Source organism: Arachis ipaensis, chromosome B9 (assembly GCF_059453495.1).
Source record: "Arachis ipaensis isolate K30076 ecotype BB chromosome B9, ASM5945349v1, whole genome shotgun sequence".
Classification (NCBI taxonomy): Eukaryota; Viridiplantae; Streptophyta; class Magnoliopsida; order Fabales; family Fabaceae; genus Arachis; species Arachis ipaensis.
In genome coordinates this window covers 132,954,712-133,026,800 of record NC_142444.1, presented here as the reverse complement: position 1 = coordinate 133,026,800, position 72,089 = coordinate 132,954,712, and the positions used below count along the sequence as shown (strand labels likewise).

Below are 72,089 nucleotides of genomic sequence, written 5' to 3'. Positions count from 1 at the left end.
ATTTTTTTATAAGCCAATTAGCAAGCAATTTAGGATTTGTTGGTTGGGAACACTTGTGCTCATTTAACTTACCTTTCAATGTAAGGGTTGATCAAGTGAGATTAATTCATCATAATTGTCATAGTTGTGGTTCCAACAAGGAAAGGACCCTTAGCTCAATCCAAGCCAAGACTCTTTTTGATGCTTTTAATCTTTCATATACTTCTATGTTGATCTCTTTTATACTTTACTTGTTTATATTACATAGTCGGTTCTTTAATTTCTTCATTAGTTCAATCATTACAATTTTGCATGTTCTTTTATTGCTTTATATGTTCATTTCTTCATTGACAACCCCTTGATCACTACAACTGGATTTACACACTCATTGTTCTAGAAGTACTCCTTGGGAGACGACTCGGGAGTCAAATACTCTCGGTTTTGAATCAGTTTTGAATTATGACACATCCTGTGAATTTCTAATTTGATCGGTGGCCAACTTGTTGGGTTTGGACTATACTTACAACACTAACTCTATTTTTGGATAACCGAGTTCCTAATCCTATTTGCGAATTAGCCATCGTCGTCACTTACCAAGAAAACAGGGGTTCCGTGCCAGTTTTCGGCAACCACACCCGTAGCAGCGCAGCTTCCAACAGAACCAAATAGAGTGGCAGTAACCTTCGAGCAACTCCGGTGAGCTTCATCAGCGGTGACTGTATAACCTGATGCAAACAAATTTAGTAACAACTCATGGTAGAACCAACTTAACAGAAAAGAAGATCTGAGGCAAGATTAGAGCTTACCAAGCAGACCTAGGCTTCAGTGGCGGTTTCTGGTGGTAGCGGCGGCGGTGTGGAGCTCCGGCGACGCAGTAGCAATCATAAACGGCGACGGGTAGATCGGCGAGGGCGGCCATCTTTCTAGTTGCGGCAGCTAGACCCGGCGGCAGCAACTGAAATGGTAGTGGATCTCGACAGGGGTAGAAGCTTGGCCACCCACCTTTAGGAGCAGCAACGGAGCAAGCGACGTGGCTGGACACGGCGGTGGTGGTAGAACCGGCTCCCTCTCTCTCTTTGCACACTCTCCCTCTTCGCGGTTCTGTTGCTCAACAGCGGCTCGGTTGCGGTTCGGCGGCGACGGCTCGGTGGCACGGTTTCCCTCCAAGGTCTGACGACAACGCGACGATGGCGGAAAGGCGCGGTGTAGCGGCGGCGCAACTTCTCTGCTCCCTCAACTCCGCGGTCTTTCTCTCCCTCTCAGATATCCTCTCTTCTCTGTCAGCAGCGGCAGCGACGTTGGTAGTGACACCCACCACGCCGCCTTCCCTTCTTCCCCCTCTCCTTGCTCTCCGCGGTGCCCCTTCCCTCTTCCTCTTTTCTTTCTTTTTCTTCCTTTCTTTTCTTTCTTTCTTTCTTTAGGTGCAGTGTTATGTGTTGAGTGTGTGTTGAGTGTGTGACCGTGAGTGAGAGAGGGTGCAGTATGTGTGTGTGTGTGTTAGTGTGGGTAAGGGTAAAAAATTAGGTTTAGATAAAATTAGGGTTATGTTGGATATTTTATTAAAATTTTAGGTGTAGTAGTGTAATTTTATAAAATAAATAAAAGATAGGATAATAATTAAAAATTAAATTAAATATAAAATATTAATTTTAAAATACCTTTCAATTATAAATTTGTAAATTAGTTTCAATTAAATGCTAATTAAATAAAAATTGGAGATAGATAAATTAATTCTCCTTCATTTAAAAAATAAAGTTAAAAATATAAATATTTAAAATTAAGGAATATAAAATATTCACTATTTTTCAATTATAAGAACTCTAAATAAAAAATAAGAGTTTACTCAACTTTTATATAAAAATCTCCAAAATATAGTCTTAAATAAATATAATGCATCATAAATAATTAATTAATAACTTTTAAAAATTTAGGGGCCTTACACTAGGCTTTTCAGCTATGTATTTTTCCGTAGTTAATGTTGGTGGTTTTTAGCCACTCTATTTCCGTGACTAAGTCGCACTATTTTATCACAGTTGATTTGCAATATTTTACCACTTTTTTGGGTCGTAGCTAACCTAAAAATTTAGTTTTATGATTTTTTGCGAATTTATAGTCTTTACCGTAATTTAACCGTGGCTAATTAAATAACACTAGCGGCTCAACAGGCACTATCGTGCCTGTTTAGTTGCTTTTCTATTATTTTTTAAGAAATTAATTGTATCCTTTTATTAATATATTATTCACCTTTTAAATTTGTCAGATAAGCTTTTTTTTCATCATTTCAAATTTAACATAGTATTATTTATATGATAGTTTGGTGAAATTAACATTACTATAAAAACACTTAAATTGCTAAATTATAAACGCACACAATAAAGATATGTATATATGTTATCGGAAATAGATATGATTCATAAAATAATGACAAAAATATTATCCTAATTTAAAAAGAGTATATATAAACTAAAATGCTTGTTGCTTATTTCAAAATGTTAATTATGCGTAAATATCATGGATATTCATGTTTGTCTTCATCCTTTTTAAGTGGTAGGCCAATTTATGGATCTGAATCTGAAGAGGCCTTCGTTTTCCTACAAATAGTCGAAGGACAGAAGAAATGAATATGTTTTTTTTGTTTTTAAATATCAAACTATAAGATAATTAATTAAAAAAAGAGAATATAAAGATGATGTACCTGAAAAAAATCCTTCGTAATTCATCATACATCTCCTTATCAATCACTTCTTTTATCTTGAAAAACTGTCAGATTTTTTTTACCATAAAAATAACTATATAAACGCTTCAGGTATATTCAATCAAATTGATTTCTTATTATAGAGAAAAATTCAATTTAAACCTGCAGAAATGAGATATCTTATTTTGCATTGAATTTTCTAAAAGGACAAAAAGAATGATTATAATTCATGATTTATTATTGACAAAGCGTAAATTAAATGATATTACATCTGATTTGTTAGGTAGGCTTTTTATAACAATTACCAGGATTGATATTGTTTTGTACCGAAATGAGTTAGTTGTGTTTTTATGAGTTCATGGCTGAAAAAAAAAGTTAAAATTTTAACATAATTGGTATATAGGTCGAAATAGATGGTTTTATTTATTATATACTAAAAGTTTATTGCATTACCTTTGATTCTTTTGATCCAATATTTTTCTTTTTATAATCTTCCATAACGGAGTCTTGTCTGTTTTAACTATATCTCCCCAACCAATAAAAAAAATTGAGTGGACGAACCTGATTCAATTTCACGTCTGAGTAATAACAATAAAGTAAAAATAATGCCAAATCAATGCAATTGTCACCGTCATTAATATTGTAATATTTACTTTATTGTAGTTAATCGGGTACGACATTGGAGTTGGAATTGGAGTTATATCACTTGATATGACAACTTGTTTTCATCGTCGAATCATCTCCTGATAAGTTGCACGTCTTCTAATTAGGTGTTGCTGTCTTTGTTCTTTGGTCATGTTCTGTCTTCTTCGTCTGGCATATTTTGTCCAAGTGGGTCGACGTTGACGTGATTGTTGATGTCGTGAAGTTTTCATTTCTATTTGTCAGAAAGAGAGCAAGATACAGAGAAGGAAAACGTGTGCCAGACCAAGTTTGAAAGTGAAAGAGTAATCTAATTCTCTTGTGGGTTAAGTACGACTGAAGGTGGAACAGTTTTTTATTGAAAATGAGTCGGTTTTTAAATTGAGTACGTAGTAGTAGCAGTTTTTTTTTATCGGAAGTAAATCAGTTTTAAAATATGTCGTGGGTTGAAAGTGAATCCGTTTGATACTCTATTGTCAGATAAATTCTCTTTTTGATAAAAAAAATTAAAAAATGGAAGACGCAGTAACAATTTGTTATATTGAATTGAGTGTTTAATAAAAAAGAAACAGGGGGTAAAATAGGAAGAAGAAATTAGATACCAAATTTTCCTATCCCTATTATACATTGGTACAGCCCATTATATATATTGGTATAGATTTGATTAAGAAGTACTCTTTTATACGTAATTTTATTTATTAAATATACACATAAAAAATTTACTTTAATAGACATACGTAATTAAAATTCAAGTACTATAATAAGTAAATTCAAGTTCTATAATAAAAGTTAGGGTTTCTTTTTCTTTTTGGTAGTACTCTTAATTTTAATATCATTTCTTTTGTACCCATGTTAAGTTTTGTTTTATCTAAAATAAAATGAATCAGTTTTAAATTCTATCATGGGGTAAAGCCATTTTTAATTAAAAAATAAAAAGAATTGAGAGTGAGCTGAGCAGTTTGATTTTAATTCCCTTCACGATTGAAAGTGGAGGAGTTACGTAGCTCTCTTGTGGGTTAACGGAGAATTTACAAAACTGAGTAGTTTTAATTTATAAAAATAAGGGTAAAATAAGAAAACAGATTTGGATACCAAACTCTCCTATCCGCTTTATATATTGTAATAGATTGTTATAGATATCTATAATAATATTATTTAGAACAATTATGGAAGGTTTATCGAATCAAAACCTAAAAAATAGATTATTATTAATTAAATAAATATAAAGAATTCTTACCGATATTTGGACCATTCGGACTGTTACTTAGACTAACTCCACTATTATTATGTGTATTTGAATATTTAAAAAATTTATTATTAGCATGAAAAATAACGTAATTTGATAATTTAAGAGTACATTCAGGAGATAAATTATATATAAATGGTACTAAGAATACAATAACATAGATATATTGTAAAAAATAATTCATATTAAATGATATACTAACAAAATAAATTTATTAATGGAAAGTATAACTTAGAGTATCTGACACAGAATATTGATGAGCGGGCATATTTGTGATATCTTCTAATGGTGTTGTCATATTAGTTGTACCAGTCGATGTATCAATTTATTTTCCTCGTCTAATACTCTTTCTGTAACGGGCACGCCTTCTGGCGAGGTGTTGCTGCCTCTGTTCTTCGCTCATATTTTGTCTTCGTCGCTTGCCATAATCTTGCCAAGTCGGTGGACCACTTCCACGTGAATTTTCTATTGGTATCCTGTCAACTGTAGTTAATCTAATTAATCAAAACAAACATATAAACATAGTTTTACACTTTTATTTAATGACGAAAAACAAATTATATTATGTTTTACGTTATATTTAGATGAAGTAAGAAGGATGCATGAGAAGATAGATGAGAAACGAAGGAAGTTTTTCTATTATGTAGTAATAATAATGTGAAGTGAGAGAGAATAAGAGAAGAAAGAGATAATTATAGAAGTTTTGTGGATTTATGAGATAAGAGAGAACGTGAATGAAGATGAGTTAGTGAAAATTTTTTAACGCGGAATAACTAACGTATACTAGAGTAGGTTATTAAGAAGGATAAAAATGGAAAAAAGTTTTGGACACCAAAACAGATTTTGCCATTATATATTGTTATAGATTAATATTTTAAAAATTATACTTTAATATATTTAAATTAAGAGCATCATAACTATTACCATAATTTTTATATCTACAAATTGGATAAATATTTTGTTTCCTGCATGATTATAATAAATACAAAAACCAAAGAGACACAACACTAAAAAAATTTTAGTATTTATAAATATAACCAAGAAAAAAAATATAATACTAATAATTCAGTAATAAAGTTTTACATAATAATAAATAAGTTATTTTTAATATAATCTAAATTAAACTACATTTAAAATTAAAATAAAGATTATAAAATACACCACCTAAAGGTGTGCCATGTCATTAAAAAGAGGAGGCACTTCATCACCATATTATATAATAGAAATTTGTGGAGTGTTGCCAAGTTTTTGTTTCTTTATATCCATCTAACTTTTTTTTTTCTAAAGTTTCAACTTGCTTCTCTAATTCTAACACATGTTGCTGAGATACATTGTTGGAGACTCCACTAGTTATATATCCAAAAACATGTTTAGACTTGTCAAAACTTCTTGGACATACAACACTGCTAAAACCGCACACACGTCCTACATGCTCAACACACCGAATACCTTTCCAACTATATCATCCAGATGAGCTAACACTGTGGAAGAAACACCCTCAGCAGTAGCGCATTCTTGATCTTCAAACAAATACTCTAATATTTGCTCCTAAATACACTACAAGAAACATCGTTAAAATCGACGGCCAAATCGACGGTCAAGTTGTCGATAATATAAAAAATCGACGGCAAAATTGATGGCGGAAGTGGTCGCTATTAAACTTGTCGATTTTTCAAAATTCTAATAAAATTGACCACTTGCCAAGCTGTCGATAATTATCTTATAAAATCGACAGTATTTTCGTCTATAATGAGTTTGAGAATTTTGCCTGCTTAATAAAATCGACAACGTTACCGTCAATATTATTATATAAAATCGACAACAATTTTATCGATATTTGATTCAATAAAATCAACAAAAGGGCCGTCGATTTAATTATTTAGATACCGACAAATGCTTAATAAAATGGACAACATTGCCGTCAATATTATTATATAAAATCAACAACACTTTTATCGATATTTGATTCAATAAAATCAACAAAGGGCCGTCAATTTAATTATTTAAATACCGACAAATTCTTTCTTTGTATTTTGTTTTTTTTTGTCCATTTTAAATTTAAAAAGCGACAACGCTGTCGTCGATTTTAATAGCTATATTTTTTAATTATTTTTTCTATTTGAAAAATAGTAGACAATTAATACAAATAAACTTTTAAATATAGAAATAAAATTTATACAAAATATTAGATAAATAAACTTCTAAATATAAATAAAGTTTATACTAAATATTAGACAATGAGTTTACAAACTTATCAAAATAATAAATAATCCTCTAACATAAAGACTCAAGACAGGATAAATAACTAAACTTAGACTTATATTCATTTAAATTGCAATCTACTAATAATACAAAATATTCAAAGCAAAATAAATAATCCTACTCATACTCATCTAAATAATCATCTGAGTCATCAAGATCGTCAGAATCATCATCCCTTTGAGAACTCTGTGGTTGTCCTGGTTGCTGCAGAATAGGTGGGAGTTTTCTACCTGGGGTTGTGGTTTGCTGGGAGCTTGGAAAAGTAAAAGGAGGAGGTAGGAAAACACATGATCCAAAACTACTAGGACCCTTGGCCCTCACATACTTAGTCAAGCTACTGAGTTGATGACTAAACTGATCCATCTGTGAGTTACTGGTGTTGAGATCTTCACGCAAGGATTCAACAGTCTGTTGCCACTCTTTTTTCTCCCTTTAGTAGCAGTCTTCAAGCTCTCTATATTTAACAACATGTTGTTCAACTTCTCTATTAGGTATTGTGATTCGTTCTCTAAGATCCAAAACATCAGTGCTGGTGGTCGTGGTTGGCCCATCAACTTGAGGTCGCACCATGAAAGAGTCCCTTACCTCACCCATGCCATATACCCTACCTTTTCGTTTTCCACCTACTGTCTCAATCCATATGCGTTCCTCAGAGACAGGCGGTGGATCAATTACACTAGCCTCTATGGCAGCCTGCTGCTCTTGCTTAGCCTGAAGCATACAATGAAGGTAAGTTCCCTTTGTCTTTCGGGAGTGTTCATCAGCCCATTGAGTCCTATCCTCTTTGCGAGTATGAGTGTGCTAAAAAAACTCATTCATACGTGATAGTCTTCCAAGTGAATGATTCTACATAATGTAACCAAATTATCAATAAATATGGGTGTAAAATTGATGATGTACTGAACTAAGCAATTGATGATGTATATACTTATTTATTGCCTATCAACGAAAAAGGCCATAGGTAAAAGACAAACACCCGATTAGATAATATATAAAAATAAACGTCCTAGGTTCAATCATCTCCACAAGTTGCTTGACTTTAGACTCACTCAACACATTACGGGTTGAAAGAAATTGCAAGCCAACATAATAAAAATATATTAATAAGCCACCATTTCAAGTGTATATAAAAGAATAAAGAAGCAACGGCACTTTACCGAGAACAAGAAGGTTAATTAATGATGCATATGAACAATTATTGATGGTCCATGCATATGAACACACACTTGACAATAATGTGTGTGTTCATACTTAGCTTGTGATTGTAACGTTTATTATTTTTTAGACATGTAATGAACCGTATCCAAACTCCTAGGTAAGTTAACATGTTCAATAATAAGCTCAACAACAAAAACGTGTACAATACACACAGATGGAATTGCTCAGAGGGTGGGTAAACTATAGCTTCATCATTGAGCTCAATACCGTTAGACCTTACTCAATCAACAAGTACTTCAATCAATCCTTAATTCCATTGTATAAAGGTTCAATCCAATACTGAAAATAAGAACCAATTATTCATAGTAAAAGGCCACACACTCAAAGGTATAGTACTAGGAAACTTCACTACATTCGAAGTCATGACCTTATTCTTTGCTACCGGAAAAATCAGAATGAGATTTTAAAAGCTCCAAAGGAAGACATGAATATTTCACAATCAAGATAACTAAACAAGTAGATCAAGAATGCAGATATTAAAACAGAAATAAGCAAGTAGTACAATAAGAAAAATCAGGATTTTTTCCATCCCATCCTATAAAGCATCAAGCCATCAGTTAAATAAGCAAAATTGCATGCGAAAACCGTCAAGAACCAGGAGAAATCCTATGTGTAATTCTAGAATTTGATAAACCAAAAGAAAAATTTACTGATACTGGGCTAAAAGGTAATTAACAAGACCGTCGTTATAAACTAATATCAAATCAGATTGCTATAACTATGTTCCTTAGCAATTCCCATTTTTTTATGTTCAATCACTATCACAATTAGTCATGATTGGTAATAAACTAATATCAAATAAACTCTTAGTGTGTCATGTCTTATTTAGTTATTTACATTTCTACAAATGATAGTATAAATTATGATGGCAACTGATAGTATAAAGTAAAAAAGAGGGTTCTATAAGCAACTTACCCAACGTAACCTCGCTTCTGGAAAGGTGGTGCGTCCTGCAAGTGAAGGGAGGTACCTCGAGTCAATTTCCTGGAAGCTGTATTTCTCTCCTGTAATTGTCTTTAGGCATCAGTGTCCTAACGTCTCATCAATTCACCAAGAACTCTTTAAGTTCATCTATCAATGATTGAAGATAAACATCAATTTTTGCTTTGAGATTTTCTTTTCCGGGTATGATGCATGTTAGGAACAAAAAAGGGTCTTTTATACACATATGAGGTGGAAGGTTATAAGGGATGACTATAACAGGCCAGCAAGAGTACAATGTGCTAAAATGAACATTAGGAGAAAACTCATCAGAATAAAGTCCAAGTCTAACATTATGCGGTTCGCTTGCAAAATGACAATGCTTGGTATCAAAATGTTTCCATGCTTCACCATGGGAAGGATGTGTCATCACGTCGTTATTTTTGTAGTTTTGGTGATACCACAACATATGAGGGGTAGTACTCATTGATGCATACAACCTTTGTAACCTTGGAATCAATGGCAAATAATGCATTCTTTTATATGGAACCTCTTTATTTTTACCCTTCCTAGGCTTAAATCTCTACTCCCCACAAAATTTGCATTGTCTAAGATCTTTATCCTCTTTGTAATATATCATACAACCATTGACACAACAATCTATCTTAACCTCTTTAAACCCAAGCTGGGAAACAATTTTCTTAACTTCATAGTAATTAGCAGGAATTTCATTTGGAGTTGTTTGCATTTCTCTAAACAAAGTTGCCCACTGGTCAAAAGATCCCTGAGATTGGTTTCCTTCTGATTTTATAATCAGCATCCTACTAGCAAGTGACAATTGTGAATGGATACAATTTTCCCACAAGGGTTTACTAACTGAACCTAAGAGGTCATAAAATCTCTTAGCATCTCGATTTGGTAACTCCACTGTTGGTTGCATGTACATGTGAAACTCAGATTGCAAAGCATCAATAACCATCTCATGATAACTATAAAAATTTTCTTTCCATGTAACACCATCTAATGCATAGCTACTTTCAATATCTTCATCTATCATAATCTGATTCTCTGTGGTTATCTCCTCCCCATGCTCTGTCCAAATCCAATAATTAGGTTTAAACCCATGAGTATATAGATCAATCTTAATGTCGATCAACTGTTTAAACCTCTCACATTGACATCTAGCACATGGACACCTAACTAAACCTCCTCTGAGAAATTTGAGTTCTAGTACACACATCCACAAATTCATTTACCCCTTTAACAAAACTGGGCTTAAGACCTCGCCTCTGGTCATATGTTCTATCATACATCCAACTTCGATTCTGGTTTTCCATTATTAATGATTTTAATTTCCTACATATCAAAGGGATAATATTAAAAAAAAAAAACTAAAAACTCACTTTTTAAATTTTTTTTTAACGAGAAACCACAACAAATAAAAGTATTATCATGAATATAATATATGCTTTCACCATGAATAGTTTACACAAACAAGCATACATAAGCAAATATAGATAAGAATGCATAATATTTTAATGTTAATAACTATGACTGCTAAAAAAAGATAAAACAAAAGAGATGGGACATACACAAAGTGAGGGAGAAGACTTGATAATAACCCCAAGAATGGTGAGAGGAATGCTTAAATCAAAATCCTTTTGATAAGCTAGAGATACAAATTTGATTCAATCCTTGCAATAGAGAAGGAAAAGTTCTGTTTAGCCAAGTAACAATGATAAATGCCCTTGTCAATTGACATATAAAAATGCAGACAAAAATATATTTCATAGGCCCATGAGTAAACAAATTTCAAATAAAAGGATAGTTGTTACTTTTGGTATAATGATGTATTATGTTTGGGGGACTCGTGAAGATAGTGTTTCTTCTTTTTTCAAAAAATGGGAATTTAAATAATATCGTTAAACATATTTTAATTAGTTGCTTAAATAAATTAAAATGTGAAAATATAAATTCAAGAATTATAAGATAACTACTAACAAGATGTGGACACATATTGCGTATTATGATAACAATTTGATTAAATATAAATCCAAGAATGACAATTTAAGCTCACAAATTTCACCTGAATCCATATATTAGAGATGATTAACTAAAGAACAAGAATTCATATATAAAAGTTTAATTTGCATGAAATTTTCTCAGATCTTATGAGAATGAAATAATATGTAACGTGGGTTCAGAGAAGGTATTGAAGTAGTTTGAAGAGGCAAAGAAGAAATATCCAATAGTTTCATTATTCTATAAATGATTGACTTGTTAGATGTCACCAAAATGCAAATTGTTTGCAGGTTGTTACACTAATGGTGGAGCTGGTATAGTTCCAAATTAGAATGTTGAATGAGCACATGTATAGGAATAACTGTGCCAACAAATAATTGCCACCTTGAATTTAGCAATTGTACTTAGTGTTTTGATATATATGGTTTGGATTTGGCAGCAAATAAAGTAGATAATAAGGTATGGCCAAAAAAATACAATTCAACCATACATATCCTTATGGGTCATAATTTAGTTAACTGCCAATGAAGATGGAGATTAGTTCCACTTTCAACCAATGTAAAGGGTTAAGAATAGAAGAGAGGAAGTTAAATAGACACATAATAGACCAACAACAGCAGTCACAGACTATAGGTATATTCTAGTTCTACATATTCCAATCCAACTAGCACCTGATGAGGATAAGATATGATATTGACCCTGTCTACATTTTGCTGGTGCTAACTTCATCATGATAAGGATACTTTCGGCCTGCGCCCCTAAACAATTTAAGAATCTAAGAACACAGTTGGAAGCATTCAACAATCAGAAAAGGGGCTAACTTAATTTCAGCTGATATGAGTACAATACATGACTAATTTAACTTTTGATTTTACACAAGAATGACAGAAAATAAGTAGAGTCATAGGGTACAACTCTGCAACAACTAGAAACAAGAGTTCCATGTTTTCCAACAAACAACAATAACATCAATAACTAACAATGATGAAAATTGCATTTGAAACCTTTGCTGATCCAAATTCCAAAATTAAAATTCTCCTCAAAATAGCCACAGTTTTCTTCGGAACCAAAGCAGCAAGTATATCAAAAATTGAAAATCACTTTAGAAAACAACAACAACAACAACAACAACAAACAGATGAAATGAAAGAAAAAGAAAGAAAGAGAAAGAATGGCGCCAACCTTGCGAATGGAATCCAGGGAATGAAAGTGGCGGGATTAGAACAGAACTAGAAATGCTGAGATCACAGCTTAGATGCTGCCAGTACATTCAACAGAACGATCCACTCCTCCATTGGTCATTTCATCAATTATCTATTGAGAAATATTAACATCTTAGTCTTTCTTCCTTGAAATTATAAATAATTACGTAGAAAAACTTAAAATGAACTAACCTCTTATATAGGTTTGTTATGATCTTTTGGGTTCACAAATTCATTAACCCCAAACTTCTTAGCTGCCAATAATAGTAAATGAGAAAATACCATCAATAAGTGAATACAATTTGTAGATTTAGGAAACTTGCTCAACTTATTCTATGCTGAATCATCTACTACATTTGATTAAAAAAAAACTGCATTATACCTAGTTCGAATCGGTTGGAAACTAAATCAACCCCAATAATTCAGAAATTATTGCCCCTCCAGTAGTCTAAAATTTGGATTGAAAAAAGAATAAGAATCACTGCTCACAAATGCCTTTGATCCATAACTATAAAACTGCAATGCAAAGAAAAGTAGTGGGTAACATACATCAAGATCAATAGCAAAATCCAAATCATAATGAAAGCAAAATCCCTAACCAAAAATTAGTACAGAAGGAGAGTATAAAATAAATACCAAAATCATTTCAATTAAGTAGAGAAAGAATATTAGTAGAGAAATAATATATTGAGAATTCATGAAGCAGCAAATTATGACCAGGATATGTATGACTGGAAGCAATGGCCTTTTACTTTCTTGAGTGTCTACAATAATGATAGTAAAAAATTTTATTAGAGAATGACCTCGTAGAGGACCAAACCTCTGACATAAACATCACACCATAGTCTTAGCTCATAAAATAAAATAGAACCAGAATAAACATGACCAGGATTTCTAAATTTAGAAAATAGGAGATTACAATTAGGTCATTGTTTACACCTGAAATAGGGGATTTCCAAATGAAACTGAAGTTGGCTTTGAAAAAAGTTCAGTAATGGTTAGAAAATGATACCTGGTTCTTGTAAGCTCGATTGAGAGAAAGCGGAGAAGGATCAAAGTAGGAGGAGCGACGGCGGCACGGCAGCAGTAGAGCGATAGGCGATGCGAGCAAGAGGAGCGACAATGGGCGAATGTAGGGAGTGACAGTGGCACGGCAGCAACAGAGCGCGACAGCGGCGCGAGCAAACAGAGTGACGGAGGTGCAACCGTGACGCCGACATCGGAGAATGAGGGTTGATGAATTTGGGATAAAATGAGGGTTGGTGAGGAAGTGGGGAATTTGGGATAAAATTGTGTTTCTGAACTTGGAGGCGGGAAGTGGGTGCGGGGTTGGTGTTTTTAGTAATAAAAATTGACAGTATATTTATTGATTTTAATTTGAAAAAAAAAAAAACAACGCCTTTAGCTTCTATTTTATACATTAAATCCACACCATTTATTTGATTTTAGAAAGCAATCTAGACCATTTAAATTTATCGATGGAAACATTGTCGATACTTTAAATATAAAAATAGACGTCATGTTTATCGATTTTAAAATAAAAGTATTTTCAACCCCTGGTTCGTCTACAATATGCAGATAGTTAAAAAAGGTTTAATGCATCATAAAAAACCGATGACCAGGCTGTCGATTTTATTATTTTATTTTTAATTTTCTTTTTTTTTAAATATCGAAGCAAGCTGTCAAAAAATGTTGACGGGAGAGATAGCCATCAATTTTTTGTGTCAAAAAATATGCTTTTTCTTGTAGTGATACCAACAGAAATGATTAGTGCATGCAAGCATGGGTGTAAGGAATAAAATTATAGTAAACTAATACAATAACATAATTATTATACCACTATTCCTTGTCTCCCATTTACGTAATTTCCGTCCTTCTTTATCAGAGTTGACAAAATAACCTCAATTCGGCATATAGATCTTCCTAATTGTTTTTCCTAACATTATGGTCATATTTGAAACATCAACACTTTTTTCATAATAACAACAAAATTCATAAGACAATAAAATAAAAATAAAAACAAACAAAAGAATTACCATATGACTTGCTCTTCTGACATTACTTTTACTTCCTTCAGTATGTAATATTTTAAACTTTTTTCGATTCTTTGTATTTTTCAAATATTATTTTTATAATTTTCAGAATATTTATTAAATCTTAAAATAAGGATAAAATTTTTATAAATATAAAAGGAATAAAAAGTAGATAATACGTTTAGAATTTAAAACAAGACATAGAGTGCAATAAAGACACTACAAGAAAAATATACATTCAGCCACACTTTTTTTAAGCTACATTTGAAAAGCGTAGCCTATTCTATGAATAGACTACGCTTTTCTCCGTGTTGCCTTTTTATATGAGAAAACGATACACAATTGTGGCATCATTTAAAAAGTGTAGCCTTAGGTATTTTAGACATCACTTATAAAGCGTAGCCGTAGGTTGATATCTATAGGTTTACTTTTTGTATCAAAGGGGACGCTTTTAGAGAGTAACCTATTTATTAATTTTGGGTGCGTTTTAAAAGTGATGCCTAATGTGTCTAGAGCAAAAAATTTAACACTTAGTGAATTTTTTTCCTCTTTTCCCTGAAAGCAAAGTCACACTTAGTAAAATTTTTGTCATTCCCTCCAAATCTCACTGATCACCTCCAAAGCACACACCTTCATCCCCTTTCGTAAACCCTCGAAAGCTCACTCAGCATCCATTGACCCTCTTCACTCTGCCTCCAAAGCTCACCATCGATCGTCGCCCCCATTCACTCTCTTCACTCTCGCCATTGACCCTCTCACTGTCGCTCTCACCATTGACCCTCTCACTCTCGCCATTGACCCTCTCACCACAAGAAGAAACCCTCTCAATCTCACCAGTGACCGTCGTCGCCCCCCACTCACCCGCACTCACCACTCTCCACATTGCTGCACCACTGACCGTCACTCCTCTTCGCCATCTTGCACTGATCGTCGCTGTGCCGCCCTCACCATCGTCGCTGCTGCCACTTTCACCATCGTCATCTCCGTGCTTCTCATCATCGTCTTCTCTGTGCTCACATCATTGAATAGGTATGTAGTGATTTCTATTTGGTTCTGAAATTTCAGAGGCTTAGGGTTCCAATTTTAGGGGTTTTAATTTGGGGATTTTAATCTGTGAAATATGGGTTTGTGAACTATAATTTGATAACATGCATGCTGTTGTTGATGAAGATGTGTGGTATTTTAGGGTTTGTGAACTGTGATTTAATATACAGCTTGTCTATTTTTTCTGTATTTTTGTTTGTGAGACTGAATCCAAATGCAGCGTTAATAATTTTCTCAATGAATAAGTTGGCTTCCGTTTCTCTGTTTTCAGCTTCCGTTTCTTCTAGAAAACTTGGCTTTTGACCTATCTTACAATCTCTTATAAGTTTTTCATTTTTATCATTTTTGTGTATTTTTCTATTTCATTTTAAAGTTTGTTCCTTTTACTTGATCTCCATGTCTAAAGGCATTACTGTGTTATAGAACTGATTTCTTTGTGGGAAAACTCCCCCCCTCCCCATCTTTTTTCCCTGGATCTTATGTGAGCTATGATAGCTCTGTTCAGAAGGGTATTTCAAAAGTTGAGAAGGAAGCCAAGGTAGTATTGATAATGACAAGAGATCACTAGAAACTTACCTGCAATCTTCAGTTAAGAAGTTGAAAGTCTCAATTTTAGGTGTATGAAACAAGACTGAGCTAGTTTTTAAGGAGCCCATTGTCTCTGCTGAACAGGAATAGAGAAAGAATCTGTGTTGGTTCAATATTCTATTAAGGAATGTCAAACAAAGAGAAGGGGTTGCGCTCCCCGGAGAGAGATATTGAGAGCTATTTCAAAGAAAAATGATGAAATGATTAAATTAAGAACTAGCTAGCTTTGTCTCAAATTGGTTTAATGAAATGTTAACAAATTATAAGTAAAACTGACCAGCCATCAAATTGTAAATTGATAAGTTTGAACTGAGAGCTTTTCAGTAATTTACAAGTTAACCTCATAATTGAGGCGTCTTAGCACTACCAAGGCGAATACTTTGCCAACTTAGTTTATTGAAATTCGATTGTTTTTACGTTTTTTTATACTACAATATCTAGGAATATCAATATGTATTATTTCTCCTTTTGTTCATGGTTGGTTTTTTCATTAGCTTATTCATTGAGACTGAATCCAAATGCATGTTGAGGATTAATAATTTTCTTCATCCGAAATTGTGTTTCCTTTTCAGGAGCAAAATTTGGTGGCTGCCATGAGCTTTAGATTGTTTTGATCACTCTCTCTCTGGCTCTTTGATCTCAACAGGAAACGCAGCGTTTGCTCAGTGAGCCAGGTAACTTGTCATTTCTCAGCTCCATTATTGTGGTTGCATGCATAATTTGAAGTTTTCCTTCTTGTGTGTATTTGAGTAGGCACACCCGTCTCAATAAACTTGCTCTAAGTCGGACATTGTAAGTTTTCATTTTCTACCTTGTGATTGATTTTTAATTTTATGTCACGGAAAGGGTCTTTCAATTTTGTTTTCATTTTATTTTCATTGAGGCTTTCTTAGTTGTTCTTTCTTCCCAATTTCCTCTACTCTTTATTTGAAGAGGATTTCTTTTCCTCAGAAGTCAGGTCACACTGTTCTTGTACTTTTCTGATTCTCTCTCTTTCCTCCAATAATATTTCTGCTTTTATTCAAGATCTTGTACTGTAGCAGTGTGGAGTTTTTTTTTTTGGGCATTTATAATGTGTAGGGTGGCTAAACGACTTTATGCTTGACTTTTGAAGTTGCTTATTTATTTGATCACTTATTTATCTTAGTTAAAATTGTTTTTTAAGCTTTGATGTTTTAGTTGCTGTTTAGTTGTACCTTCTTTCTCTTCTCTCTGTATGTGTGTTTTATTAAATTTTATAATGTTTCTTCCACAATGAAGTTGTGGAATATTGTTGGCTAATCGTTCCTATTAGAGCACTTCTTTCATTTGCATTAGACTTTTTTGTTTCAATGAGTTACTTTGGATTGGTTGACTTTTTCTTAATTTCTTTGGAACTAGCATTTTTTTCCTTTCCGTTAAGTGATTAATGTGATTTTTATTTTTATTTATTTTTCCAAAAAAAACTTGAATGCTGGATGGCTTCATGTATACAAACCAGTGGTGCTATGATTCAGATTCATAATTTTGTTCCTTGGATTTTCATTATCACCTAAGCTTTTTTATTTTTGATAACATTGATCACTTTAGTTTAGCAAAAACAAATGGCTAGATTCTTATGCTTAGACTAGTTATACACTTGCCTATGGATTTTTCTTCCTCATTTTCTATGATAGTTCTAAATTTCAGTGGTTCTTACTTGAGCTTTACTAATTTTCTATTGATGTAACTTTTTTGTTTGATTTGCTATTTTGAACATAGCTAAGAATCGTCCATATATGTGAAGCAACTTTGACTAAGTGGTTGGTAGAGTTTGAGAATACAGAGTCTGCTAGCTTGACAGTATGTTTCTTATTCCCTGTTATTCTTTGAGGTGTAGGCTTAAATGGATGTTACACTGTTGATTGTTGAATAACCTTTTATTGAAGTAATTTTTTACAAAACTTACTATTGGATAAGAAAATTATACAGAGTACAGACACACACACATATATATTTCCATTATTGTGGTTATCACTTTCTTCATATAGCCCAATGCCCTTTTTCATCTGTTTTCCTTTATTCACAAATTCAATATATGATAAACGAAACTCTAATTAATAGCCATATCTATACACTTAAAATTTTGTTATTTTGCCATTATCTGTTGAATGATTTAATTGCTGTAACTGCTGATGGGTCCCAAGTCTGTTCGATTATATCAATTTAATTCTTGCTAAATGATGATTGTGCTAAATTCGTGGTTAAATGGTTGCATATGGCAATTACAATTTTTTTTGTCTGTAATTTTTACAGTTATTCGTGGTTAAGATTGAAGGCGAAAGTTTTTGTTTAAGGTCTTCCAAGAAGATTTTGTCAAAACGCTGATTGTGTCATGGCAAGGTATAATGCATACTTTAATTCTTTTGATTTGTTAGTTTTGAAGTTGGAATTTAACTTATTATATTTGTACTATAAATTCTATGTTTCTTTTTATTTGTTTTACCTCAATGGGTTTCTAGAGAATTACTTCTAAGACTAGGAACTATTTCCCAACCTAATTACAAGGCTTTGAAAGTCCTTTTCATTGTCCATTCCCTTTATAGCGAATAACACCCTTCCTCCTCTATTCCTATTATCTTCACTTTGCGTCCCCTTATAAAATTTCCTCCTAAAAAATTTAATAATTATCGATTAGGTTTTGTGATATGCCAAAGGATTGGATGGATCTACCGAGGTATAGCGAAGAGTATATCAATGGTGTTATTAGTTTTTTAGACTTTGCATACTCCGAGGGAGAACCAGACGGACGACAAATTCAATGTCCTTGTAAGAGGTGTTGTAACATTAATTGGTATAGAAGAGATGTGGTATTTGACCATTTAGTAGCCGACGGATTTGTTAAGGGATATAGAACATGAATTAATCATGGCGAATGGGCAATCCCGATGGCGGTTGACGATGACACGGATGATGAAGAAGGTGCACGTGATGACATCGAAGGACTGCTTAATGATGCATTTGGAGATGTATCTCATGCTGAGGGTGTTACTGTAGGTCAAAATGAAGAAGCTAAAAAGTTTTACAATTTAATAGATGGGGCAAGTCAAGAGTTATACCCGGGTTGCAAGAAATTTTCTACATTATCTTTTACCATCCGTCTGTACTTGTTAAAGTGTTTGCACGGTTGGAGCAAATGCCTCCTTCACTTCACTTCTTGAGCTATTAAAAGAGGCAATGCCTGACATTAACATACCTTCATCTTTCCATAAGACAAAGGTTATGATAAGAGATTTAGGTCTGGATTATAGAAAAATTGATGCTTGTCCTAATGATTGCCTCCTGTATAGAAAAGAACTAAAGGATGAAAAACAATGTCGTGTGTGTGGAACTTCTCGATATACTGAAAATTCTAGTGATAATGGCGAGAACCAACCTGACAAGAAAGGTCGTCCTATTCCTGCAAAGACTCTGAGATACTTTTCTATAATTCCAAGACTTCAGAGATTATTTATGTGCTCAAAGACGGCAGCTAGTCTGAGGTGGCATGATGAGGAGCGCGTAAAAGATGGGACGTTAAAGCATCCTGCTGATGGCTTGGCATGGAAGAACCTTGATGAAATGGATAAAGAATTTGCAAAAGAATCTCGCAATATTAGACTAGGCTTGTCAAGTGATAGGTTCAACCCATTTCGTAGCATGAACATTTCATGGAGCACGTGGCCCGTGATGCTGATGGTATACAACTTGCCTCCGTGGATGTGCATGAAACCCGAATATTGTATGCTTTCTTTGCTTATTCCTGGGCCACAATCACCTGGTAAAGACATTGATGTATATCTACAACCATTGATAGAAGACTTGAAGTTGTTGTGGGAAATAGGGGTCGAAACTTATGATGCGTCAAAGAATGAGACCTTTCAAATGCGGGCAGCTCTTTTGTGGACAATCAACGATTTTTCCTGCTTATGCTATGTTGTCTGGGTGGAGTACAAAGGGAAAATTGGCTTGCCCTTGTTGCAACAAAAATACCTGTAGCTTACAACTAAAACATAGTCGGAAGACAGTTTATATGGACCATCGTGTCTTTTTACCCATGGATCATCCATGGAGAACCAATACAAGGTCTTTTAATGGGAAGCAGGAATTAAGACCCCCTCCACCTGTTATAGAAGGAGCCAAAATTTTTGAGATGCTACAAAATGTTGAGAATGTCTTTGGAAAGAAGCAAAGTACATCAAATAGTTTCCCATGGAATTGGAAAAAAAGATCAATTTTCTTTGAATTGCCTTACTGGCACAAGAACCCACTGCATCACAACTTAGATGTCATGCACATAGAGAAGAATATACTTGACAGTGTAATTGGAACTCTCTTGGATATCCCAAGCAAGACATAGGACCATTTGAATGCTCGATATGACTTAAAAAGATTTGGGTATCTGGACAAATCTTCAACCAAAGGAGGTGAATAATGGCAAGAGAACAAAGTTAGCAAAGGCATGCTTTTCTATAACTACTGCAGAGAAGTCAATTTTTTGTGGTATTTTAAAGACAACAAAGCTACCTGATGGTAGTGCTTCGAATATATCACGCTGTGTACATCTAGGAGAAAGAAAAGTTTCTGGGTATAAGACCTACGATGCTCACTTTATGCTTCACTATTTACTAACAATACCGATTAAAAGCATCCTTCCTGATCATGTGGCCATTCTGTTGATTCGACTAAGTTCCTTTTTTCGTCACTTGTGCAAGAAGTTCATCACACTAGAAGAGATAGATCTACTGGAGTTAGAGATTGTGGAAACGTTATGCCACCTTGAGAGGATCTTTCCCCCTAGTTTTTTTGACATAATGGTTTATATTTCCATTCATTTAGCAAATGAGGTGAGATTGGGAGGTCCGGTGCAGTTTCGTTGGATGTATCCTCTGGAAAGGTACATGTGTACATTAAAGTCATATGTTCGCAACAAAAGTCGGCCCGAAGGTTTTATTGCAGAGGCATATCTGGCTGAGGAGTGCTTAACTTTCTGCTCAAGATACTTGCATGGAGGTGTGCAAACAAGACTTAATAAGCGGCCTCAGAATGATGATGATCCTAACGAAGACGAATTTGTGCCATCAAAGTTGTTTTCTAACAAAGGTTGTTCGTTAGGCGTGGGAAATGGAGAACCAATTAATCTGGATGACATAGCAATTGCTCAAGCCCATGTGTATATATTACACAATTGTGAAGAAGTCGCAGATTATGTTAGGTAACTTAATTAAACTTTTTTTTATTCCGGTCAAGTTCACCCATATTTTTTAGATCAAACCTAACTATTATTTATTATAAAGAGCATGAGGAAGAGGTTAACAATCAGCGGGAACGAAATGGAGAAAAGCAAAAGTTCACAACAAAATGTTCGCGCAGTGGTTTGAAACTCGTGCGAGGGATCCAAATGTGCCTTCTTGGCTAAAAGAATTATCTCGATGTCCAAGCTCTGTGGCAAGAAAATTTTCTGGATATGTAATTAATGGATATAGGTTTCACACGGTGGAGCGTGAGGCAATGAGAAAAACACAAAACAGTGGTGTCACATTAACTGCTTTAACTTCAAACTTTGCAAGTGCTAAGGATCAAAGTCCAATCCAAGACAATGTAGCTTATTATGGCTGGTTGTTTGAGATAGTAGAGCTAGACTATTTTGGGCGTTTTTTGATGTCTCAATAAGCATTGATTGGATGTGAATTATTGTTATTAAAAGAAAATTTATTAAGTGTTTCAGCATTATGTGATGTCTATATGCCTTTTTACTTGGCTAGCTACTTTTTTGCTCTGATTTCAAACCTGCTAGAACCAACAGAATGTGTCAGTATTCTTGCAGTTTTCCCCCTCCATTTTCTTGCAACACAGATAAAGGATTGGTTTGGGAGATAAAATACTTAATTCCTATGCAACTTGCGTAATTGGTAGGTATCACTCATCTATACTGCGTGGACAAGAAAAGATCCACCAATGTATCCACCAATTTTCTGGAGTTCCTAGTCATCAATTATTATCAATTTCAATGATACATTTCCTGATCCTGCTGTATCTCAGAGAATAATAGAATAAAGGGAGAATATTTCTAGAATCTTTTTTGGAATAAAAACGCCATCTTTAGAAGATCAAAAGGGTTATTTTCTTTTTAAATTAGATTTTTTAAAACCAAAATGATAATGTATTTTACCTGTTTCTGATTAGGGTTTTGTTGAATGGTATATTGATCCGAACTCCTTGATCATACCAGTTTACATCTTTCCAATTACTTCATAGCTCTAGGACTGAACCAGTTGATATCACAGTAGTCAAGTGTAGGGTTTGGTTCATCTTTACAGTTGTGAAAAACTGAAGAGGTGCTCCAATGTATTATAAAAAATAGATCTTTTATGCTTGCTTTTGGGTATTGTTCATGAGCAATTTTTTTTTGAACACTTTGAAATTGGGGGCTTATATATTGTCGCTTCATGGATAAATTGTACTAAATAGTTTGTATAACCAGATGTAGAGTTAGGTTCATTGTTTTTGAATAATATTTAACGAGTGAATGTGACATATTTTTCAGTGCTTTAGCTTAATAATGCAGCCTTGCTAGTAGATTTGCCTAACTCATTATGCTGCATGTGTTAGTAACTGTATGCTAACTTTTTATTCACTTCCAGTCAATAAGTCAAAGAAACAAGCAACACAAGGAAAAACAGAAGTTTTCACATCGCATGGGGCCAATCAATTTCGAAAGAGTATGAGTGGCTATGGTAAATAGTAGATTTATATTTATTAGAATTTATATTTGCATAAATTGAAGGAAGAAACTGAAGTATGATCTTGTTTTGCAGCGAGCAACAAAGAAAACAAATGAGGAACCAAAAAGGTTTGAGATGTTCATTGCTACCCGAACAAGTCGGAAGAGAAAAGAAGTGGATGAGGAAACACAAACTGCTGTTGTAAGAGTTCATTGAATCATTCATAATTACATTTCAAATTTAGGATACGGTAACTAACTCAATTTTAAATGTTTCTTCTATGTAGGAAGACTTCCAACACTGCCAAGCTGCTGGTGAAACAGAAGATGAAGCATTTGAGGCCTTATTCGGGAAAGAACAACCAGGTCGGGTAAAGTTGTATGGAAGATCTGTGACAAAAACTGATTTAAAAAAACATGCTAAAATTAATGAAATCAAGAATCAGCACAAAGAGGAAGTGTCCAGTCTGAAGGATAAACTTGGACACATGGAGGCCCAACAGCAAAAACAAGAGGCCAAATAGCAAAAACAAGAGGAAGAGATTCATGGGTTGCGAAATATGATCAAGTTAATACTGCGGCGATCGGAACCTGGAATGAAGTCAGAAGAACTAGAAGCTTTATTACAAGACGCCCAACAGTCTCCTATTGATGCGAATAGCGGCCATGCATCAACATATTTTCCGAACTTAGATGTGGTATGTCCTTATCTATTCCTTGTTCCATAGTTTTTTACTTGCATTTACATTAATTGCTATGGCTGGAAATGTTTGTTGGCTTTATTAACACTGAAGTTGTATTGCTATGGCTGAAATTTGTTTGTGTAATTTTGGTTGTTGTATTTTTGATTTTGTGCACTTGGTACATATGAATTTGTCCCTATATCTAATTTAAGTGTGAAAGTCTGGTTAATTAGTGCAAGAAAAATGCTATAGGGACATATCAGGATTGTGTTAAAGGAAATGGAAGAAAGAAACACCTGTAGATTTTCATGGTTTGAATGAAACAAGATAATACATAATTCCTTGAATTCACCTCTTCTGCCGTGACCATGTTATTTTTTTTAGTATATGCTTTCTTGGTTTATTATGTCTACATGTTCCATTTAATTTTTATAATTATGAATGTCATTATGAATATTTTTTTAACTACTTTTCTATATAATTATGCAGGGTAACAATGAAGATTAAGCAATGAAGATTAAGCTGACTATTATTGTGGTTTATTGGCTAAGATAGAGTGCTATTTAGAATCTTTACATATATGGTTGACTAATGATTTTTATTAGAAGATACTTTTATTGGCTAAGTGCTATTATGGTTTTGATATGGCTATGCTTACTTTAGTTTGAGATGTATGAATTTTTACAGTTAACTTCATTCTAGTACTTTTGGATCAATATTATAAATATATTTTGGTTAGAGATAATTTTTATTATATAAAGAAATTATTTAGTATAATTATATATTTATTTTTATTTTGTAATATTCAACTCATTTAAATAAAAACGCAGAATTATTATACATGTAATCATATTAACTATTATGTTGTATTGATAATTATTATATATATATATATATATACAGAAAAAAATAAGACCTAAGGCTACACTTATATACACTAGCTATAGTATACAAAAAAAAATGAGACCTAAGGCTACACTTATATACAGTAGCTATAGTATACAAAAAAAAGAGGGACCTAAGGCTACGCTTATAAAAAGTAGCTATGGTATACAATGTGGCTACGCTTTACAAGTGATGCAGTAGCGTTGAAAAGCGTAGCCTATTTTGGAAAAATGAAAGCTGAAAAGCGTAGCCTTTGGTCCTGGACAGCATCACTTGAAAAGCGTAGCCTATTTCCAAATGCCAAAAGCGTAGCCCTTGGTGCAGAAAAGCGTAGCCTTTGAGAATAGGCAACGGCCGAATAGGAATCACCCCAAAAAGCGTAGCCGTAGCCCAAAAAGCGTAGCTGTAGCCTAAGGCATCATTTTTTTTTCACTTTTGGCTACACTTTTCAAGTGTATTTGAATGGGTGTTTTTCTTGTAGTGTTAGAGCACTCATCAATTTTGTTAAAAATAAAAATATCCTGCAAATTAGAGTACAAAAGTGAGTACATGTAATAATTTAATATTATGAATTAAACATACACGATTTCTTATTTTTTTACTATATGTGTAGATAATCATACAATATCTACGGTCATTATTAGCCAAATTTTGATAGCTTAAAAATAGTGTATTTCATATTTTTTTATTCGATATCTAAAAAATATAATCCACAAATTAAGGGTATTTGAAAACAAAATTAGACATTGAAAGAGCGCATAAGAACAAATAAGGAACTTAGTAATGCAATGGAACATTAGGGAGAAGAAGGAAGAAATAGTAAGAACCAAAAGTGTTAAGAGTTCAGAGAGCACAATAGACAAGAAGGAGCAAAGCACATATCTCAAAAACTCAAGTAGCAGGATTGATGTTAAGAGTATTGAGATGCCACATGACAAGACACGTGCAGCATATTAGAATTTTTTAGAGTAATCAGTTAGAAGAAAACTGAGTTCGTTACATCTAATTAGAAGTAGTTAGAGCTCATTTACTATAAGTACCAATACACTATAATAAACTAGTTAGTTCAGCGAATACAACTCATTTTCTAGAAATTTCTCTTCCTTCTCTCTCTCTCTTTCTCTCTCTCTCTCTCTCTCTCTCTCTCTCTCTCTCTCTCTTTCTCTCTCTCTCTCTCTCTCTCTCTCTCTTGCTTTTCATTCTTATTCTTCATCTTCAAGAGTTTGATATCTTCACATGGTATCAGAGCTCAACGATCCATGGAGAACACTGCACCAACACCACATGGTATCAGAGCTCAACGATCCATGGAGAACACTGCACCAACACCAAAAGCTCTAACGAGCTTCCTTAATCAGGACACATTCGTTGTGTTCTTAGACATTAAACTCAACGAGAACAACTACAAAGCATGGAAGAAGCAAGTACTAGCGTGCATAAAGGTGAACAAGCTTCAAAGTCATATTGATCCAAGGAAGGTACCTGCTAGGTTTAGCTCAGAATCAGACATGAAAGAATCGAAGCTCAAAGCTACACAAACTGGGAAGTACAAGATTAGTGCCTTGTAGCTTGGTTAAGGACGACAATGGAGTCTAATTTTGTCAACTATATAATTGAGTACAATTACGCATAGCAAATCTGGAATGTGTTGAGTGAATACTTTGAATCTAGAGTCAAATCGAGGATTAAGCAGCTCAAGACTCAGTTAAAGACACTTAAGAAGCAAGATTCTACAGTAACCGAATACATGGGAAAGATCAATCAAGTTGCTGACACACTTAGTGCACTTAGAGCTCCACTGACTAAAGACAAGTATATTGAAGCTGCACTGGGAGGGCTTAGCGAAGAATACAATGTTTTCATCATTGTGGAAACAACAAGGATTGAAGAGACGTCAGAAAGCGAGTTTGAATCTCAATTGCTTGCTCAAGAAGAATTAATTGACAGATTTAGAAGGACGGAGCTAGGACCAATGCAGGCAAACATTGCTCAAAGTGAAGATACTCCAAAAAGGTTTCAAGGAAGAGGGTTCAACAACTATAGAGGAGGTTTTCAAGGCTCAAAAGGTAGAGGCTATTTCAGAGGCATAGGAATGTCATCATGGTGGCAGGGAAATAGGCCATAATGCCAACTATGTGGGAAACATGGCCATATAATAGTGCAGGGTTTTCACAGGTTCAACCAAGACTTCATGAATCCACAAATGCAGCCCCAAAATGCAGCGTAACCACCTTTAGCAGCATTCCACAATGGTACAAGCTCTTAAAACTCTCAATAAAGATTTCAAGAAGTGAAGACTCAGCCTCCTACACCACCCAATCCTCAAGCATTCCTTACATTGCCCTCAGCTCTCCCAGACACAGCTTGGTACCCTGATTCGGGTGCATCTCATCACATCACATTTGACAAAAAAAACATCATCACAAGATCTAATGATGATGGCACTAAACAAGTGTTTGGAGATAATGGCCAAAGTATGGATATTGAACACATTGGAAGTTCATTCATGCATGCATCTTTATCTAACAAACCTTTCAAATTGCAAAACCTATTACTTGTACCTAATATATCCAAAAATTTAGTGAGTGTAGCCAAATTTGCCTTAGACAACTATGTATTTTTTGAGTTCTGACCTTACTTGTATAATGTCAAATGTCAAATCTCCATGAAGATTCTCTTTCAAGGATTGCTTGAAGAAGGGCTTCACAAGTTTGAAGGGGTCAAAATTGGCCCAAGAACAAAGTCTGTACCGATTAATCCTACTTGTTTCGATGCAAACATTGTTGAAAACTCCAAAAATACATATGTTGAATCTAAAAATAAGCTTGTGCAAGCCACTGCCAATACAAGTTCAGCATTGAATAATAATGAGAGAGCTGTTGCACCTTCTCACCTGGCCAAACTGAATTTTAATTCAATGGAACATAAAGTTGTCATAAGTCCAATTTTAATTTGTGATTCTACCTCTCAAGTGTCTGTAAATACCTTAGTGAGTCCTATTTCAAATGCAAAAGCCTATGGCACCTGTAAAAGGGTTAGTGGTACAAGCCAATTATGGCATAGAAAATTAGGATATCCATTTGATAAGGTGGTAACTCTAGTGATGAACCAATATAATGCTTCAAGTTCTGATAATTCAATGAATAAAATTAGCTATGATCCCTCATTATGCAATGCTTGCTGTATCAGTAAAATTCACCAACTACCTCATCTTGAGTCTTATTCTAACTATGCACCTTTAGATCTTATATTTTTTGACATCTGGGGGCCAGCACCCTTATACACCAGATCAGGTTGTAGGTACTATATCTGCTTTATTGATGCAAGCACAAGGTATACCTAGACATACCTACTCAGGACCAAAAGCCAAGTATTTAAAGTATTTCAACAATACAAGTCATCAATTGAACTCAAGACTGGGCTAAAAATCAAAGCCTTACAAACAGACAACAGTGGAAAATATTTGTCCACACTATTCAAGCAGTTTTTTGGTAACAAATGGCATTCAATATAAACTTACATGTCCCTATACCCATCAACAAAATGGCTTAGTAGAAAGAAAACACAAGCATATCACAGAAACCTCACTCACATTGCTAGCCCAAGCTAACCTTCTGTTAAACTTTTGGGATGAATCAACCCTCACTACCACTTACCTCATTAATAGACTACCCACCCAAACTCTCAACAACAAAACACCTCTTGAAGCCTTCACCAACACAAAAATATACTACAATATCCTACAACCCTTTGGATGCACATGGTACCCGCTTCTCAAATCTTATAATGCACACAAGTTTGAAAATAAATCCCAACAATCCATTTTCATAGGCTATGCCCCCAAACAGAGAGATTACCAATGCCTCCTGTCAAGTGGAAAATAAATCATTTCAAGGAATGTCCTCTTCAATGAGTATGAATTTTCCTATAACCAACTCTTCAAGAATCAACCAGGCCAACCCCTCCCTCACACCTCACCTTCCACCTTCACACTTCCCTTGCCAAATCTTCTACCTCAAACCAACCTTAACTCTACTCCTGGACCCAACATTATCCAACTTTCAGCTACCATCATGCCCAATCAGCCCACCCTATCTTCCTCATCAAGGTCATCAACAAGTTTTTCAACACAACCTCTCACCTCAGCAGTAAAAACTTCTAGTCATTACAATGTCTCAACCACCCATTCAATACCAGAATCTTCAATCCGAGGCAAAACATCCACTCCTAATTTAGCAGCACCCCAAGTGACACCAACCCCTTACCCCACATCTTCTCCCCAACCACACCATCATGCATTGCATACATTGAATGACACTTCTAATGCGCTCAATTATATATTTGAACCATTATCAACTTCATCTTTTTCTTTGTCTAGCAATCATGATTATAATGCCACTGTTGTTAATTCTTTTTTTCTTGAAACTCCCTTAGCTGTAGATGTGCTTGAGCAAGCCCCAACTGAGATAGTTATCCCTTAACAGCTACATCAAAATCACTATCTCATGCAAACAAGGAGCAAGTCAGGCATCTTCAAGCCGAGAACATATGCAGTAGTGCTCAAAGGGGCTAACATTGATCTCTCCCAATGCGTCCCTCAAATAGTTGAACAAGAACTGACCAACGAGCATTGGAATTGGGAAATGGAAGAAAAATATGAGACCCTCATGAGGAATCACGCGTGGACACATTGGCAACAAGTGGGTCTTTTGAATCTAGAAGCATCCAAATTGTAAACCCCGGATAACTAATAAATAATTAATCAATAAATTAATTATTAATAAAAAAATTAAGAAATTAAATTTTATAATTGGAAGAGAGAAATAATTAAAATACAAATTTTAACACTAATTTTAAAGTTTTTGGTCCAAAAATGGGCCAACGAGGTGAACCAGTTGTACTGGGTCTATATTGGGCCCAAGGCCCAACCCATATAAGCCTTGCTTTGGCCCCCTTTCCCATTCATTTCAGCCTCCCATGCTGAAAGAAGAGAGGAGAAGGATAAGAACCAAAACCCTTATCACCTCAAAGTTTCAATCTTCCATAACTTTTGATTCGGAGCTCTAATTGACGAGCTGTTTGTGACCACGTGTTCATCTCGGAATCCTCTACAAAACCCACTGAAAATTTTGGTAAGAAACTTTGTTTTCATGCCCAGATCTTTCCTCCCATTCAGATTTCGTTTTTGGGTTCATGGGTTTTGAGAATTTGGTGTTTTGATGATATTAGGTGTGCTCTAGTGGTGGAAAATCATCGGGCTTTGCCCCAATTGTCCATGGGAAAGGTAATAACCTTTAAACCCTTGTGTCCTATTCAAATTTTATGAACCCTATGTTGATTTTGAGTGATATTGTTGGTATTAGATTAAATTGTATGTGTTTGGATCAAATTAGTGGTGTTGGGAGCTTGAATTTGGATCTTTGATGGCGGAGTTTCTGTTTGGTGAGCATTTGGTGCCTTGGGCATTGGTGGAATGGTGGTTATTTGAGGTGTTCTGAGATTAGGAAGGAAACGGTCAACGAATGGTTTTGGCTTCTCGTAATTAATATTTAATGTCACACGAAAACTTAGGCTAGTGGCCTTAAGATAGGCTTGAATGCTTTGAATTGTTGAGTTGTTGGGTTAATTGTATATAAGTATATAATGTATGATGATGTTTGTTGATGGTTAGAGATTAAACATGAAGATTGTGAATGAATGTATAAATTGACATGTTGATGATTTGATGATTATAAAGTGATGATAATTGTTGATGTTGGTGATGATTTGTGAAAATTAAAAATGTGGAATGTGAATTGAGTTGAGAAATTAGGTGTGGAATGGTTGAGGAAGATGGAGAGGTAATTGGTAGTGATTTTTTATTGTAATTGAAGTGGATTGGACTGAGGATTTTGGAAAAAACTAGTGTTTTGAAACTTTTGGTAAAGGCTAATTTTTAACCAACTTCGGCAGTCCATAACTTGAATCTCGGATTTTAGATTTGAATGAAATTTATTTTAAATTAAAGACAATTTCAAGATCTTTAAAACGGTTTAAAGTTTGTAAAAATCAGAGTTTTGTAGAGGGAGTTATGGACATTCAAAGTTGGGTACAAAAAACTAATTTTTGGCTAAGTTGTAGAAAACTTGAAATTCTGATATGCGTGCATACGCACGAGGGGTGTGCGTACGCAAACCCTGGGGATTCGCATGTTGTGCGTATGCACAGGCCGGAAAAGTTGTCTGATGCGTGCGTATGCACAATACCATGCGTATGCACAATTTCCTGTTTTACACAAAAGTTCTGTTTTTACTGTTTGACCTTCCCAACAAGCCTGTAAACCTCTGAAACTACTGTTTTGATGAAAATTTATCATTTTTGAACCATCAACCATTCTTTTAGGTTTTTCAAACCTCTTTTACACTTGTTTAAGATCTGTTAGTGAGTCTTTAAGCCTTAGAATGAGGATGAGTATGTTAAATAAGTTTGGGAGATATTTGGAACAATTTTGCAGAGGGTTAGCTGAATTAATGAGGCGTTGGTAATTTTGAATGAGAGGAGATTGATGGGGATGATGGAAATAATGATGATGTGTAATTAGATGAGATATATGTGACTGGGTAAGAGGCACTGACATTGTCCACTTGCTCCGGATAAGAGTTAAGATACCGGATAAGATGCAGTGGCATTGTCCACTTACTCCAGGTAAGGGTTAAGGAAGAAGAATGATGAGAAAGATTAAAAGTAATTATAAGGACAATGATTATGATTAAAAAGTATGACAGACACTATATTCCAAGAGTGTGTTGGGTGCTATATCCCTGATAGGTAGTGACTGTGACTATGATGAAGTGGATTGAAGAATGATTATGTTAAGTTACGCTTTTGCTTATGAGATTGGTTGTGTATAATCTGTTCCATTTATGTTGCATCATTTTTCTCTCTATTTGTAATGTGTGTCAGGCACTATATCACATGTGTGTGACGGACACTATATCCCAAGTGTGTGGGAGCACTTTACCCTGGGAAGTGTGTCGGGCACTATATCCCATGAGTGTAGTGGGCACTATATCACAAGAGCGTAGCGGACGCTATATCTCAAGAGTGTGGGAATACTTTATCCTGGAAAATACGACGGGCACTATATCCCATGAGTGTGGCGGGCACTATATCCCAAGAGTGTAATGGGAACTATATCCTAAGAGTGTGCGTGGATGCATGTTAGAAAGACAATATCTGGGTTAGCTACGGGGTATGTCAGTCTCTGACATAGTAACCGACATGTGAGCTCACGGCTAGTAGGAAAGGTATTTATCGTAAGCATTTATATGTTTTGTATAAGTGTGCATTTGTTTTGGCTTGCCTAATTGCCTATATTTGCTTATCTGCTATCTGATCTATTTGTAGTAACTGTTATCTATACCTGTGCTTTCCTTGTTTGACTTGGATGTCTTTGCAACTAAGAAATCTTTCATGTTGGCAGAGGTGATACTGAAGGTAGCTCCACCAGAGATTAGGAGGTTTGGAGAAGATAGGGGCCATAGAGTTAGTTAGAAAGAGACAAGAGATGAAGAGTTAATTTAAGAAATGGGTATCCCTTGGGTTGCGTACCAAACTTTATGGTTTAGTATTGATTTTTTTAAGTTTGAATCTGAGTGTCGACATTTTAGGATTACCTCTGGCTTTCCTGGGGCCTTTTTTATTAACTATGTGGGCACCTTTATCATGCTGACAACCCCCCGATTCTTATTCCATACATATATTGTTGTTTTCATATGCAGGATGCGAGGCACTGCACTGAGCATTTTGGAGACTCTCTGGGAGCAAAAAACTCTTGGGACTTAGTGTTGTATTTTATTTATGTACATATATGTGTAAATAGAATTCTCCTCCTTATATATATATATATATATATATATATATATATATATATATATATATATATATATATTATAGTTTGTCCCTCCTAGAGGTTGACTTGGAGAAACAAGTGTTTTTCTTACAGTTTGGGTTGTATTTTGGGTTTATATATATACTCTATTCAACCTTAGCTTCACAGGTCGAGTTCGGAGCTTGTTATCTTTATTTTGGAATTCTCACCCAAATATATGTTTTTAACCTTCCTTTGGATCTTGCTTATCCATCTATGCTTATCTTTCGTGAGTGATACGGTATTTGTTTTGTTTTTTATTAACTTCTCTTTCAAGGCTCCTAGTTACAATTTCCTTCAATTATATTATATACATATTTTTTTCTGTTTTAAAGGTCATAGAGCCTCACCACCTTTGATTTACGTCCTAGGCATAAAGCTCTATGTGATAGGGTGTTACACAAATGGTACAATTAAAAAGTACAAAGCACGGGTTGTGACGAAGGGATTTCATCAAAAAGAGGGTATCAACTTCGATCAGGTGTTCAGCCCGGTGGTGAGACCTCCCACTGTTAGTGTCATGCTGAGTTTGACATTAGCAAAATGATGGAAGATTCGATAGTTCAACTTTAACAACGCCTTCTTAAATGGCAACCTCGAACAAATTGTCTTCATGACTCAACCAGAAGGCTTCATCTCCACCCACACTCCTCACCATGTTTGCAAGTTCCAAAGATCATTATATGAGCTGAAAAAGGCCCTTAGAACCTGGTTCAGCAAGCTGAAACTCACTCTCTCAAGTTTGGCTTCGACAACACCAGATCAGACACATCACTCTTCACCAAATTCACACCTACATCAGCGACTTATGTTCTCGTATATGTAAATGACATTCTAGTCACGGAAAATTTTCAAGCAGAAATCACAGCCTTAGTCAACCAGTTACATGCAATATTTTTACTAAAAGACATGGGGGAAATGAACTATTTTTGAGAATTGAGGCAGTAAGGAATAGTGACCAAGTAATGACCTTATGCCAAACAAAATATATCAAAGAACTCTTAGTTAATGCAGGGATGAAAGAAGCCAAAGCAATGCCTAATCCAATGGCATCCAGCCTGAAACTTTTAGCGCAAGGAGGAGAATTGTTTCAAAATTCAGCATAATATAGATCAGTTGTTGGAGTACTCCAGTATGCAATAATCATAAGGCCAGAGATCTCTTATGCCGTAAACAAAGTATCGCAATTCATGCACCAACTGTTAGACAACCACTAGAAAGCGGTAAAGCGAATCTTCAGGTACTTAGCAGGGATACTTCAGCATGGATTAAAGTTCCAAAAGTCTAACGAGAGTAGAATTTATGCATTTACTGACTCAAATTGGGGAAGTGATGTAGGAGACAGAAAGTCAACAAGTGGATTTTATGTCTTTTATGGACCAAATCTTGTCTCTTGGTCCAGTCGAAAGCAACATGTAGTATCAAGAAGCTCCACCGAAGTTGAATATGGAGGGATAGCTACTGGACTTACTGAAGTCATTTGGTTGCAGAACTTGTTGAGTGAAATGAGGATACCTTGCACCACCAACCCAAACCTATATTGTGACAGTCAGAGTGTTGTACTATATAAGACCTCGGATCTTTGGAAATTAAATAGTAAGATATTTATAATATATTATATTTGTTGATAATTTTATTTAAAGAAAAATATTTACCTAAAAGTAATTAACTTAAATTTTATAATACTTTGAGTTCAAAATCCATTAGGATTAAAATTTTCTAAGTAATTGAATAGTTGAAAGTTTTGATTAATTTTATGAACTAAAAGAAAACTTATTTATTTAACTCTAATTTTAAATTAGAGTACTTGATTAAAAATATTTGTAAGTTGAAAATAAATAATATTCTTAAAGTTAATTATATTAGATTAAATTTGGTTTTTAATTAATATTCTACCTAAACCCTAATTCCAAATCAAGACCCTAAATCCCTAAAACACAACCCCAACCCTAATTTTCCTAAACCTAGCCGCCTTACCCCCTTTCTTTTTCCCTTAACACGCATAACTCTCATCCTTCGAACCAGAAAATGGAAAAAAATGGAGGAGAGCTATGCCGTAGGGGAGAAGAGGAGATGAAGGAGAGGGAGACCGAGCCGTTGCACGTCGTGCCTATTGCCATCCAGCTTGTGTCGCCGTTGTGTCGCAGTCAGACGAGAGAGAACGCCGTCGAGCAAGGGCTGAGGAGGAAGAGAAGTGTCGCACCTGCCATGAGCTCGCCGTTGCCATGGAGGACCGTCGCCACCGAACACGAAAGAGAGAGAAACCAGATGCAAGGAGTAGAATGTGATGGAGTCGAGGAGGGCTCGTGCCGTCGTCATCCGCACTCGCTGCTGCCGTGAGAAACCGCCACCATCACCAAAATGAGTTGAGGGAAAGGAAAACGCAATGGTGGTGGACTGTTTTAGCCACCCCTGCTGCCGTCGCTATTTTGCCTCTGCCGGATCTCTCTGCCGCCGTCAGTCTTGCCACCGGAAGTTACCATCAGAGCTGCCGCTGCTTTGTTCCTGGTTCCTTTTTATGCGGTAGGCCTTTTGCTTTGAAACCCCCCTCCCTTCTCGCTATTTTGTTATAGATTATTGAGTTTTATGCGACATTTATGTCTTAGGGTTGAGCTATGGTTCTTGCCTGATGTGCTTAGAGGCTGTGACTGCTGCAGGGATGATCAGATTTGACGCCACCGCTGCGAAATTAGAGTTTTAAGGGTTTTGTCATATAGTTAAGTCATGAACGAGTTAGGGGCATTTTATTATATTTATTTTACTTTCAAGAGTTGTTATAAGTCGATAGTAGTATAAAAAACATATTTTTATGATTATGTGAGTCTTACGAATTGAATTGAACTGTTTAGATGGATATGATTATTTATCTGATGGATTTATTGAATTATTGAAGAAGTTGATTATTCGGAAATGATTCTGATTATTGGACATGATTTGAGATATGAAAATGGTTTGATTTTGAAAAAGATTTATTATTGGAATTAGTTCAATTTTATGAAAAATGATTTGATAATAAAATTGGCTGGATTTCGAAAAATGATTGAGAATTGGAAATGGTTTGGTTAGAACCTTTGAAGGGTGGTAAAAGTTTGAGTTTTGGAGGAGATGCTTTTGAAATTTCTATAAAAATTGAAAATTTTGCTTGAAGTGGTCATTTTGAAAAATTTAGAATTTTAAGGATTTTATAATTTAATTTTTGAGTTATTAAGAAAATAATTACATCTTGAGTTTGATTTACTTAAAAAAGAATAAGTTATATTTTGAATCTAAATTATTGAAGAATGTAATGGGGGGATGATGTGAATGAGTGTGAAAATGAGGAATGTTGATAATTGAATTTGAATGAAGGATGATGAGGATTGATTTTAAAGTATAATTTTTGAATAACTAAATGGGATTAAGAATGAATTTGAAAATGAAATTGAATTTGATTGAGATACTTGGAAGGATTGTGATTTGTCCCACTTGCTCCATGTCAGTGATTGTGACACCTTGGTAGTAGCAGCTGTAGTGGATTATTCCACTTACTCCAGGATGAGTCTTTAAACACCCACCTGGATAGTAGCAGCAGTAGTATTCCACTTGCTCACGGGTAGTAGCAAGGGGGTTGTGGCTCACACCCACTTGCTCCGCAATGGGTGTTTCTGTCCAAGGTTAGCTACCAGGACATATCGGGTTGGTTCTATGACCAACAGATGATATTATCAGCCATAGGGCACAAATGCATGTTTAAGTTTGAATTTGTTTGGTTTACCTAATTGCTTATCTGTTATTAACTACTATCTGAGCTATTTGCTATATCTGCTTCTTAATTATGTTTTTCTTGTTTGCATTGTATGTGTTTGAACAACCAAGAGATCCCTCATGCTGGTGGTGGTGAAACTGAGGGTTGTTTCTGAATGTGATATTGATTTCTGATTTAATTGAATTGCTTAGGTCGAAGGCCGTAGTTGGTCATTCACACTGTTAGGTAACTTTTAAGATTCTTCTATAAAAAAGTGTGTTTGGATTTCTTTTAAAGAGGTATTGGATTTTTGGGTGGTTAAACTGTCGGTTTTCAAAAGATTCATAAGACAACAATAATCACTAAGCTTAAAAATAGTTTTCTTATTAAATATCTTCTTATGACAATTCTGAAAACTCCAAGGTGAGACCGTGTGGTTAGGTTCTCAGCCCCTATAGATTTATCTTTTCAGGAATCAGATGAAGGAGTTTACGAAGAGTTTTAATGAGTTTTGTTTTATGATGTTGATGTTTTAGTTAGATAATTATTTTTCCCTCTCCTTTGTTATTGTAATATTGTAAGAGGGATAGGAGTTTGTATGTTTTGTATGTATATTATATTTATAAGTTACTTATGTAATAAATTTTGGTATATATATGAATATGCTTGTCTGTTTTCAAGATAAAGTATTTTTCCGATTTTTCAAAGAAAACAGCGATATAGTTTTCGAGTCAAATGCTCCTATTTTATTATTATGTATATGAAATTGTTGTAATACTTCTTGCTATCAGAGTGGCGCATCCAGAAGCGTGACATTCTGATAGTGAGGCTGTTACATATTACTTTCAGCCAATCCAATCCTACACAACAAGAGCAAGCACATCGAACTCAATCTCCACTTTGTTAGAGACTATATGACCGAGAAGAGACTACATTTGATCCATATTCCAGCCCAAGAGCGGATAGCAGATTGCCTAACAAAACTCTATCAAGCCCTGCCTTCCAAAAGTTCAAATTGAGATTGAGAATTGTTGACAGAAGATGTAATAGTAGCAGAACAATTGAAAGTCCACACAACAGAGTTGATGTTAAGAGTTTAGAGAGCACAATAGACAAGAAGGAGCAAAGCACAGATCTAAAAAACTCAAGTAACAGGATTGATGTTAAGATTATTGAGATGTCACATGGCAAGACACGTGAAACATATTAGAGTTTGTTAGAGTAATCAGTTAGAAGAAAACTGAGTTAGTTACATCTAATTAGAAGTAGTTAGAGCTCACTCACTATAAGTACCAAAATACTATAACAAACTAGTTAGTTTAACAAATACAACTCTCTCTCTCTCTCTCTCTCTCTCTCTCTCTCTCTCTCTCTCTCTCTCTCTCTCTCCCTCCAAGAGTCTGATACCTTCAAAAACGAATAAAACATGGTGAGATCAGAAGAAAGAGTGGATATGGTGGCAATGTTGTGTGTATAGGTAATTTGTATGTTGTTGGGGTTTATTTAACGAATTAGGAAGGTAACTTGAAGTACCTTATAGGTGATGTAATGAGTGAAAGGTCTAAAGGAAAAGCGGTGCTAAAGGGAATTCAAGGGGCGGTCTAATTTCTTTTAAAGGAAGACTATGTGTGTGAAGATGAGTTGATGATCATAGTCGGGTGCAAAGAAATTGTTAATTGGTTAAGAAAAAAAGAAGAGGCAAGTTGTGATCTTAGATTCCTAAGAAATAAAACCAAAAGCATTGTTCACTTGTTTAACAATAATATTGAAATTGAATTTAGGAAGGAGAACAACTTCCGAAAAGGGAAGCGGCAGACATCTTTGGCGTCTAATGCATCATTTAAATAGGTGGAATGGATACAAGTTTAATAGCATAATAGTTTAATATATCTATTATTTATGAGGTGTTGTAATGGGTGGGTGTGTTATTTTGCTTGTAAATTGTAATAACTCAACAAGTTGTTAATTGTCTTGGAGTACATGATGAAATTATATATTTTTTAATGGCAATGACAAAAGAGAGTAATTAGTGGAAATAAGCTATTACTTTTATACCTCTCCACGTATGTGGATCGAGATTGAGACAAATGATTGAAAAAAAAAGTGAGTGGTTTTTATTGTCTTTGCATTGTATATATATACATGTTTATTTAATTTGTATAAATGAAACATGTTTACTTTTTTTTTCCAAAGATAAATATTATTTTATTAATATAAAATAAAAGTGTTTCCATAAGGAAGTACAAAAGAATTGGGTATTTCCATTTAGCATCAGCTGTGACTGAAAGACTAAGAGCTTAAAGAAGAGTAAAGTAAGAGTAAAGAAAAAGTAGCATCTATCAGGTATGGTTCACAAGTTCACGCACTAAATTGCTAGCTTCTTTCACTATCTCTGGTGCTGGGCTTATTACCTTCTCAAAAACACACCGATTCCTCGCTTTCCAAGTGCTCCAACACAGCGCCGCTATGAGGAGGGTCTTTTGTCTACCGTCGAATTGAGCCGCTGCCCAGGATAGAACTCGTTGCCACCAATTGAAAAAAGTTTCTTCTTCTCTCATCCATAGGTCAGGGGTTATTAAGCTTAGACTCCATATTATTGAAGATAGGGGGCATTGGAACAAAGCATGAGAAATTGATTCAGCCTTCAACATGCATCTTGGACAAGTGGCAGGAGTGGATGCGAACCGGCTGTGAACTTGTTGCAACACCGGAAGCTTTTCATGAAGACTTTTCCATAGAAAAATCTTAATTTTATGTGGTAATTTCAACTCCCAAATGCTATTTCAGACTCTGTTGTGTATGTTCTGGGACCTCAATGAAGTAGGAGAATGAAAGAATCCATAATCAATTTTGTATCCTGACCCAACTTCATATATACCAGATTTTGTCCAGCACCAATTAACTTCATCCTCCTCCTCTGTTGGTTTGATTGAAAAAATTTTATTGCATATATCAACTGAAAAAATCGACTCAATCAGATTTTTATTCCAACTTCTATCAGGATTTAGTAACACACTAACGTAATACACTTGCATATTTGGCGGGATTGTGAGTGCATTTTGAGGGACATTAAGGGGCACTGGTGGTGGGAGCCAAGGGTCATGGAAGATGCGAACATTAGTGCCAGAGCCTATTTTCCATAACAAGCCTTTCTCGATCACCTTGCGCCCTTCAAGAACACTTCTCCAACCCCACGACGGTACACTTCCTATCTCTGCATGTAGGAAATCTGTATATCTGAAATATTTAGCTTTGAGCATTCTTGATATAGTAGAATTAGGGTATTTCATTAGACGCCAACATTGCTTGCCCAATAAAGCCAAATTTTGCGCCCTTAGATCCTTGATCCCCAGCCCTCCATCTTTCTTTGGTCTCGTCATTGTGTCCCATTTAATCCAAACCATTCTTCGTTCTGCGCTTTTTTGACCCCACCAAAATTGCGAGAGCATGCTATGAATCTCAGTCAACAGCGTGTCCGGGAGCTTGAAACAAGAGAGTGTATAAATAGGAATCGCCTCCCCCACCGCTCTCAATAGCGTGTGCCTGCCACCTGATGACAATATACTTCTTTTCCAACCCATAATCCTCTTCTGAACTTTATCCTTGATAGCTCCAAAGGTTGCTTTCTTTGATTTTTGAACTATAGAGGGCAGTCCCAGGTATTTGTCTTGTGCTCCGATATGTTCAATATTTAGTGTCTGAGCAACTGCTAGTCTTGTGTTCTGAGGAGTGTTGTGACTGAAAAAGATAGCCGACTTATTCAAATTGACTTTTTGCCCACTAAAACCCTCATAGGTCTTTAGCAATTCTAGAATGCTTTGGCTTGTATTAGGTGCGCTCTTGCAAAAAAAGATTGAATCATCAGCAAACAAAAGGTGATTAATTGTTTGGCATCTCCGATTAACTTGAACTCCTTGAATTAATCTGTTTTGCTCTGCCTTGTGTAGCAAGAAGGAAAGTCCTTCTGCACAAAAAAGAAAGAGATATGGAGATAGGGGGTCACCCTGTCGGATGCCCCTATTTGGCCTAAAATAGCCAAATGGTTGACCTTCCACAACAACAGAGTAAGAAACAGTTGTTACCAATTCCTTAGTCCAGTTAATCCATTTAGCATCAAACCCCAGCTTATCCATAATATACCATAAAAAATGCCATTCAACCCTATCATAAGCCTTGCTCATGTCTAGTTTAATAGCCATCTCATGCTCTGCCCCACTTCTCTTATTTTTCAAATAGTGCATACATTCGTGGGCAATTAGAATATTATCTGAAATGAGTCTTCCTTTGAGAAACGCACTCTGATTTGGACTTATAATTTTATTCATAATACCTTGTAATCGGTGCACCATAACTTTAGAAATAATTTTATACATAACTGAAGACAAACTGATCGGTCGTACCTGAGTCATGTCACTGGCATCTGGCACCTTTGGAATCAAACAAATTTGAGTATGATTGAAGCTTTTTAAAATTCTGCCATTGTGAAAGAAACTTCTCACTGCCTTAAAAACGTCACCTCCAACTATATCCCAGAAAAAGTGAAAAAACTTAGCTGTAAACCCGTCATCACCAGGAGCACTCTGAGCATGAACACTAAATGTAGCTCTTTTGACCTCGTCCATAGTTACTGGCCTTTGGAGCCTACGGTTCATAGAAGCTGTAACCTTAGACTCCAAATCCTCTAAGTATGGATTCGGATCAGCCGAACAAGAAGAAGTAAAAATATCGCAAAAGTAGTCCTCAGCTACCTTTGCAATATCCTCCGGTTTCGATGCAATCTCATTGTCCCTCCCCACTAATCTCCAAATTCTGTTCCTTCGCATTCTTGATTGAAATTTCTGGTGAAAGAATCTAGTATTCTGATCTCCTTCTTTTAGCCACTTGATTCTAGATTTTTCTCGCCAATAGCTCTCTTCTTTCAAATATGCTAGCTCCAACTTCTCTTCCAAACTGGTAACCTCCTCTCCCCCATTGATTCCAGCCACCCGCAACTCCTCTATTTTAGCTTGAAGGTCCTCAATTTCTTTTCGGGAGTTTGCTTTGTGAGTTTTCTGCCATTGAACTAGTCTATGTCTACAAACTTTCAACTTTTGGGCCAAAGAGAACATAGCCGAGCCTACAACTTCCATTCTCCACACTTCACTGACAATTCTCTTGACATCCTCTTCTCCACACCAACGTTCCTGGTATTTAAACCGCCTTTTACTATGCCAGGATTGAGGTTCGGTTTCCATCAAAATTGGAGCATGATCCGAGCCTGACTCTGTGAGCCTGTGCACCACTGCATTCGGAAACTTCAACTTCCATTCCATCCCAACTAAATAGCGGTCAAGCCTCTCCTTCACCAAATCCTCTCCTTGTCTTCGATTTGTTCACGTGAAAGGGTGCCCCACCATTCCAATATCCACCAATTCGTTACTGTCAATAAAATTAGTGAATGTTGCAATGGTGGTTGTTGATTTTTGGCCTCCACCCTCCTTTTCCGCTTGGCTTGTTATAGCATTAAAATCGCCTGCTATTACCACTTTTCCTTCCATGTGTTGGCTCATTGTTATAAGCTCCTCAAACTGTAAGGATCGAATTTGTTCTGAACAACTCAAATAGACACCAATGAACGCCCATACCTCACTGCTTCCGACATCCTTAATTTCGGCTGCCACAAAGAATTCTCCACTGCTAATAATTTGAACACTGATGCTGTCCTTCCAAGCTAGCACAAGTCCTCCTGCCACTCCTGCCGGGTTAACAATATGCCAGTTTTCGTAGCCGCATACCCGAAGTTTTGCTTCCACCTGTCGAGATTGGTTCTTTGTTTCACTTATAAACACAATCTCGGGGGAGTGGGATTTACAGATCCCTTTTAAGGTGTGAATTGTCAGGGGTCTCCCCAAACCCCGACAATTCCAAACTATAGTTCTCATGGCGCCTTGGGTGCCATTTGTAGGCTGGCACCCTCCACCATCTGTTCAACTGCATTTTCATCCTCTGTTCTTGCTTTCTTTGTAGTTACTTCAGCTATACCACTCATCAACCTTTTTTTGGGTTCACTTTTAGTATCTGACTCTGCAGCACCTTGTCTTGCTAACCTTTTCCACTTCCTACCTTTTTCTGTGGTGAGACACTCCCCAATAGCGAATTGCATAAGCTGCCCTTCATCCTCCTTGGTATTGGACTGACCAGCTATGATAACCTCCATGCATTCTGTTCTAGAATTGGCTGATTGAGGTGACTCAGGTGCTGCCCTGTTACCAGTGTCTTGTGGTTTCAAACTTTGTTTCTCTTCTTGCATTGACATCCCTGCAAATTCTTCCAATAAGCAGTTTAAGACCGGTTTTTTCTTACGTTGAGTGGCCTTATTCTGGTTTTGGGTTGAGTTGTTGAATGTTCTTTCTCCTTCAGAGTAGATTCGCGTTCCCACTTGGCTAGCTTTAACCCATTCGCCAATGTCATCCTCTTTTACCATCTCACTCACTGTGTCCTTCAGCAGATCATGGCAGTTTTTCACCTCGTGCCCCAATTTTGCGCAATAGGTACAGAACTTTCCAAGTCTCTCATAGCGCAGTGCCACTTCTACCTCCTTTTTATTAGGTCCTGCCACTATTAACTGATCTCTCACTTGCCTGGCAGCATCGATATTGATTTTGGCTTTCACAATCCTAGTTTCTCTGCCTCGCATCTGAAATTTACCTACCTCCAACACTGTGCCCAGATTCTCTCCCAATTTACGTCCAACTTCGAGGGTTTTAAACGATTCTGGCAAACCCCAAAATTGAACCCAAACTGGAAAATTGGAAATAATCTCTTCATCATAGTTCTGATCTTCCTTCCATCTCTTGACATGGAGCACATAATCTTTGAATAGCCATGGAGAACCACGTTCAACACGCAAGACATCCACTTCTTTATTAAAAAAGAATTGGAAGGAATTATCCCCTTTGTCACTCACGCTAAATCCTTCCGGGTTTCCCCATATAGCCTTTAAAGCATTCCCCATGGTTCCAATTGAGAAGGTTTTGGAGGCAAAGAGTCTGCCATAGAGACTATTGGAGCAAGCGTTAATACCTTTTGATATGTCTGCCTCTTCCAGTAGAATCACATTCCTACCTCCTTTCAGGTTGTCTTCCTTGATCCGATCTTCATTCCTCGTTGTCTCAGCCATGCAGATTACGTAGACTTGTATTGAGATTTAATTGATCTTGACAATGTAGCCTTGATGGCACTAGGAACTCCGTTAAGAAACCCTAACAGAGCACTAATGAAACATGTTTACTTGTTCATATAAGTCTTGTTTTTTTCATGTACAAATTAATAAATATGTCTAAAAAAAAAGAAAAAATAAAGTATGTATAATATATTTGATTAAATTACAAATTAATTATGGTACACATATATACATAAATTCAACCGAATATATAAGAAAAATTGAAACTTGAAAAATATGAAAAAATAAGAAAAAAAGAAATAAGAAATTGTGGAAAATGAGAAAAAATATATTAAGAAGAAAAGAGCACGCAAAAGACTTTTTCATAAAATACAATATTTATACGACCGTTTGTAATAAAAATATTGTACATGAAATTGTTTATGTACAAATATACCACTGAGCATTAATAATTTACCAAGGAGCATATATATGGTCATGATATTATATAATTATCTAACAATAATACATTTTTTTTTCACATTTTTATTCATCACACAAAATGTATGATACAAAACTACAAAAAAAAAAAGTACTTAATAAAATAATCACATCCTTATGTATGGTAATATGAATTACAAAACAGGTGGCAACAAAAAAAAGTACAAGATAATTATCGATCTATCCTTTTTCCATTTGTCAATAAAGATACAATATAGTATGCTATTATTATTATCTGTCATGGCTTCTTGTTCTCAACATACTGAGGGCCAGCTTTTGTATGGATCCTTGAGTGTAGTTGCGTTACCAGGCCTTGAAAAAACTATCTACATACAGGTACATAAATAAAAACAAGTTTGATTTACTTGATACACCTCTAATTAACCATAAGCAATATATTCAAATTTTGATTAATGTTTACTCGTTGATCCATACTAGTTAACTCTATTGTAACTTAAGAAATATTTACCAGTAGTCTAAATTTAATTTGCATTGCAATTACTTTCTTAAGTAAATATTTTCCCTCGTGCAGTCTTATAGAGCTAAGTAAGGAGACTTAACATAGCACAATTTCAAGTTAAAAGTTTTAAAATTTGGTCACAAATTTATATCTTTGAGTATTAAAATTAAACTATAATATAATGTCTAAAAAAATGTTTCGTTATAATATATATGATGTAGATTTTTTTGTAACTTAGTTTTGTACCTGGTAATTTCCAAGTGCTCGTGACTTGAAACCTGCACTACAAATATCAAAATAGTATTCCCATGTCTTGATGAACTTTTGGTCGAACCCAAGAGCCAAAATTTCATTGAAAATACACAAATTTCAAATAGATTTTTTTGCATAAGTGGTAACAAGAAGAAAAAGGAATCATTTCAATAGTTAATACATTAAGTATGTTTTGATAAAACTAATAGATATACCTTTGATTTTTAAAGAAGTTCTTTTTTCACTATGCTCTACACTGCATTTAGGAATGTTCATTTCATTAAAAACAAAAGAATGAAGGAATGCTCATGATCATTGAAGTTAGAAATAACACGAAAATTGTACCATAATCTTGATGCAGCAGCCATGGCTGATGTTAGAAGTGTCAATTTAGCCCAAACCTTAGGGCTGGCCCTCAACCCTCCAAAAAAATTTTAGCCCACAGCCCTAAAAATTATAAAATGATATTTTGTAAGCCCAACCTTAATTCAGCCCTGCCAACAAAAAAGCAAAACAGGGCTGGCCCTATAAGCCCTCCAAGCCCTAAATCTAACCTTCTCCTCCCTGAGAGGCTGAGACCCTGACCAGAGAACGCGTTGAAAAGGTGAAATTGTGAAAGGATTTGCGTTGAAACGGTGAACTGTGAAAGGATCTGTGTTCTACACTTCTACCTACGAAATCCGTGGCTACTTCTCCTCGCTCACGCGGAATCAGAGATTCAGAGGTGGGTTTCTTTGTTTTCTATCCCTCTCTGAGTTTCTTCTTTGTTTGTTTGCAATTGCATCACCCATTTTAATTCTGTTGACTGTTGTTAATTGATTTTAAAATAGTTGAACTATGAATTATAGACTGTGAACTATGAACTTGTTTTTAATTTTTTCCCAAAAGGAGATTATGGAATTGAGAATCAAAGTTGAGTTTTAGTTACCATTTTTCAATAATCTGCTATTTGATTCCTACATAAGCAATTATTCTGATTTTAAACTTGTTTAATGTGATTTTGGTATTGTTGCTTAGCATGATTAACTGTTGGATTGTTTAGCTTCTGTCTATTCCATATTTTCTTTCTATGATGTTTTTGATTCATTATCTTCATATTTGGATGAGTTTCATGAGAATGGGTAATGGCATAATAAATCAAACGAAATTTTTAAATTGTTGATAACTAATTACTTGGATTGTTGATAACTAATTAGAAATTTTTAAATTGTAGAACTGGTATTGTTTTGAAAAATAAGTATTTGCAAATTGCAACTTCAACCGAGCATATATTGATTTCTGTGCACTTTGTTATGCAGAGTAGCCTCTCTGCTTCATTACATAAATTCCACAAACTGAACTATTTTGTCTCTTGTTAGTTGTTACTACTTCACAGTGAAGTTCCTTGATTGTTGATAGTATATTTTTGTCATTACTAATTGACTTTGTTAACAACTTGCATTGATGTCTTTCATGTTTAATTTTCTCGTTATCTTTTATCTTTCATTACCACCACAAACTTCCTTGTTTTTAGTTTTCTAAGTAAATCAGTTGCATAAGTGATAAGTGACATGTATGTATTATTCCTAATTCTAATAGTGATGATAAATCATACTCATGAGAGTGTGATATTGAATTGCCGTTCATTTAGGGGAAGACAAGAAAACTATTGATTGTGGGCTTGTGGCGGCTTCTGCAGACCCTTTCAAAGTTCAAAGCACATGCAGGAAGTCTGAGATATTCAAGTAATTTTTCCATACTTAGCTTCTAAAATGATGCTATTGAATGTAACTGCTGCATCTACAAATCTCTGTGCTTGGTTATCCTCCACAAACTTAACTCTCTCTGTCACACTCAAGGTTTTGACATCTTTGTCTCTAATATTTTAGTTTGCTAACTTGCATTCTATAGTTATACTTAGTCTTCTCTCTTTAATTTGTTTCATATCATTGACTCCATCAAGTAAACTTACTTTGGCTTATATAAGAAGAGAGTTTAGATTTTTTTGGTGCTTTAATTCTTTAAGAATTGAAATAATAAATTTATAGGTCCAAGAAAAATTACAATGCTAAACACGATTTATCAATTTCATACTATTAAAAGCTTTCAATCCGGCAGATAAAGTTCACTGATATAATTTTTTTGGGATTTGTAAAAGGCACTCAGTTTGATTTAGTGGTAACATGATCTTGCTAGGTTGGAGAATTTTGCTTCAGGGCTTGAACTAATAAGCCAAAAGGTCTGAGGTTTTAATATTTGGAAAACACTGGTTTCTTGTTGACTATTCAATGCACTTTCTTGGTTTTAAATTACAGTAACGTAACATTGTTTTGTCTTTTGGCCTCCCTTTCCATATGTGACTTTCTTTAAGATTCTTATTGTCTATTTTCCACCACTTGTTCCATATGTGACTTTCTTTAAGATTCTATCTTCATTTATTTAATTAAAGGCTTCTTGGTCTAAATTTAAGAAATAACTTTATCTTTTTAACAAAAAAATAAAAGGGCAGCTGATCACAAAGTTATATTGTTAAAGGATTCCGAAATTTTCTATTATGACATCTTTTGATTTTAAATTATAAGAAATTTGTGATTTGATGCTTATGTAGTGTAGACTGATTTTGCAGTCTATAATTTTGTTGGTGTGAAATTGAGATTATGCTTTTGATACTTGTGTCTGCTGGTGGGATGATACTTTTTTCGGCCTATGTTTCAGCTTCTCTTGCTTTTCCATTCCTAAATCCTAATACATGCTTTGCTTGTTTGATTGATTGTTACTGTTTTCTCTTCAATTACTTCTTATTGAAACTTCAGAGATGAATAATTAATATGAATTAATGAATGTTGTTGTTGTTGCTATAGAATTTTAATATACATTATTTGGATATGATTAGGAAATTTATAAACATGGATGATGAGATTGTTTCTGAGACTCCTGTTCAAGCTTCTGGTAGTATTGATTCTGGTAAAAAATCTAATGTTTGGAGATTTTTTAAGAAGATTGGAAAAGACATAGATGGTATTGAAAAGGCTGAATGCAATTTTTGTCATCGTGAATACAAAATTGGAAAAAATCCAAAAACTAAGAATGGTTACGGGACTTCTCATCTAAGTCGTCACATAGTTTCTTGTAAATCTATACCTCTCAATATTAGATTTGATGATGATATAGAGAGTCTGCCAACCAAAATTGATCAGCATGTTCATAGAAAAAAACTCGCTCAAGCTATAGCAAAACATGATCTTGCGTTCAGCTTTGTTGAGTATGAGGGTATTAGAGATTGGATTAATTACATTAGTCCAACGATTATAATGCCTTCTAGAAACACTTTAGTTTCAGATCTTCAAATGATTTATTCAACAGAGAAAGAGAAATTGAGGCAGAAGATGTCTAGGATACCTAATAGAATTTGTTTGACATCTGATGTGTGGACAGCATCTACCACTGAAGGATATATTTGTCTGACAGCTCATTTTGTTGATGAGAATTGGCGACTAGTGAGTAAGATTTTGAATTTTTGTCGAATGATTCCTCCCCATACTGGAACTGATATGGAAGCAGTCTTATTTAACTCTTTGAAGCAATGGGGTATTGATAAGAAAGTATTCTCTATTACTTTAGATAATGCTTCTGCAAATGACAACATGCAAAACATCTTAAAAACTCATCTACGTAAGCAGAATAGTTTGCTTTGCGATGGAGAATATTTTCATGTGCGTTGCTCCGCTCACATTTTAAATTTGATTGTGCAAGAAGGGTTAAAGGTGGCTGCTAGAGCTTTATTTAAAATCAGAGAGAGTGTGAAGTATGTGAAAGCTTCTGATGGGAGAATGATGAAATTTAAAGATTGTGTGCAGCAAGCAGAAATTGAAGAAGGTGTTGGTCTAAAATCAGACGTTCCAACTCGATGGAATTCTACATATATGATGTTGGAAAGTGCAATTAAATTTGAAAAAGCGTTTGACATCCTTAGTGTTGTAGATGGAGCTTATAAAGATTTTCCGACAAATGAAGAATGGAGCTTAGCAAAAAAAATGTGTGAATTTTTAGAGCCATTTTATGAAACTACAAACCTCATTTCAGGTTCATCATATCCAACATCAAATTTGTATTTTATGCAAGTTTGGAAAATTGAATGTCTTTTGGAAAATAATGAAAATTGTGATGATGTTGTTATTATGAACATGGCTTTCAGAATGAAGATGAAGTTTGATAAATATTGGAAGGATTATAGCACTGTCTTAGCTTTTGGGGCAATTCTTGATCCTCGATTAAAGTTAAAGTTCTTGAGGTTTTGTTACAAAAAACTAGATCCTTCAACCTTTGAATTGAAGGCAAATGAAGTATTGGAGAAATTTAAAAGGTTGTATGGAGAGTACATAAATACTTTTGGTGGTTCAACAATTTCTCAAAGTAGTAATCAATCTCCTATGTCACCTGAAGAAGGAAGGCTTACAAAGAAGAGCAAAATAGTGATGAAGGTATTTAATTTTAATATAGTATTATTTTTCTCCTATTATGTTTATTCGTTACTTAAATAATCTTTATACTATATCTTTTAGGAGTTCAGAGAATTTGACTGTGAAACCCAAACTTCCAAGGATAAAGATGAATTAGAGATTTATCTAAAAGAAGGTTTGATTCACACCAATGAAGATGATTTGAAGTATGATGTGCTGAATTTTTGGAAGATTAATGAGGATAGGTTTCCCACTCTGTCAGTTATGGCCAGAGATGTTTTAAGTATTCCCATCACTACGGTAGCATCTGAGTCTGCATTCAGTATTGGTGGACGTGTTTTAACAAAATATCGAAGTTCCACTCTTCATGAGCATGTCCAAATGCTTATTTGCACAAGGAGTTGGTTACGTGGATTTGTTCCAAATCATGATGGTAAATATTTATACTATTTTTTTCAAATAATATTTTAAATTGAATTTCTAACTGTTTCTTAATTGGTTGATTTTAGATGATGAAATTGGTGAAATTCATGAAGAAGAAGAAGTGTCAACAGCAACGATGCATCCCCCTCAACATTCATGATTTTAGATGATGAATTTTTGTATAAACTTTATTTTAATTTTTTAGAGACATTCTTGATGGTAAATTCTAGAGAGTAAGAAAAAGGGTGATGAGATAGTAAATGTCATGTTTGATTTCTTGATATATATAGTTAAAAGTTGGATTTAATATGATCAATGTACATTATTAACATTTATTTTTCAAGCATAAAAATAAAGGGATAAAACAAATTAATGACTTTTAATAAGTTTTATGTGTGTTGTTGAAATAGAGAATGTATAAAAAAAAAAAAGAGAATTAGGTAACCCATGGGTTGGCCCTAGGGCTTTTGGCCCATGAGGATTTTTGGCCCTGAGGGCTTTTTAAAAATTTGACCCTATTAGTTAAAGGGCTTTTTATTCTTCTGGCCCTATAAAGTAGGGCCAAAGCCCTATAGGGCCAAACATATTGACACCACTAGCTGATGTTATCCTACTTAGAGAAGGAAGGCATACTCCTTGAAAAATATATTCCTCCAAGAAATCAGAACTGCGTCTATACTCATCGTAACGCTGGTTCGAAATTGATATGAACTATGTAATAAAGATAACCATCTTCAAATGTTATCACCAATTTAAATACCAATTTTTTTTTTTTACAAAACTAGTAACTCCTTTTTTGGGGATAATAACAAATGTTTTCGTCCTTGCATATTTTTATAAAAACTGCCAAAAAATTATACCTCGAGAATTAGAAGCCCATCATCTGCTAATAGTGATTCGCAACAACTGAAGAACTCTTCCATGTATTTATGACCGACAGCTTCTATCATTCCACTAAAATACCAATCTATATGTTATGCAATATGCAGAAAAATATTGCTATTCTATGTATTTATGCAGAGTCAAATAGAAAATTTGCTCACACAGATATAATCCTATCATATTTAAATGTCTTCAGTAGTTGGCAATAGACACACAGAAGAATTTTGATATGATTCTAAAGTCATGAATTCAAAACATTATGCATGGATCACACCTATGAAACGATCACAACAGTATAATGAAAGAACTGAAGATGGAGACTTAATGTCCTTTTTTCATGTGTTTCATTTGGCTTGTATATTAAGTTCACCATGTTTCTGCATTAGATTTTAAGAAAATGATGAAATTAATTATCTTATCATATATGGTAGACCTGAAGTCCAGCATCCCGAACTCTTTTTTCTGCAAATTTTAGTTGCTCCTTAGACAAAGTGATGCCAGTGCACTTGCAATTGGTTTTCTTGACGACTTCAATCACTAAATTTCCCCATCCACATCCAATATCAAGAATTTCATGTGTTTGGTCTATTCTAGCCTTCATTTGTTTAAAGAAAACTAATGTTAAGACCTTTGCAATCTATCAACTAAAATACATTGATAAAATAACATTCTAAACCATTCACTTTTTCAATGAGAAGAGACATTTTTCTCAATTGTGCATCTTTTGAATCTTCCTTTTCATTCTATACCAAATATTCATATAGACAAAGAAATGTAAATGCAAGTATCATTTGCAAGAAATTGGAGTTAAGTATCAAAAGAATGTCGCCTTGCCTTAAACATTGCACATGTATATGTCATTGTTTCATCCAAAAATAGCGCAAAGAGTTCATTGCTATGGAAACAAACCAATTCAGAATTGTAAACAAATTATATTCAAGATTAATAGCACAAATACTTGCGATATCTAATATAACATAATCAAACAAATAAAGAAAAATAATTAATTAATGAACTAGCTTTGTAGTATACAAACTACAAGCTAGCATTAAGTTTTTTCTATTCTAGTTAAAGAAAGTATAAGAAAAATCCAAAATGTAGGGAAGATAGAAGTATAGTTATTCATGCTTGTAGCAAAACTCCTACTAATGCTTATATTTTTTGTGAAAACCGAAATTTCAATTATGAATTATCTATTTAGGTAAAAAATATCTCATTTGACGTATCTGTGATTTTTGAGTCTGAATGCACACACCTTCCAATAAAACTGGGGACTGTGAATTCTCATAGCACACTTCACAGAGCACTTTTTATTGATTCCTTGAAAGGAAAACATTGTTCTCCCCTCCTCCAATAAACTATAAACTCCTCAAAACATGATGTATAAGTGACTCAAGAACTAGAATTACAATGCTATAATCATATAGATAGAATGATTGTTTCAAGAAATTATTATTCTAATAATATTATGAGTGTAAATTAGGCTCAAATTTATGATATGCAATAAATGTCTACACACTAATAAAAGTAAACTTACATTAAACTACTAGTGGTGATATAGGAACTTAAGAATTTCGTCACAAAAAAGCGTGCACTAAGCTCCTTCCAATAAGGTACCATGTGTTTGGGGTTGTTCGGAGGGAACAACATCTTCCAAGAACGTTATATGCAGCAATCATGCCAGCCTAAAAATGTTCTTCTTATAGTTTAGTTTTTTCATTCCTTTTTAATTTGTCATTTGGACTAAAAACTGATTCATAGTAAATTTGAGCCTCTTTAATTTTATAATAAGTTTCCTTTAACTACCTTTAATCCATCTTCATGAAATCCACAACCTGAAAAGCATAAATATTTGCTTAAGTCACAAGTATATTTAATGTCGGTCAAGATGTCTCAACATAGTAAAGGTTTTGTACTTGAAAAAGAAGATGTCATTAGATATACAAAAGTAATTAATCTATCTAGAGCTTTATTTAATATTTAATAATTTAACTAGTGTTTAACTCTTAATCAAATAGCCAAAACTAGGTAGGTCCAAAAAGTACTTTGGTAGGCACCGCAAAACCAAATTCCTCTTTTTCCTTGAAATTTTTCAAGCTCTTGTGAAGCTTTGAATGCAATAACTGATGGAATTGGATGTCCAGTTGACCACTTAAGAAGAGTATTTTTTTTGGTATATAATTTGGATTTAGAGTTATAAGAAAAGGTAATCTTGTTTCACTAAGATTCTGCAAATCAAAATATAAGATCAATTAACAAGTTTTATTTGTAGTTCACTTGAGTCTAAGTTGCCTTCTAGAGGTTTCAGTTATGGACAAATGCGTTATATGAATTGTTACTAACTTGAAGAATGTTGAGCCAGTATGTGATACAAACTTTGTTGTTGTTACATCCAAGAAAATTCCATCCACTCCATGCAGATGGGTTTCGAGGCAATAAATTTGTGTCATGGTGAAGAAAAATATCACTGTCAGCAAAGATCAAACAATTATTGTAAGTGTGGACTTATTTGAACATAAATATTTTCACTCTAACATGTTTTAAAGTTCCATTCTCTTCATAAACATGGAGACCATAAGCATAAAAGGTTTAACAGTGATAAAACTTCATCTGCAACATTGTCATAAGAGAAAAATACCATGATAATCATCATTATCATATCATTTGATGAAACTTATTACTTTCAAATGTAACTAGTAACTATTACAAGCTACATTATCATGTTTTGTGGGTGGATAATAGCGAAGAAAAGAGTTAGAAATGTTAAGATAATCCTTACTTGTATGCATATTGAAAAGCACCAAGAATTCTTCGTTCATCATATGTTGCTTCCTCTCCTAATAATCTCAAAGTGTCAAGTGCATGTGTTGCGATTATGTAGCAATCATACATTTCTTTGGAACCATCTTTGCAATGCACAACACATCCTACAGCAAAATTTTTAAGATTGTTGCTTAATCAAAATCATACAATCACACTCAATGGTTGAGAAAGAAATTAAAGAAGAAAATGTGAATGTCTAAAGGTCAATGAGTACAATAAGGGAATAGATACATGAATCACCTTTTTCTGATGCAAAAACCAGTTCCACCTCACAATTAACTATTGCTTGACCACCTCTTCTAACAAGTTCTTCTTTGACCTAGTTATTATAACAAATAAGTAATGTCAAAATCTTGATTGCTAAAAGGTATCGATCTCATATAAGTAGAAAAAAGTTTTGTCGTCACATTTTTTTCCACGCTTTAAAAACGTGCTCAAAAGGGGTCAATGGCCACACTTCTATGAGGGTGGCGATTGATTAGTAATTTGGCCACACTTTTTCTTGCTACGCTTTAAAAACGTAGCCAAAAAGGACTAATAAATGACGCTTTTATAAAGGTGGCAATTGATTATAAATTTAGCCACGCTTTTTCTTGCCACGCTTCAAAAGCGTGGCTAAAAAGGGTCAAATGGCCATGCTTATAAAAAATGCTACCATCAAGCTTAGCATTAAAAATTAATCACTATATGGTACCTTCTTAACATAAGTGTGCGAGCGCCCTTTAACAGTTAGCCATTGTGGTCATCCAAAGAGCTACAAGGAGAAAAAGAGGACCAGGTGAATCAAGAAGCAGTCCTTTGTTTTATTTAAATATTTAAATTAGATTATTCATCACTGTATAAATTTGAGATAGATTTTATCTCCTTACTACCTAAAGATGATGGTGATTTCTAAAAAATGAGAAAACAGAAAAGGCAAAAAAGCTCATAACTCCTTCAGAAGAGCAGGGCCATATAGAACCACATATTGGAACCTACGTTCATTAATTTCATGTTATAGCATATTAAAAAGCATACAATAATTATATCACTAACGAAAGTAATGTTTATAGAAATCAAAACAATCTAACAAGATGCAAATGAACTACTCACAATATATGCTTTCACAAATAATTTAGAGTAATCCCTTGACTTTATGAATTGGTCCAAGGTCTCATTGCGGTCCATATCCGAATTGTTGTTGCCAAGCATATCAAGAAAGCTGCATTTTTAATTGGAAAATGAGATAACAAATCTATTCTTAATATATAAAAGTAGGTACATAGGTTTACCCACATTACTTCTAAGTTATTTCTCTTCTTCTACTTACGCCATGTCAGCATTATCGCTTAGTTGGCAAAATTTTAGAATCCACCACTCAAATCTTGCCAAATCAACTTTTATTTTCAAATAAAAAAAAAACACAAAAAACAAAACCAACAACTTAATTTTTTCCAAAAAGCTCTAAAAACCAAAGAGCTTATTACCTTTCTCATGCTTCTCTAAACCCTCTTCCTCTTGGCACCTCTTCCGTACCAAAATCCTATTTCCTCCATCCACTTCCGGTCCCATGAGCCATTATTTTTTCCTCAAAACAAATTGTCCATCGCGATGTCCATCCCCGACAGAGCCGCATTGCATAAATTGCAGAAACCAGGGCAAACTCCATTCCTCCTGTTGCGGTTTCCCTGTCGGAGCTCGATTCTGGGTCTCAGACCAACGTCACCATTCGGCGCCGCCAACGTAGGAGATTCGTCCAAGGTGTCTTCCTAAAGATTTTCAACTTTGCCGTTTACTCTTCTCATTCTGTTGTTCAATATCATTTTCAATAGCCCTGATGATGCAGTTTGGTTTGTTTAACATAATTTTTATTGCACCTTCCTTATTTTATTGTAAATTGATTCATAAGGTGATTTTGATGCCTATTTTGAAAATGTAGAAACACAATTATTTGAAACACTTAGATCTATCCAATTTATCTATTATTATTCAATTGAAACATCAAGTACTTATTAAATGCAATAAACATACATTAAAAGTTTCATAATAATAATAATTATAAAAAATTTCAGTTACAAATATTCAAATTCTACAACTTATACATATTAAAACTCTTACTACTCTTCATTTCTTCATCTCTCGTACTAATTGTCAAAAATTCTTAAATTTAATGTAACATTTTTATATGTTTTTCATTCTCATTCATTTATTCTTTTAATTATTTACAAACAAAAAAACCGCAAAAAAGACAAAGAGTAGCCATTAATGCAAATCGAAAAATGAAAAAAAGAAGAAGGAAAATACATTTTTGTATAACTCTAATATAAATAACTTATGTCTTTTTTAAAAATAAATAAATTCAAAATCTATTTATAATATGTTCTCTAAAATATTTTTAATATAACATTTATTAAAATATACTATATAGTATAAATAATCTACTTCTCCGCGCATTGCGCGGGTCTCATTCTAGTTCAATTTATCAGGATATAATCATCCATGAACTAGCAAATTAGCATTACTCTTGTCAATTGTCAATATTTTGCAGTTGAGTTCAAAATAATTAATTAAATTTTTCATGAAAGTACAAAGAAAGTTAAAGTAGACAATGCTTTTTCATCAAGTAAATCGACTCCGATCCTCCAAGTTGACAAGCTAAATGAGTTGACCCATACTTTACTTTTTAATTTTCTTAATATCTGTTCAAATAAAAGAGTTGCTTAAGAAGAAAGTACCAAACAATTTTATTTAAACATTCATACATTTTCATACTAAAGTTTAAAAGTCTAGTATCTAGTATTCTAATGTTTATATTTATATATTTCTTTTAAGAAAAAAAGACGGGCCAAAACGAGTTAACTTATTCCCACTAGGTGAACTCTCTAGCCTACTTGCCTTGTAACATCATCTTTGAACCTAATAATTTCTCTTAGCATTTGCCAAAAGTGAGGGTTGATCACATTTTTCTTTTGTGCAAACAAGCCAAACAAACCGTTTCTGCTGCTCCATTCACAGTCGTGACCATTATCAAGGCTAATGGCGAATGACGTATCAGATAATTCCATATCAACTCCAAGACTCTCAAAGAATTCCATCATGTTAGGATAAGTTACCTATTTAATGAAATGATATAATTTTTAATAGTACTTTCAAATTAGAAAAATCATTAATAACCCAAATTTTAAGAAGCAAGAACCTTTTTCAACCACTGTTAGAGATGGTTATAGGCCTCCAATGCAACAATTTTATAACAAAATTAGGGCATATATAATTTCTCACATAAAAAGATTATATATATATATATATATATATATATATATATATATATTTAACAGTTCATTATATTTTCGAAGAATTAATAAACTTTATTACATCTGATCTTTCTAATATTCAAAAGGTCTAAAGAAAATAAATAATAAACAATTCATGAACTCATATTCATATCAACTTAATTTATTAATTTTATATTATAATAAACTAAAATTTTTATGTCAATGAATTTTAAGTCTAACAAATAAGGTTCAAAACAATTTTTTTATAAAGTTTGATATACATTCTGTTATTAATGAATTTAAAAATGTAAATGAACATAATATACTATTTTGTCTATCTCTTCTATAAAGAAATGACAGATATATATTTAACTCTTATAGTTGTATTTGTATTTGTCATTTTTTATATATATTATGTATATTTTTTGGCTCTTTGTAACTTTTTAGATCTGTATCTAACTATATTATTCGAGTCAAGTCAGTCTCCAAATAAAAACAAGAAATGCTTAAATAAAAAAATGTAAAGAATTATGTCTGTTTCGCTCGATTTAAGTTCAACGTTCGAATTATCTGTTTTCAACGATTCATCACGCTCATCATGCTTTTTTTGTGTTTTTTCTCCTTCAAAATATTGACTTTAAAATAGGTAATACTAAGACCCAGAACTTTTGAAAAGTTTTATTATGATCAAGTCTCAAGTTCATATAGTTATTTATATTTTTAATTTCAGAAATTATTTTATTAAAGACAATTAAAGCAAATTTTGATTAATTGAATTTGAAATAAATTAAGATTTTTATCCAATTTTATAATTATTAGATTATTTTCTATATTTAAATTATAAAGTTGGTAGTTATGAAATAATAAAAATTTTATATGATCTGGACTAAATAATTAATATTTTAAAATATTAATACTGCTGTTTTGGAAAATAAAAAAATTAAGTATATTATTTCTAATTTTTGGATTTGAACATTTTATTAAAAATAATTTGTGAAATTGATGAACAAATAGTATTTTTATACATTATTATTGTTGGATTAAAATTTATTTCTAATTACTATATTATCTTTATTTTTATTTGAAATTACAAAGCTGACCTTAAACCTAATTTTACCTAAACCATAATTTCTCCAATTCCTAACCCTAAACTCCTCTGCCTCAGCCGAAATCCCCTTTCCCCCCAAAACAGCAGCAAACACACAACAAAACCCTGAAGAAACGAGAACCAGAGAGGGATCAGAGAAGAGGAGAGGGGAAGAGGAAGGACGGCGCCGGCAGGCATCACTGCCGCCGCGCCATCGTGTTGCCGTTGTAGGAGAGGAAGCCGCGAACCATAGTCACGGGACGGAGGAAAGAGCGCGCGCGCAGGGGAGGAAGGAGCCGCTTAGCTTGCTGCCGCCGCGTTGCTCGGGACCGTCGCATCCTCGCCGACAGCTTCGTCGGATTTCGCTGTCGAATCCTCCTTGCCGCCGCCGTTCGAATCGCGAACAGGAGAGGGAGAAGATGCGAGCCATGGTCGGAGGGGAGAAGGCGCCGTGTCTGGTAGCTGCTGTCGCATCGCCGCCGTCGTCCTCACTACGCCGCCGTCATCTTCACTACACCGCTGTCATCCTTGTCACAGAGTCAGTCGCCGTCACTTATGGCAGAGCCAGAGAAAGAGAGTTCGGGAGCAGAGCAGATGAGAGAGATCTGAGGCTGAGCTGGGAGTCCAACCACTGCACCCAGCCGCTGTTCGCGTCGCCTCCGTCGGAACCGCCGCCGTCACTACCAGCTTTTATCTCCGTAGTGGTTGATTATGGATGAGAGGGGGCGAAGCTGCCTCTGCCGCCTCTGCCGGTAAGGGTTTTAGTTGTGATTTCTGTCTTTTTGGATTTCGAGAAGGTTTTGATGCTGCGTGGTTATTATAGTTGATCCACCGGAGCTTCTGGCCGCTACCGCAGCTGCTGCTGGGTCAGTTTGGGATTTGCGGGTCGTCCGTTCTGCTGTCATCGTAAGTATATTTTATTTCGAACTCTCGGTTTTAGTATTCCGTTATCGGTTATTGAGAATTTTCTGATGTTAATATCTCAGGGTCGAGTTTCGAAAATTGTATGATTAAAATGAAAGCTACTGCATGTCGTCTCGCTTCGTTTCTCGTGGTGAGACTAATTGGTTTCGTTCCTTGTTACCGCGATGCTCTATTAACAATTATGTTCTAATTTCATTTAATATCCATTTTGCTTTAATCCCAATTTACGTCAGATAAGTCGTTGTTTCTGTGACCTTGATTGTCATTGTTGATATTGCCTAGAATCACTGAGGTTGTTGCCGCGTGTTAGAATAGAAAGAGGACTCTTGACGTGTTAACTTTAAAGGGGTTGACTTTGAGGTAGGGGCCTTTTCAGAAAAGCATATGTTATAAATTAGAATTATTATATATGAATATTATGTGGTAAAAATGTATACTTGAGTGATTGTATAAGTCTTATGTAATGTTGGTTATTTTGGATGAATATGAATGCTTGGCCGATTCGATTATTATTTGGTTTTGTGAAACGGACAGTTTTGTAGTGTTTCTTTAAAGTCGCTTCTTTAAAGCTTTGAAATCAAGTTTAATCCATCAAAAATTGAAATATGAAAATGGAATGTATCTTTGGATTCAGTTGGATTTTTGCGCTGATTTGATTTTGAACCCTTTAAAGAGGGTTGTGGATTGGTTTGGATGGGACCCGGAAAGGGTGGCAGAGTCCAAGTTTTAGGGGAGGTGCTGTTGAAATTCCGATAAAATCCGAGACTTTATTGAAATGTTATTTGGAAAATTATGAGTTAAAGACTTTTACTATTTTATTTGGATTATTTAAGAAAGGGATGACTTATGCTTTTGAAATGAATTATTAAAAAGGAAATTGTGATTTAGTCTTGTTTCTTAAAAAAAGTATTGTATCTCTTTTGTGAGCAAGTTATTTAGATGAAACTTATGTTTTAAGGCTGTTTTAAATGTGAAAAAGGGTTTATGTCTTTGAATTTGACTTGAGGGTTTCAATTGGAGGAGTTTTAGTTACTTTGAGAGAACCTGGACGTCTATTGACAAGTTTTATTTTACAATGTTTTGGGAAAAAGTTTTAAGTACTCTTTGAATTTTGAATTTTTGCAAGACTAAAACAATTATTGAGCAGTTTGAAACGCTTTAAAATTAATCATGGGGTTGAAGCTGGTTTTGTTTAAGTGATAAAATTGTGAAAGAATAAGAAAAGAAAAGAATGCGAACTTTTATTGATTATTGATTGATTGAATTGTACTGAAGTGTATTGTAAACTATGAGGGTAAAACTAAATATATATAGAGCATTGTCTTCTGAAAGATAAAAGCAAATAAAGATAAGATAATAAAGACTAAAATTAAAATTGAATTTTTGTATTCTGTTGGGCTGAATTTGTGGGCCACGAGACTTTTTTATTATTGTCATGGGTTAAGGTGGAAGAGTAGTTTAATACGCCCCCGCAAGCTGGTGGATGGAAGATGTCAATAATCCACCGCTTGGATAAATTGTTGAGAAAAGCGCGTCTGACGTGGTGACGCGGAGGAAGATGCGTGCGGCAGAACTTGAGCTGCCGGCGGCAAAAAAATATAAAAGGAGATGCTGCGCTTGAGCGACGATCTTCAAAAAATGCGTGCGGCGGAGCTTGAGCTGTCGACGGCAAAAATATAAAAGGAGATGCTGCACTTGAGCAGCGATATTCAAAAAATGAAAAAATAAAAAAATAAGCGTGTAAAACGCAACAGATTGATCTTTAGAGGGCGCGTATGGCGCAATAAGAGTGGTCTTCAAAGGGCGCGTAGAGCGCGATAAAAAAAAGCGCGTGGAGCGCAATAAGAGTGCAGATGGAACTGCTAGAACAGATGCAGATTGAACTGCTAGAACAGATGCAGATTGAACTGCTGAAACAGAATACTGACGAAACTCCCGGAAGAAGTTGCAGATGAAACGCTAGAAGAAGGCGCAGACGGAATTGCTGGTAAAGAACCGGGATAATCAAAACTGTGGTAGAATTTTCACTTGATGCATGTAACTAAATCTATGATTATTTATTGTGGGAGGAAGTTGAAAAAGAAGCATGGTGATTTCTCACCGAAAAGATAATATCTTATATATCCTCCTCAAGGAGGATACCGTGGCTCTGATACCATGATAAAATTGTGAAAGAATAAGAAAAGAAAAGAATGCGAACTTTTATTGATTATTGATTGATTGAATTGTACTGAAGTGTATTGTAAACTATGAGGGTAAAACTAAATATATATATAGAGCATTGTCTTCTGAAAGATAAAAGCAAATAAAGATAAGATAATAAAGACTAAAATTAAAATTGAATTTTTGTATTCTGTTGGGCTGAATTTGTGGGCCACGAGACTTTTTTTATTATTGTCATGGGTTAAGGTGGAAGAGTAGTTTAATAGTATTAAACTACTCTTCCATCTTAACCCATGACAATAATAAAAAAGTCTCGTGGCCCACAAATTCAGCCCAACAGAATACAAAAATTCAATTTTATCATGGTTTGGCTTAGAAAGGAGTAATTGATTACACAACTCGGTTTGGCTTAGATCCTACTTTTTTATTACTCAAATTAGGAAGCCAAGGTTCTAAAGATTTTAAGCGAATTTGAGAAAATGAGTTATGTTATTCTCCCCTAAAGACTTGAGACTCTGCCGAGGAACTTTTGTTATAAAATCCCATTGTTGGATGGATGATTTTGAATATTTCAAAATAGATCTTTAATTTGCCATGGTTTTGGAAGTTTTGGAAAGAGGATGCCGAGGGTGGATTTATTTTTAAAAAGGGGAACCAACTTTGAGTTAAAGTGGCTTATGAGCCTCAGATGATTTGAGGAATGGGATCTTTAAAGCTAAGGCTGAGAAGAATTGATTTTTGATTTCAAAGTGAAGTGAATGGAGAAAAAGTAATTTATGGCTTGAATGATGATTTTTTTATGAATTTGATGATGTTGAATGGTGGAAGTGCTTTTTTGTTATGAGCCGGAATGGCTGTGTATGATAATGAATTATGGCTGATTGCTGAATATATTATGAGCCGGATGGCTGACTATGAATCATGAATTTAAGCCAGATGGCTGAGATGAATGTTGATTTATGGCTGAGAAAAAATGCATATATGCTGAGTTATTGATATTGTGATTGTTGCACTTCCAATTATCTGAGATACAAGTTTCCTTGGGTAGAAGCAGTGGCTAGCCACTACGTGCTCCAGGTTGAGACTCGATACTCTGCTGACCTTATGTCGTAAGTGTGGCCGGACACTGTGAAAGTTCCGGAAGAGCTCGCCCCCGTGACTATACACCAGTGAGGGTGTTGGATGTAAATTATGATTATGATTGTGAAGAACTCGAATTGGGGATGCACGATAGAGGGACAGTCCAATGGTTAGCTACCAGGACTTGTCGGGTTGGCTTTATAACCGACAGATGATATCATCAGCCACTAGGACAGGCATTCATCATATGCATCTGTGACATTGTTTGGGTGTGCATATTGTACTTGATTTGCCTTTGTGATTACTTGTGAGTACCTGCTAATTGTTCTACTTGCAGTAATTGTTTGTTTGTGCTTGAACTTTTCTATTTGTGTTTGCAACCGAGACTCTGTTGGACTGTGGTGACTGGTTGTTGTTTGGGTTGTTTGGGTCTAAAGCCGTGGTTGATCATGAGGTGGGCCGTAGGCCATGTCTGGTTGATGTTTCTGGTTTGGAAAAGTATGAAAAACTAATTTGGTTTAGCATAGATAAACCTTTTGAAAGGCTTCTGAATTTTTAAGAAATGAACAGTTCCTCTTTCAGAAAAGATTTCAGATTTTTCTTTTATAGTCAACCTTTACTTTTGAAAATATGCATAAGGCGGTTATTAATCACTGGAACGGTTTTACCTTCACATATTCTATTATAGCAATTCTCAAAAACCCTCTACTGAGAACCCTTTCGAGGATGATGTTCTCACCCCCCTACAAATTTCTCTTTTCAGGATATGGACGCAGAAGTCACGAGAGTTTATCTAGTTGTTGTCGTGATGTTTTGTATTGCTTTAGTTATTATTTATTATTCCCTTGCCTTTATCTTTATGCATTCTGTAAGAGGGATAGGAATTGTATTAGTTAATGCTTGTAAAATTATTTAATATGTATATATATATGTATGTACTCTTTGTGAGTTTTGTAAGTTGTATGGTATGTATGGATGTACGTTACCTAACAGAAGTATTTTTGAGCGGTATTGCGGTTTAAAGTTTTAAATAGGCTCATATTTTAGTATTAAATAGTATAAGAGTCGTCGTGATATCCGAGCTATCAGAGTGGCGCAGCCGGAAGTGTGACTTTTGATAGTTAGGGTGTTACATTATGGTATCAGAGCAGTCTTTCCTGTAGAGCTTGAGGAATGGACTGACTATGCTTCAGTTGCATACTCTGAGTGTCTGTCATGCAATAGTCTTGTCGAATGACGAAAATTAGATCTTTATGAACATGATGATCTATGGATTAACGCTGTTAGTCTTGCATTGCATACTTCTTGGTATTAAGTTTGGCCGGCTTAATACTAGTGAATTATGTTTATGAGAGCACTAATGGGTTATCATAGATGATATACGAGTTTTGGACAAAGTGAATCGCGGGTTTTGGGAACGTTAGAAACTATTTCTCGAGGTTATTCAGTTATGTGTCTTGAATTCTGTTCGAGTCGACTTGTTCTTTCATAGCCTAACTTGAAGTTCTTGTTTGCTAGTCCTTTTGAAAAGTAGTTTGATTTTTCAACTCTATTCCTCTATTCATATGCATTCTTATTTGATCTTAATTGCATATGCTTGTTTGAAACCCTTATTGTATCTATCTTTCTCTGTTTGAATTCTTCTTAATTCACGTATTCTTTGATATAGCTTTGAACTTGTCTTAATGCACTGTGCCTTTTAAACACTTGATTCCGAGTCCATTCTTAGAGAAATTGTTGATTCAATTTTTCTCTTATTTGACAGTGATTACAGCCAATTTTGAAATTTCTATAAAATTGATGTTGATTCGATATATACTTATCTATATCAAACTTGGAAAATTCCTTATACAGTTTAATGATGAGCGGATAATTTATACGCTTTTTGGCATTATTTTTAGTATGTTTTCAGTAGAATCTAGTTACTTTTAGGGATGTTTTCATTAGTTTTTATGTTAAATTCACATTTCTGGACTTTACTATGAGTTTGTGTGTTTTTCTGTGATTTTAGGTATTTTCTGGCTGAAATTGAGGGACTTGAGCAGAAATCAGATTCAGAGGTTGAAGAAGGACTGCTGATGTTGTTGGATTCTGACCTCCCTGCACTCAAAATGGATTTTCTGGAGCTACAGAAATCAAAATGGATTTCCAGCAATATATAATAGTCCATACTTTGCCCAAGTTTAGACGACGCAAACTGGCGTTCAACGCCAGCTCTCTGCCCAATTCTGGAGTTCAGCGCCAGAAAGGGATCAAAAACCAGAGTTGAATGCCAGAAATGGATCAAAACCTGGTGTTCAACTCCACAAATGGCCTCTGCACGTGGAAAGTTAAAGATCAGCCCAAGCACACACCAAGTGGGCCTCGGAAGTGGATTTATGCATCAATTACTTACTTCTGTAAACCCTAGTGACTAGTTTATTATAAATAGGACTTTTTACTATTGTATTAGTCATCTTTGGACGCCTGGTTCTTAGATCAGAGGGGCTGGCCATTCGGCCATGCCTGGACTTTCACTTATGTATTTTCAACGGTAGAGTTTCTACACTCCATAGATTAAGGTGTGGAGCTCTGCTGTTCCTCAAAGATTAATGCAAAGTACTACTGTTTTCTATTCAATTCATCTTGTTTCGCTTCTAAGATATTCATTCGTACTTCAATCTGAATGTGATGAACGTGACAATCATCATCATTCCCTATAAACGCGTGCCTGACAACCACTTCCGTTCTACCTTAGACTGAATGAGTATCTCTTAGATCTCTTAATCGGAATCTTCGTGGTGTAAGCTAGAATGATGGCGGCATTCAAGAGAATCCGGAAGGTCTAAACCTTGTCTGTGGTATTTTGAGTAGGATTCAATGAATGAATGACTGTGACGAGCTCCAAACTCGCGATTGCAGGGCGTTAGTGACAGACGCAAAAGGATAGTAAATCCTATTCCAGCATGATCGAGAACCGACAGATGAATAGCCGTGCCGTGATAGGGTGCGTTGACCATTTTCACTGAGAGGATAAGATGAAGCCATTGACAAGGGTGATGCCTCCAGACGATTAGCCGTGCCGTGACAGGGCATTGGATCATTTTCCCGAGAGATGACCGAAAGTAGCCATTGACAGTGGTGATGTATCACATAAAGCCAGCCATGGAAAGGAGTAAGACTGATTGGATGAAGATAGCAGGAAAGCAGAGGTTCAGAGGAACGAAAGCATCTCCATTCGCTTATCTGAAATTCTCACCAATGAATTACATAAGTATTTCTATCCCTATTTTATTATATTATTTTCGAAAACTCCATAACCATTTGATATCCGCCTGACTGAGATTTACAAGGTGACCATAGCTTGCTTCATACCAACAATCTCCGTGGGATTCGACCCTTACTCACGTAAGGTATTACTTGGACGACCCAGTGCACTTGCTGGTTAGTTATGCGAAGTTGTGAAGATATGTTTAGACCATGGTCCTGTGCATCCGTTTTTGGTGCCATTGCCAGGGAATCAATTTCGAACAACAATTCACAACCTGAGTAGCAATTTCGCATACCAAGTTTTTGGCGCCGTTGCCGGGGATTGTTCGAGTTTGGACAACTGACGGTTCATCTTGTTGCTCAGATTAGGTAACTTTCTTTTCGTTTTCTTTTCAAAAATTTTTCAAAAATATTTCAAAAATTTCTCATCTATTTTCGAAAAAAAAATAAAAATGTTTTCAAAAAAAAATTTTATTCAAAATTTTTAAAGAATGAATTCTAGTATTTCATGAAGCATGTGAAGCCTGGCTGGCTGTAAAGCCATGTCTAAATTCTTTTGGACTGAGGCTTCCAACCATCAGTTGTTATACGACTGTAGGGTATGTCAGGCATGTCATGTCTGAATTACATGCTGAAGCTTGGCTGGCCATTGGCCATGTCTAGTGTTTTGGACCGGAACTTTCATTGAAAGCTTGGCTGGCTAGTGAGCCATGTCTAATTCCTTGACTGATGCTTTAGACTAAGAATGCAAGATTCCTGGAATTCATATTAAAAAATTTGGAATCCTTATTTTCCTTTTTCAATTAATTTTCGAAAAATCCAAAAAAAAATTTAGAAAATCATAAAAATCAAAAATATTTTTTGTGTTTCTTGTTTGAGTCTTGAGTCATGTCATAAGTTTGGTGTCAATTGCATGTGCATCTTGCATTTTTCGAAAATTTATGCATTCATAGTGTTCTTCATGATCTTCAAGTTGTTCTTGGTAAGTCTTCTTGTTTGATCTTGATGATTTTTTGTTTTGTGTCTTTTCATGTTTATCATATGCATTCTGGAATTCTTAGTGTCTAAGCATTAAAGAATTCTAAGTTTGGTGTCTTGCATGTTTTCTTTGCATTAAAAATTTTTCAAAAATATGTTCTTGATGTTCATCATGATCTTCATAGTGTTCTTGGTGTTCATCTTGACATTCATAGTGTTCTTGCATGCATCCCTTGTTTTGATTCAAAAATAAAAGAGAAAAACATGAAAATGATGTTTTTAATTTTTCTCTCTCATCATAAAAATTCAAAAATAAAAAAAAATATCTTTCCCTTTTTCTCTCATCAAATTCGAAAATTGGATTGACTTTTTCAAAAATTTTTAAAATCAAGTTGTTTCTTATGAGTCAAATCAAATCTTCAATTTGAAAATCTTATCTTTTTTAAAATCTTTTTCAAAAATCAAATCTTTTTCAAATTTCTTAGTTATTTTCGAAAATTCCAAAAATATTTTTCAAAAATCTTTTTCTTATTTTTATATCAAATTTTCGAAAATAACATCACCAATTAATGTTTTGATTCAAAAATTTCAAGTTTGTTACTTGCTTGTTAAGAAAGATTCAAACTTTAAGTTCTAGAATCATATCTTATGATTTCTTGTGAATCAAGTCATTAATTGAGATTTTAAAAATCAAATCTTTTTCAAAACTAATTTCAATCATATCTTTTCAAAAATATCTCCTTATCTTATCTTTTTTTCAAAATATGATTTCAAAAATATCTTTTCTAACTTCCTATCTTCTTATCTTTTCAAAATTGATTTTCAAAATTTGTTTCAACTAACTAACTAACTTTTTGTTTGCTTCTTATCTTTTTCAAAACTACCTAACTAACTCTCTCTAATTTTCGAAAATATCTTCCCCCTTTTTCAAAAATTTCTTTTTAATCAAGTAATTATTTTTTTTATTTGAATTTTCGAAAAACTACTAACCTTTTTCAAAACTATTTTCGAAAATCACTAACTCTTTTTCAAAAATTATTTTCAAAAATCATTCTCCTTCATCTCCTTCTATTTATTTATTCATCTACTAACATCTCTTCCTCACATCACCAAAAATCCAAACCCTCTCTCTCTCTGAGTTCAGATTTTCTTCTTCTTTTCTTCTACTAACATAAGGACCTCTATACTGTGGTATAAAGGATCCATACTAGTATTATTTTTTCTGTGCCTTCTTCTTTGTCATATGAGTAGGAGCAAGGACAAGAACATTCTTGTTGAAGTAGATCCAGAACCTAAAAGGACTCTGAAGAGAAAATTAAGAGAAGCTAAATTACAACAATCCAGAGATAACCTTTCAGAAATTTTCGAACAGGAAGAGGAGATGGCAGCCGAAAATAATAATAATGCAAGGAGGATGCTTGGTGAATTTACTGCACCTAATTCCAATTTACATGGAAGAAGCATCTCCATTCCTGCCATTGGAGCAAACAACTTTGAGCTGAAACCTCAATTAGTTTCTCTGATGCAGCAGAACTGCAAGTTTCATGGACTTCCATCTGAAGATTCTTTTCAGTTCTTAACTGAATTCTTGCAGATATGTGATACTGTTAAGACTAATGGAGCAGATCCTGAAGTCTACAGGCTCATGCTTTTCCCTTTTGCTGTAAGAGACAGAGTTAGAATATGGTTGGATTCTCAACCTAGAGATAGCCTGAACTCTTGGGATAAGCTGGTCACGGCTTTCTTAGCCAAGTTCTTTCCTCCTCAAAAGCTTAGTAAACTTAGAGTGGACGTTCAGACCTTTAGACAGAAAGAAGGTGAATCCCTCTATGAAGCTTGGGAGAGATACAAAGGACTGACCAAAAAGTGTCCTACTGACATGCTTTCAGAATGGACCATCCTGGATATATTCTATGATGGTTTATCTGAGCTATCAAAGATGTCATTGGATACTTCTGCAGGTGGATCCATTCACCTAAAGAAAACACCTGCAGAAGCTCAAGAACTCATTGACATGGTTGCAAATAACCAGTTCATGTACACTTCTGAAAGAAATCCTGTGAATAATGGGACGCTTATGAAGAAGGGAGTTCTTGAAGTTGATACTCTGAATGCCATATTAGCTCAGAATAAAATATTGACTCAGCAAGTCAATATGATCTCTCAGAGTCTGAATGGAATGCAAGCTGCATCCAACAGTACTCAAGAGGCTTCTTATGAAGAAGAAGCTTATGATCCTAAGAACCCTGCAATAGCAGAGGTGAATTACTTAGGTGAACCTTATGGAAACACCTATAACTCATCATGGAGAAATCATCCAAATTTCTCATGGAAGGATCAAAAGCCTCAACAAGGCTTTAATAATGGTGGAAGAAGTAGGTTTAACAATAATAAACCTTTTCCATCATCCACTCAGCAACAGACAGAGAACTCTGAACGAAATACTTCTAATTTAGCAAACTTAGTCTCTAATCTATCTAAGGCCACTGTAAGTTTCATGAATGAAACAAGGTCTTCCATTAGAAATTTAGAAGCACAAGTGGGCCAGCTGAGTAAAAGGATCACTGAAATCCCTCCTAGTACTCTCCCAAGCAATACAGAAGAGAATCCAAAAGGAGAGTGCAAGGCCATTGACATAAGCACCATGGCCGAACCTGTAAGGGAAGGAGAGGACGTGAATCCCAAGGAGGAAGACCTCTTGGGACGTCCAGTGGTCAATAAGGAGCTTCTCTCTGAGGAACCAAAGGACTCTGAGGCTCATCTAGAGACCATAGAGATTCCATTGAACTTCCTTATGCCCTTCATGAGCTCTGATGAGTATTCCTCTTCTGAAGAGAATGAGGATGTTACTGAAGAGCAAACTGCCAAGTTTCTTGGTGCAATCATAAAGCTAAATGCCAAATTATTTGGCATTGATACTTGGGAAGTTGAACCTCCCTTGTTCATCAATGAACTAAGTGATCTGGATCAACTGACATTGCCTCAGAAGAGACAGGATCCTGGAAAGTTCATAATACCTTGTACCATAGGCACCATGATCTTTAAGGCCCTGTGTGATCTTGGTTCAGGAATAAACCTCATGCCCCTCTCTGAAATAGAGAAACTGGGAATCTATGGGGTGCAAGCTGCTAAAATCTCATTAGAGATGGTAGACAATTCAAGAAAACAGGCATATGGACAAGTAGAGGACGTGTTAGTAAAGGTTGAAGGCATTTACATCCCTGCTGATTTCATAGTCCTGGATACTGGAAAGAAAGAGGATGAATCCATAATCCTAGGAAGACCTTTCCTGGCCACAGCAAGAGCTGTGATTGATGTTGACAGAGGTGAACTAGTCCTTCAATGGAATGAGGACTCCCTTGCGTTTAAAACTCAAGGATCTCCCTCTGCAACCATGGAGAGGAAGCATGAAAAGCTTCTCTCAAAGCAGAGTCAAACAAAGCTCCCACAGTCAAACTCTAAGTTTGGTGTTGGGAGGCCACAACCAAACTCTAAGTTTGATGTTGAACTCCCATATCCAAACTCTAAGTTTGGTGTTGGGGAGTCTCAACAAAGCTCTGCACATCTGTGAGGCTCCATGAGAGCCCACTGTCAAGCTATTGACATTAAAGAAGCGCTTGTTGGGAGGCAACCCAATTTTTACTTATCTAACTATATTTTTCTTAGTTATATGTCTTTATAGGTTCATGATCATGTGGAGTCACAAAATAAACAAAAAAATCAAAAACGGAATCAAAAACAGCAGAAGAAAAATCACACCCTGGAGGAGCATCTGTCTGGCGTTCAACGCCAGAACAGAGCATGGTTCTGGCGCTGAACGCCCAAAATGGGCAGCATCCTGGCGCTGAACGCCCAGAACAAGCATGGTTCTGGCGTTCAACGCCAGAAATGGCAACAAATGGGCGTTGAACGCCCAAAATGGGCACCAACCTGGCGCTGAACGCCCAGAGTTGTGTGCAAGGGCATTTTGCATGCCTAAATTGGTGCAGGGATGTAAATGCCTTAACACCTCAAGATCTGTGGACCTCACAGGATCACCTCAGGATCTGTGGACCCCACAGGATCCCCACCTACTTCCACTCACTTCTTCTCACCCTCTCTCTCTCTCCATTCATGGTCATCCCTTCTGTTTTCCATTTACCACTCACATCCATACACCCACCTATCTTCAAAATTCAACATCTCTTTCCCACCCAATCCCACCCATATGGCCGAATATACACATCCCTCCATCTCCTCCATATCTTCTTCTTCTTCTTCTATTCTTTCTTCTTTTGCTCGAGGGCGAGCAACATTCTAAGTTTGGTGTGGTAAAAGCATAGCTTTTTGTTTTTCCATAAACCATTAATGGCACCTAAGGCCAGAGAAACCTCAAGAAAGAGGAAAGAGAAGACAATTGCTTCCACCTCTGAGTCATGGGAGATGGAAAGATTCATCTCAAGGGACTATAGCTCAGTGGTAGAACATGTGGCTGCAAATCAAGAGATCCCTGAGATACCTCAGGGGATGCACTTCCCTCCACATCAATATTGGGAGCAAATCAACACCTCCCTAGGAGAATTAAGTCCCAACATGGGACAACTAAGGGTGGAACATCAAGAGCACTCCATCATCCTTCATGAAATAAGAGAAGATCAAAAAGCAATGAGGGAGGAGCAACAAAGACAAGGAAGAGACATAGAAGAGCTCAAGGACATCATTGGTTCCTCAAGAAGGAAACGCCACCATCACTAAGGTGGATTGATTCCTTGTTCTTATTTCTTCTGTTTTTCGTTTTCTATGTGATGTGCTTATCTATGTTTGTGTCTTCATTACATGATCATTAGTAGTTAGTAACTATGCCTTAAAGTTATGAATGTCCTATGAATCCATCACCTCTCTTAAATGAAAAATGTTTTAATTCAAAAGAACAAGAAGTACATGAGTTTCGAATTTATCCTTGAACTTAGTTTAATTATATTGATGTGGTGACAATGCTTCTTGTTTTCTGAATGAATGCTTGAACAGTGCATATGTCTTTTGAAGTTGTTGTTTAAGAATGTTAAATATGTTGGCTCTTGAAAGAATGATGACTAGGAGACATGTTATTTGATAATCTAAAAAATTATAAAAATGATTCTTGAAGCAAGAAAAAGCAGCAAAGAACAAAGCTTGCAGAAAAAAAAATAGCAAAAAAAAAAATAGAAAGAAAAAGAAAAAGCAAGCAGAAAAAGCCAAAAGCTCTTAAAACCAAGAGGCAAGAGCAAAAAGCCAATAACCCTTAAAACCAAAAGGCAAAGGCAAATAAAAAGGATCCCAAGGCTTTGAGCATCAGTGGATAGGAGGGCCTACAAGAATAAAATTCTGGCCTAAGCGGCTAAACCAAGCTGTCCCTAACCATGTGCTTGTGGCGTGTAGGTGTCAAGTGAAAACTTGAGACTGAGCGGTTAAAGTCAAGGTCCAAAGAAAAAAAAGAGTGTGCTTAAGAACCCTGGACACCTCTAATTGGGGACTTTAGCATAGCTGAATCACAATCTGAAAAGGTTCACCCAGTTATGTGTCTGTGGCATTTATGTATCCGGTGGTAATACTGGAAAACAAAGTGCTTAGGGCCACGACCAAGACTCATAAAGAAGTTGTGTTCAAGAATCATCATACTGAACTAGGAGAACCAATAACACTATCTGAACTCCGAGTTCCTATAGAAGCCAATCATTCTGAACCTCAATGGATAGAGTGAGATGCCAAAACTATTCAAGAGGCAAAAAGCTAAAAGTCCCGCTCATCTGATTAGAGCTATGTTTCATTGATAGTTTGGAATTTATAGTATATTCTCTTCTTTTTATCCTATTTGATTTTCAGTTGCTTGGGGACAAGCAACAATTTAAGTTTGGTGTTGTGATGAGCGGATAATTTATACGCTTTTTGGCATTGTTTTTAGTATGTTTTCAGTAGAATCTAGTTACTTTTAGGGATGTTTTCATTAGTTTTTATGTTAAATTCACATTTCTGGACTTTACTATGAGTTTGTGTGTTTTTCTGTGATTTCAGGTATTTTTTGGCTGAAATTGAGGGACTTGAGCAGAAATCAGATTCAGAGGTTGAAGAAGGACTGCTGATGCTGTTGGATTCTGACCTCCCTGCACTCAAAATGGATTTTCTGGAGCTACAGAACTCAAAATGGCGCGCTTCTAATTGCGTTGGAAAGTAGACATCCAGGGCTTTCCAGCAATATATAATAGTCCATACTTTGCCCACGTTTAGACGACGCAAACTGGCGTTCAACGCCAGCTCTCTGCCCAATTCTGGAGTTCAGCGCCAGAAAGGGATCAAAAACCAGAGTTGAACGCCAGAAATGGATCAAAACCTGGCGTTCAACTCCACAAATGGCCTCTGCACGTAGAAAGTTAAAGCTCAGCCCAAGCACACACCAAGTGGGCCCCGGAAGTGGATTTATGCATCAATTACTTACTTCTGTAAATCCTAGTGACTAGTTTATTATAAATAGGACTTTTTACTATTGTATTAGTCATCTTTGGACGCCTGGTTCTTAGATCAGAGGGGCTGGCCATTCGGCCATGCCTGGACTTTCACTTATGTATTTTCAACGGTAGAGTTTCTACACTCCATAGATTAAGGTGTGAAGCTCTGCTGTTCCTCAAAGATTAATGCAAAGTACTACT

The 72,089-nt window shown here is 35.0% G+C and overlaps 2 protein-coding genes, 1 non-coding gene and 1 pseudogene across 3 annotated transcripts; all 4 read right to left on the bottom strand.

Moving 5' to 3' along the window:
• Nucleotides 1-38,557: 38,557 nt before the first annotated feature.
• On the bottom strand, nt 38,558-41,086 carry LOC148546384 (uncharacterized). Its single transcript, XM_088499197.1, has 2 exons — nt 40,175-41,086; nt 38,558-39,613 (listed from the first exon to the last, which is right to left on the bottom strand). Exons 1-2 carry the CDS (start codon nt 41,084-41,086, stop codon nt 38,558-38,560), a joined length of 1,968 nt encoding a protein of 655 aa, XP_088355323.1.
• Nucleotides 41,087-41,146: 60 nt separating this feature from the next.
• On the bottom strand, nt 41,147-41,695 carry LOC148546383 (uncharacterized). Its single transcript, XM_088499196.1, has one exon. The coding sequence runs from the start codon at nt 41,693-41,695 to the stop codon at nt 41,147-41,149; it is 549 nt and encodes a 182-aa protein (XP_088355322.1).
• Nucleotides 41,696-43,670: 1,975 nt separating this feature from the next.
• LOC107615908 (uncharacterized) lies at nt 43,671-57,463 on the bottom strand (annotated as a pseudogene).
• A 9,741-nt stretch (nt 57,464-67,204) lies between these two features.
• LOC148546382 (small nucleolar RNA R71) lies at nt 67,205-67,312 on the bottom strand. The gene has a single exon (XR_015902140.1). It is a non-coding gene; the product is annotated as a small nucleolar RNA R71 (small nucleolar RNA).
• Between the last annotated feature and the right edge of the window lie 4,777 nt (nt 67,313-72,089).

Excerpts from the sequence above, each read along its gene's own strand:
- LOC148546384 (XM_088499197.1), bottom strand. The coding sequence starts at position 41,086 with ATGGAATGGAAGTTGAAGTTTCCGAATGCAGTGGTGCACAGGCTCACA. Across the intron at positions 39,614-40,174 it reads ATGCCAGTGACATGACTCAG|AGCGCACCTAATACAAGCCA; the intron begins GTACGACCGATC and ends TTTTTTTGCAAG.
- LOC148546383 (XM_088499196.1), bottom strand. The coding sequence starts at position 41,695 with ATGAGAACTATAGTTTGGAATTGTCGGGGTTTGGGGAGACCCCTGACA.